Source organism: Lepisma saccharinum, chromosome 10 (genome assembly GCF_977018435.1).
Source record: "Lepisma saccharinum chromosome 10, izLepSacc3.1, whole genome shotgun sequence".
Lineage (NCBI taxonomy): Eukaryota > Metazoa > Arthropoda > Insecta > Zygentoma > Lepismatidae > Lepisma > Lepisma saccharinum.
In genome coordinates this window covers 27,740,892-27,812,980 of record NC_139238.1, presented here as the reverse complement: position 1 = coordinate 27,812,980, position 72,089 = coordinate 27,740,892, and the positions used below count along the sequence as shown (strand labels likewise).

At 37.3% G+C, this 72,089-nt stretch overlaps 1 protein-coding gene across 1 annotated transcript; it reads right to left on the bottom strand.

The window, feature by feature from the left end:
• Positions 1-17,835: 17,835 nt before the first annotated feature.
• On the bottom strand, positions 17,836-50,171 carry LOC145994274 (protein takeout-like). The gene is made up of 6 exons (XM_083130378.1): positions 50,052-50,171; positions 48,655-48,747; positions 43,029-43,176; positions 39,852-39,985; positions 38,608-38,760; positions 17,836-18,102 (listed from the first exon to the last, which is right to left on the bottom strand). The coding sequence occupies exons 1-6, from the start codon at positions 50,125-50,127 to the stop codon at positions 17,951-17,953; spliced, it is 756 nt and encodes a 251-aa protein (XP_082986504.1). The 5' UTR covers positions 50,128-50,171; the 3' UTR covers positions 17,836-17,950.
• Between the last annotated feature and the right edge of the window lie 21,918 nt (positions 50,172-72,089).

Below are 72,089 nucleotides of genomic sequence, written 5' to 3'. Positions count from 1 at the left end.
TTTTTTGATCGAATTTTTGCTAAGGTTATTGTGTTAACTGAAATTGAGCTCTGTTATCAACGATAAAAAAAAGTAATTTGATGGTCATAAAAATACAATGCTGTCAGAAATAAAAAAGCATAATCGGTTATATCTACAAGCAACTAAAATAGAATCGAACAGCATATGATAAATCTACTATAGTCCCTCTGGGTGAAACCTCCTTCTCCCATCCGCCTAGCTCTAGGAATAATACAAAGAATCTAAGATATTGGAGTCGAAGGCGCTGTATTCAGGGTGATCACTCTAAGAACACCATAAAATTCAAGTATAATTCCCACTTTTCAAGGAGAACTTTCCAAAAATTCAAGGGTACGAGAAGTACATGTTTTCTCTACTTCAGCCTCACATATTACCGCTTCTCACCACACGCACGCAAACACACACAAATATATTAACAATATAAAAGGTCTGTGTAATTCCAATGCACCCAAAATTCTATTTTGTTTCCATTTAACGGTTTATCACGTACTATTAAGGTGCAGAGTTTACATTTGCCATTTCACGTAGTCAGACGTGAAAAATATCAACAAACACAGGTCACAAATGCTACGGAATATACTAATCTACGAAAAAATCTTGCAATAATCTTCTGTCTGTGAGATAGATCGTTCTGCAAAGGACAGTAACCAAGTAAATGGATCCAGGTTTGGTTGAAATCGCTCCTGGCGTTCGAGAGTTATGCAGGAACAAACATACACACATATTGGTTTTGAGGAAAATGGAAGTATCTTCATCGGGGTCATTGCACAATGTTCATACAATGAAGGTAGGATATATGTATCGCACTTCTTCTGGAGACGTGTTACTTTCTAGATGTTAGTGAGTGACAGCAAACTGAAGTGATATTGAGAAGAGAAGAAACCGGTGTATCAGAGACTGTATTTTTGGAGAGAAAAAAAGAGTTTAAAAATTTTGGTCTGTTAGAGCCCTCTCCGTGTATTGTTTAACTTTGTAAGATATTATAAAAGTTGTTCAGAGTGGTAAGGCAGTGAAAGTTTTGCGTGTATTTTCATTTCGGAATTTTTTCATCTTTCGGTTTCCCAGAGTAGTCAGAGTCGAGGCAAGGCGGGAATTTTCAGGATTTGCCAGCACACGGCCAGTTTTCTCTTGTTAAAGAGATACAATACACAGGGTGGCTACTCACCCGGAATTCCTTAAATTCCGGTAATTATTCATGCATTATTGACTCCGGGAATTACGCGCGAATTCTACGTGAATTTTTCTCCGTTGACGTGAAAAAGTGCAACTTTTATTAATCCAAATAAATTCATACATTTACAAGTGTTCTGAGGCAAGTTTTTCACCGTGTATCTTTTATTTTTATTGAGGAAGGAAAAAGAAAGCTGACTTGAAAATAAACAGAATTCTCTCGATCCGTTTACTTGGTTAATGTCATTTGCAGAACGATCTATCTCACAGACAGAAGATTATTGCAAGATTTTTTTTCGTAGATTAGTATATTCCGTAACATTTGTGACTTGCGTTTGTTGATATTCTTCAAGTCGGAGCATGTGAAATGGCAAATGTAAACTCTGCACTTTAATAGTACGTGATAAACCGTTAAATTGAAATAAATTATAATTTTGGGTACATTGAAATCACACATTGTTAATATATTTTTGTGTGTTTGTGTGCGTGTGGGGAGAGGCTGTAATACGTGAGGCTGAAGTAAAGAAAACATTTACTTCTACGTACCCTTGAATTTTTGGGAAGTTCTTGAAAAGTGAGAATTATACTTGAATTTTATGGTGGTCTTAGAGTGAGCACCCTGAATACAGCGCCTTCAACTCCAATATCTTAGATTCCTCGTATTATTCCTAGAGCTAGGCGGATGGGAGAAGGAGATTTCATCCGGAGGGACAATAGTAGATTTATCATATGCTGTTCGATTCTATTTTAGTTGCTTGTAGATATAACCGATTATGATTTTTATTTCTGACAGCACTGTGTTTTTATGACCACCAAACTACGTCATAAAAATTCTAAAAGGGCGTGGTTCTAGGACAAATACTGACATGATTCATTTCAAATTAGAAATAAAAGACCAGAAAACCAATTTTTATCGTTGATAACAGAGCTCAATTTCAGTTAACACAATAACCTTAGCAAAAATTCGATAAAAAAATTGAGTGTTAAAGAACCAGAATAGAACTACACGTTTTGATATTCCAAAACACTTAATTCAAAAAATATATTAATTGTTTTTTATTATTATTCATCAATAATATTTAGTATTAAAGATACATTTTAAGATCACAAGGTGAAAATTGTATTACTGGGATGTTAAATCCTTGTGAAAAGAGTGGACATCCTGAAACTACAAGTTACACCATATTTTTTTTTTTCAAAATTAAAAAAATGAACTTCACCTTCTAAAAAAAGAACCATAATGAGTATGGGAAAAAGAATATCTGAAATTTCGCCCCATCTACAATTTCTTCAATTCAAGTACTGCAGAAATATTAATTGTGACCTAAAGCTTGACTTATAACGTCAGATACATGCGGACTGTTGATTATTTCTACAGAATATAGGTATATTGCTAACAAAATGTGCTGCATGCCCTCACCTCTTTTTCATATCCACGATCCAGTGCATCTGAAGACGTAAGGTTAAATTGCTGCCATGGAAACTATGAACGAACTTGATCCAATTTTCTAGCATTGTTGTAGTACTTTAGTGCTTCTTCTATGCAGACTCGCGCACTGTTGGTGTCGCCTTTGGTCACGTCTCGTGCGCTCGCCTACGTGGTTCGCTTATTTGAATAATTTTGAACGTAACGTTATTTGTGTACGGATTTTAATGCGATACAATTTTTTTAAATATTCTGGTCTATTTTCTTACTAATAAACTGGTTAAGCAAAAACCGTTTCAATATACTAGTTAGTTTATGTGTTTCATGTAAACGAATTCATTAGCGACACTAAATTGGAAAAGCAATATTTTACGTCTTTTGAAAATTTCACATTTTTAAACGTAGTTGAAAAATAATTGTCTTCCGTAATTCCCCTCAAATTCCTACCTTGGCACTGTAATAATTTCTGACGCTCATATTTTGAAATACGAAAAGTCTAGTACAACTCAATTACCGTAGTTTTCGGTAAGAAGTTTTACTAAGAAGTAATACTAATACTGTCACTTACTCAAAGAGAGGGGGAGTATAGGAGGATGCCCCTTGAAAGCATTCCCACCAATTATATTTACATTGGAATCATTTTTCATTTATCAGTTATTTTTTCCTCAGCCTTTAATGATAACATAGTCGTAAAATAAATAGGATTGGGACGCTTTACAAACTGAATCACAATGATGTAAAATACTAGTAGTACATACGTGAAGCGACACATTATAGTGTTATTGTTGTTAATACGATTTTTCATATTAACATCACGATATAACTAATTACACAGAGTAAACATATAACACTGACAAATAGATTCCTCAGCTGGCTATAAATCTCCAAGAAGATGACATTTAAGGAAAAATAATAGAATAGCTCACAAGAAGAGATGCCAAACATATAGTTTCGTCTCAAGTGTCGTCAAATAAAATAATTATTATGTTGTTACACAGCAAAGAAGTCACTGTGACGTTAGGTGTTGTTTAGATAGACACACAACAAAAATGTTAAATGAAACAAATTTAAATACAAAATGTTTACTCTCATTTTGTTGTTCACACATTTCCCATGCTTTGAACAACTTGAATCACTGACAAAGAAGTATATATATAGGCTACTATGTTGTGCTTGAATACAACATAGTATCCTACATACAGTAGTTCCGGAAAATCTCACCAGATAGCACATCGCAAAATTTTAATCGCGAATGGTATACTTCTGTTCACAGAAAGTGGCACACTCGTTTGAGCTGAAGTCCAGCTTCAGGTCTGGCAGTACAGCCAAAGTAAGTGTTCGGAAACCAGCAGTGCTGCTTACTATCAAACATTTTAACCACAAGCAGGAAATTTTGTGTCTCTCAGACTCAAAGAAAAGGTCTAACGGAAAGATTGCAGCATAAATATTAAATAACTGGACTGTCCACGTCTACATTGAAAGCAATGTAAATGCGAAAAATTAGTGAAAAGAAAAGCAACATTAAATAACGAAAGAAAAACGTAATTTGAATAAGCGAGGCGGAAATAAAGCTGTTGTAATTTCTGAAAATGATGCAAAAAAAAAAATATTTTTTTTCTTTCGGAAAAATTGTTAATCTAGCCCGGGAGAAGGCTTAAAGAATATATAAACCCCTTCCCCATTCACGTTGGCAAACATAATCGCAAAGTCGGCACTGAATATGCGATGGGAAAGTAATAGAAATCCGAAGCAAGTAGAGTTTATGTCACAGCCAGAGAGGCACATGAGAGGAGGTACCCCTCCCCAACAAACACACACACATCAGTCATCCAGGCTATTAACAATAAGTCAACGTTTGACCTTTTATTTAATTTTAACAGTAAATGGAATTTTTGTAAAATGAAAAGTGTGGGTCTTTCCTTTTTTACACGTGCACGCTGGTTTCGTAATGGAGCAAAAATATAAAATTGTGACTCGTAAAATCACTACCGGCTGAGTGAATTTCTGCGTAGATTCCAGAATAATGACTCTTCTTTTTGAAATAAATAGTTTAAAAATAATATAATATATGTGCCGTTGGTTAATAAGATTCCTCTTCACGTAACAGAATCCGCTATGTTGATGGAAGCTAAATAGAACACGATTATCATTTAGGGTTGAAAACACTCGCCTTCCGCAAAAGCACGACTTCGCAAAGTTTTCCTTGAATTTCATGCACAACCTTGACTTGTATTCTGTCAGCAATGTGCACAGCACACAAACACTATCTGATGAAGCATATTGCATTAAAATAAATGTAATTAACGAGAAGCGACATCAAAAGTTTCGAGCTGGACAGGCAAAGATGCAATGTTATGGATAAATTATTCGAATAGCTTGGCTTCTTCACCGTGGCTTGTGGCCATGTCGGTTAAAGGCTACTAGGTTCGTAAGCTGAAATCCTAGGTTCGAATCCCCGTATCTCCAATTTTTTTCTTTCCAAATGGGTGCTACATACTGTATTTTATTCTCGTCACACCAATTGCAGCCTGAAACTTTGTTATTATTTGCGTGCCAATAAGAAAATATATATTGAAACTATTACTCGTTCAGAGAACGTAACTGTTAATCGAGACTACTTGAAATTGAGATTTTTTAGTTGCTATTAAGCCTCGATATTTACTTCAGATATTATTTTTCCAGTACTCATTATGGTTCCTTTTTAGAAGGTGAAGTTCATTTTTTTTATTTTTTTAAAAAAAATTATGGTGTAACTTGTAGTATCAGGATGTCCATTATTTTCACAAAGATTTGACATCCCAGTAATACAATTTTCACCTTGTCATCTTAAAATGTATTTTTAATACTAAACATTATTGATGAATAATAAAAAAAACAATTAAGAAAAAGTGTTATTCTAGCCCGGGAGAAGGCTTGAAGAATATATAAACTCCTTCCCCATATTTAGGTAAATAATAGTAGTTACTCATTAATTCTGTTTGTTTATAATAATAACATCTTCAATCTGCGCAAGTCTTGACTTTACAAATTGGACAACCAGGCTTCTTTCTTTCCCATCTGACAATTACTCTTAAGGTGCGAGCATTCATCGAGTGGGTCACTTGTAAATATCTATGTATGTATAAAACGAGGAGAGTGACATGTACATGACGGAACATCTTAAAATACATCTGCTGATGTTCCTCACAACTTAATCATTTAATTTTACTGGTTTTCTTCTTGAGAATATTAACGGTGTGTTTTATCACACAACAATTTTCATTTTCAGCACTTGTTGTAAATATCGAGGCTTAGCAGCAACTAAAAAATATTAATATCAAGTAGTCTCGAGTAACAGTCACGTTCTCTGAACGAGTGATAGTTTCAATACATATTTTCTTATTGGCACGCAAATAATAACAAAGTTTCAGACTGCAATTGGTGTTACGAGAATAAAATACATTATGTAGCACCCATTTAAAAGAAAAAAAATTGGAGACACGGGGATTCGAACCTAGGATTTCAGCTTACGAACCTAGTAGCCTTTAACCGACATGCCACAAGCCACGGTGAAGAAACCAAGCTATTCGAATAATTTATCCATAAGATTACATCTTGTCCTGTCCAGATCGAAACTTTTGATGTCGCTTCTCGCTAATTACATTAATTTGAATGCAATACGATTCATCAGATAGTGTTTATGTGCTGTGCACATTGCCGGCATAATACAAGTCAAGTTTGTGCATAAATATGAAGGAAAATGTTGCGAAGTCGTGCTTTTGTGGAAGGTGAGTGTTTTCAACCCTAAATGATAATCGTGTTCTATTTAGCTTCCATCAACATAGCGGATTCTGCTATGTGGCGAGGAATCTTATTAACCAAACTCACATATATTATATTATTTTTAAATTATTTATTTCAAAAAGAAGAGTCACTATTCTGAAATCTATGGAGAAATTCATTCAGCCGGTAGTGATTTTACGAGTCACAATTTTATTTTTTTGCTCCATTACGAAACCAACGTGCACGTGTAAAAAAGGAAAGACCCACAATTTTCATATTAGAAAAATTCCATTTGCTGTTATAATTAAATGAAAGGTCAAACGTTGACTTATTGTTAATAACCTGGATGACTGATGTGTGTGTGTTTATGGGGGAGGGGTACCTCTTCTCATGTGCCTCCCTGGCTGTGACATAAACTCTTTCCTGCTTCGGATTTCTATTACTTTCCCATCGCATATTCAGTGCCCACTTTGCGAATATGTTTGCCAAAGTGGATGGGGAAGGAGTTTATATATTCTTCAAGTCTTCTCCAGGGCTACGATAACACATTTTCCGAAAGAAAAAAATAAGTGTTCCTTTCTTGCATCATTTTCAGGAACTACAACAGCACTATTTTCGCCTCGCTTATTCAAATTACGTTTTTCTTTCGTGATTTAGTGTTGCTTTTCTTTTCACTAATTTCTCTCATTTACATTGCTTTCAATGAAGACGTGGACAGTCCAGTAAATTAATATTTACGCTGCAATCTTTCCGTTAGCCCTTTTCTTTGAGTCTGAGAGACACAAAATTCCCTGCATGTGGTTAAAATGTTTGATAGTAAGCAACACTGCTGGTTTCCGAACACTTACTTCGGCTGTACTGCCAGACCCGAAGCTGGGCTTCAACTCAAACGAGTGTGCCACTTTCTGTAAACAGAAGTGTACAAGGCGTACAACTACACCAGTGATTATAAGTAGAGGTCAGTACTTCAAAACAAACAAAAAGGCTGTTATAAAGATTTTAGAGTGAGTGAAGAATGTCGAATCGGGTGTAGAATACTACAGACTGTAGACAGGATTCTATAAAATATGTTCACTAAACAGTATACCTTAAGCAATCACAGACACCTGTTTTTTTCAGAGTACAGTCAATTAATAATGTACTAAAAGCAGATTTTATGTTTGATACTTTATTTGATATTATCAATGAAACTACTTTTGTATCATGTCTGTTATTTCCTCTGTTACTATAACCTCAGTTCAAGTTAAGGGATGACATTTTGGTTTTTAGTGATCTTACGATATAGTGAGCTGCACCCCTGGCGGAGTGGTTGGCACATCTCGCTACGAAGCCAGGGGTCCCAGGTTCGAATCCCGACCTGGGCATGGATTGTGAGTGTCCATTCATCATATCATCACTCATCCCCATTTTCGCAAATTAGCCAGAAGTGGCACACAAAAGCGAAATAAAAAAAAACAAATCAATGAATCATTACGATATAGTGAACCAATTCCCTCAATCCGTACGGATTCATTATAAGCCGAGTGGACAGAATTTGCTCCTTGCAGTTTGTATCTTTGTGTTATATTTTCCTTATTTTGCGTGGTTATCTCTCACCTTTATAATAGGAATTAAAAATAAGAGGGGCGTTTATGGGTTCGAAATCCGGTCTTTCGTTAATTATTAAGGCATGGATGTTCATTCATGTAAATAAAATTTAAATGTACCATTAGAATTAGACACGGTATTATTCATCGTGTGAACGGTCCAAAAGTTCGGCCGATGGAAAAGGACGATGAAATTCCTTATACATCGGTCTTCATTTACTAGCCAAATTTACCATGACAATTAGGATTCAAAAATCGGAAATCAGAAATCAGAACACTGGACACTGAAACATGTTACGACATAATATTTAATACATCACTGTAGAAATACTTACAACTTCGCTCGCCTACTCAAACACCATTAAGAACAACACACTATCGCTGACCCGCGATGCACCGGGTCAAAACAAGTTAGCAGCGCAGACCGTTGATGGTCGGTGTTGAACGTAAACACTATATTCGAGCACCATTTACTAATCAGTTAAACATTAAGTTTGAAATCTCAAAGCTAGGAATCTAGACTTCGTCAAGAGAAGAGAAAAACAATATCTCTCTGACCTATAAAGGTGCTGAGACGAGAGTCTCGATCTGAAAGTTTTAACTGTGAATGAATGTTCTAAAACTGTCTCTCTAGCTGTGAATATCGAACTGCTTATATCGAATTGTCTATCTCGAACTGTCTATATCGAACTGTGTCTCCTAAGTCCTTACTTCGTATTTTTCCTTCCTTCCCGGAAGAATTGTCCTTCACTCTATTGGCCGTCGAACTTTTAGCTCCGCCCACCCGTGGTCACTTCTGCATGTAAGAGCCAAAATCTTTACACTGAGGGGTGATATTCGCGTAGCACAAAAACACAATAGCACCTTGTTTGAGAGCTGATCTCGAGAAAGAAAAGTATCTTGTTCTAATTAATTTTTATTGCTCACAACTCAATTTTTATTGCTCACAACTGGGACACTTCGTTAAAGTTATGCCTCCCTTTGCTGCCAAAATCCCACTGAAGCGAAGAGATACGAAGAGAAATGTTCTGGCAGGGTTGTAGTTCAAGATTCTGTGCTATTTACTCTTGTCACTGAGCTGTCACTGAGCCAGACGGGCCGGCGGTGATCGTGGAAGTTATGCGTCTCGTCGAGACTGCCATGTGTAGAGCAATTGTCTTGATTCTGAGCCTGGCCACCTGCAAACTCTCGCGAGAACAGAGGATCTTTGTTTCCGACGAAGGGCAAAGTCTTCATTGGGTTTTTAAATTTTAATATGCCCGAAGTTCCGCGATAGGCTCCATCTGGGCTTGAATTTATGTTGACGTGAGCCGAATTTGGATGAATTTGGACGGGACAGATATGGGAGTTTATTGCGAGACACGCTGGTTTCTTCACCTTGGAGTAGGGGCGGTGATATATGCGGGGCTTCATGGGAAAGAACGCTGGTTCCTTGAGACAGCCGTCTTTTCTCAGAGAGCAGAAAAATGAGATCTTGGGGGGGGGGGGGGGGGCGTGGAAAGACCGATGTTAGATGTTAATGATAGTTGGTACATCGGTTATATCTTGTCGAATCGTGATAATGTGTGTTGTGATTTCTTAATTTCCTTCGCTTTTCAGCCACATATTGATAATTAATTGCCACGAGGAGGATAAATGATAGTTAAATTAAAGTCACGAACGGATATGCAACTAAATAGAAGAGTTGGATAAAAAGTAATGGCAACACTGGTATAATTGGTACATGACTGTATTGGCAGAGGAGCACGTGTTACATTCCTTCAATGTAATCGCCCCCCATCTCTACGATCTTCTGCCACACGTATGGAAGGAGTCGTTCCACGTCAGCTCGTCCATCTCTGTCGATGTCCCGCAGTGACCGCCCTATAGCACGTATGATGGCTTCGCGCTTGTCGTAGTGCTTCCCGCCCAGTGGTTCCTTCATTTTGGCAAAAATATCGTAATCACACGGTCTCATACCGGTGAATACGGTGGATGTTCCAGTACCTCCCACTACCAGTTATGCAGGAGCACCGTCACAGTGTTCACAGTGTGACACCTTGCATTGTCAAGCAGGATGATGGGACACCGTGCCAGACCGTGTCGTCGCTTCCTTCTTAATGCGAGACGAAGGTGGTGTTGCAAGAAGGCGCAGTAGTAGGCTGCGTTGACCGTCTGCCTAAGAGACGTTGTTCTTCTTGCCTAAACATATTGTTAGGGTGCTTGCACTCTCGTCCTCTGCTTCAGAGCACTGCTGTTTTTGACTGAATAACATACAATCGCCCCCACTCACTATACTTCCTCGTCTGACATTTCTTTATCAGCCACGAAACGCTTGTGGCGCTGTGACTCACCCCTTTCACGGGACAGCAGTGTTGCCATTACTTTTTATCCAACCATTGTACATGCCCAGTCGAAGACCTAAATCAGGAAACTTCGGTCGCGAAATCAGTAATCGAAGTGGAGGTTTCGTCCTTGTGTGAGCAGATAGTGTAGAATGTAAATCGTTATCTCACAGAAATGCAGTTATCAGATCTGCATAGTAACATAATTTTTTTTTTTTAAAAAAAAAGTTACACTGTCAAAATGCTGATTCGAACACGCACATGCTGGAACCTCATTGGCAACTACAAAAAGAAATTCTTCTGACCGGGCTCGAACACGGATCCTTCAGAACATGAAGCCGTAACACTGACAACTTTTTATTTTTTATTTTTTTTATTTCATGATTACATTAAACGTTATTACATATTAACTCGGCTAATACAGCACATTTAAGAAATTAGCATAGAAAGTGTTCTTTTTGCTTACTGACATCATTTGAGAAGTTTGCCGTAAGTAATGCACAAATTGTTCGTGAAAATCAGAGTTCTGATAAGTGGAGGCAAACCAAGCATAGTGCCCCAGTATCCACTGTACACTGTTCTGTTTCTGTCGTGGATAATAGTTAAAGTTTGGAAACAGTAGATGATGAATTGAAATATTCCTCTCATTTGTACGACAGATTACACTAACGAGTTTTACAACATATTTCCATGACGAAACGGTTATTTGGCAGTCACTAAACTTATGAACTAAACTTTCAGGCACGTGACAAAGTAAGAATAATGACGAGTCTGCCATGTGCATGTCATGAAGTTTCACTCGAGTCAGCAGTATTTGGTGCACTATAACGAACCACGCCGATCGTATTCTTGATGGGAGATGCCTTACGTGTATATTTCTCCACACGTCAGGCCAACGAACTTCCGGGTGCATTGCAACGATTTTAACCACCTGTTGAGACGCTACACGCATGCCTCTGTTCATTTGCGACACCACTGGAACAGGCAAGGTAGGAGTTCGTAACAATCCATAGCAGATCGCCACTAAGGTATCTCGAAGGTATCTAATGTTGGGGGGGGGGATATAAGTCACGTTTATGGGAGAATCCAACGGTATATGAGCCAACCAGTGTTGAAGGACGGCGTAGCCCGTAGCCCGTAAGCCCGGCGTTCCTAGATTTAAAATTTCAAAAATGCGTAAATGCTGTGAATATAAAGTAAAACTTGACTAATTTCATGTATGTTTGACCTTCATGGCATTATAATAGCAATTTTTCGCGATCCGCTTGCAACGCTCCACTCTCAACAGTCGTTCTAGCATCTCTTTTCAATGCCTTTCCCGGCCGAACGCCGAGCAGGTTCGGCGTACAGGACTCTATATTCCTTGCTGTCTATCTGGAGGGAAAGCTTCGATGTCTACAGCACGCGCGTAAATGCTCTCTCATACGCCAGCGTACGGAGCAGAAAAGGTCTGCCGTGAATGGTTCATGTGACCCTTCCAGCCTTCTGAGGCAGACGACAGCGGAAGAATTCCTACCTGGTTCTTCGCGCTCATGCAACTCGTGCTGTGTGATGCTACAATACGCAATATTGACTGACGTAACTTTACCAATCTCAAATATACCGCTTCTTAATGGCCACTGCATTTTATAATTTATCGCACGAACAGCGATGTGCATTAGAAACTAAAGGATCAACACAGTTTTTGTCAAATAAGTTGGTGAAGTACTCGTGGTAGAAATTCAGCCTGTAGCTGCTCTACCACTTAACCCGCAAAACTGTTATTTTTTATTGTTATTATTTTTTCGTTATTATCTAACTGCTTAATATTATGTCAATGGAAATGTTTAGCATTCATTTGAAAACTCTTAATTGTCTCTGGACAAAATTATTTTAAAATGTTTATCAGCATTCTCAAGATGTAATAAGCAGAGGTCTGAATTACTAACCGGCACTGTTACGTCAGTAGAGTGTACGATATTTGGATCATCCACCAACCTCCGTGTCAGAGTGTTTTGTACAGAGCGCCAAGACGACAGAGGTCCCTGGTTCGAATCCCGGCGTGAGCACGGGTGTTCTTTGTCAGTGTCCCTTCATCAATATGATCACTCATGTTCATATTCGCAATTAACCAAAAGTGGTAGAAAAGCGAAGTAAAATAAACCAAATCAATCAGTTGTTGGTGTTGGATCATCCACAACAATGACGACTACTGTTGTGCATAGGCGCTTGTGATTCAAGTAGGTTTTTAATGACTTGCGTCATGCAGATAGGTATAAAAAAAAGGTATAAAACACCAGAGTTCAAAACATTTGTTGCATAGTGAGGCATCTAATTTTATAGCTAAAACATGCATGGATGATGTTTTATTGAAAACCCAGCTGACTTAATGTAAATAAACAATACCTGTGGCGACTAATACCATAAGTAAATTATTAAGCAAGAAAGGGCCGACCCTTCCTTCGGACTTGGCGTTCCCACCCGAAATGTCCATGCTACGCCACTGATAACTGGTAAGGCTATCATGGCTCTGAATCATCGTCTCGATGTCCGCTTGAATGCGGAGCGCCTGGCTTTTGTAGTGCACGTGAGCAAGATTGAAACCTCCTCCTGTATTATGTAAACACAAGGTCTTGTGTTTAACACGTAACAGGTGCCCATTCCACACAAACCAGTTTACCGCACTTTTCAGTTTTGCAACATCTAGCATACGCATCGGAAGTATTTTGGCTACAAACCACACTTTCGAAAGAGCATATACATTAACAAACGTGACACGTGATTGCAAACTAATAGTTCGAAACTTATTAATTTGTAACACTGCTTTTACACTTCCAATCACTCGATCATAATTTACTTGTATCATTCGTTCCAGACAAGGCGTAAAGACTACCCCAAGAATTTTTAAGGTGTTGACAACAGGGAAGTGTTGTACTGGTGTGTGGGATGGGTCGGTATTTAAATACATCGGACAAGACTTTTTTTACATTAATGTGGAGGCCTGAATGCACACGAAATGCCGTCGTTAAAATATGAACCATATCGACATCCACAGGCGACTGAACTAAAATGCTGACATCGTCCGCATACGCTAACACTTTGAGAGACTTCGACAGAATAGAAATGCCTTTTAACTGTGCTTCCAAGAAGTAAGCAGGGGACTTGGGGAAATACAAAACGCTAGCATTGATAGGGGATCTCCCTGTTGGACACCTGTAGATATGCGAAGCGATTTTGTAAAAAAACCATTAATCTGTATTTGACATTCAGCATTGTGATAAAGCCCCTGCAAAGCAGCGAGAAAAGTCCCGCGTATGCCAAGTTTTAGAAAAACCTCAAACATATAGTTTTGGGTCAAAGAGTCAAACGCACGTTCCAAATCCAGAGTTAAATCGCTTGATCTTGTGAACGTTTTGTATTGTGATTACTAGTAACCACCTGACGCTGCGTTTGCAGCACTGCGTAAATGGTTTTGTTTCCACCATATACATATTGCATATCACCCACCAAGTTGATGGAGTATTGCATTAAACGTGCAAGCATACATCGGGAGAAAATTTTATAGTCTGCGCACAAGAGAGTAATGGGGCGATAATGAGTAATTTCTGTCGGCTTTGCACATTTCGGTACTAATACTATATTTCCGGTCTTGGAAGATTTACCCATTTTCTGTAGCTGAAAAACAGCATTGACGCACTAAGTTAAGGTCGGCCCTATTAGCGTCCAAAAGGTTTGAAAGAAACTTGTAGGAAGCCCGCCCATCAACACCATGGGCGGAGAATGGCTTTGCTGCTTTCACCGCTTTATACATTTCTTCGATTGTGAAGTCCGCGTCAAGCTTAGTTCTATTTTCATCTGAGAGAACCTCCGAAACGGCATCCACTACTGTACCATAATTTGAATTGTCCGGGTGATTCTGCGAAAACATCAAACTAAAGTGCTCATATATTTTATCTCGTATATCCTTAGGTGCTGTGATTTTATTACCTGCACCATCTGAGAGTTCAGTGATGATTTTCCGTTGTGCAATATGTCGTTCTTGGATCACGTGACTAATCGAGACAGCTTCTCCATGGTCAACCTGAGGAAGTCTACTTCGAATTTTAGCACCCATAAGTTTGTGAGCGTATGTTGTCATGCGTAAGAGAATAGTCTGTACACGTTTAATTTCAGTGTTGACCGATCGCCCTGCCGATGCTTCTTCTATTAATTCGCGCAAAACACGATAATACAACTGATATTTATTATTCCAGTCACGCGACCTCTCTTTACAGAATGATAAAGAGAATCGTTTAATTAACGGTTTTAAGAAGTCCCACAAACGAAGAATGTCAGTATGTCGAAGGCGGTGCGGTGCGCCTCCCAAAGTCTCCATTGCTCATGAAATGCACGTTTGAAATCGTCATCAGAAAGGATTGACGTATTCAATTTCCAATACCCATATCCCCGAGGTTCTAAGGGAAGATCAATGTTAATTGCCATTACCACCGCCAGATGGTCCGAAAAGCATGTAGGTGTAAGATAAATCGAAGTTACTTTCTGACGCAGTAAGGGTGTAACATAGAACCGGTCCAAGCGGGACGCACAATTGTCTCTAATGTTGACTTGTAGGTAAAAATTAGAAGGTGTACTTGAAACGAAACATTGTATGTATATCCCCTCTTACCGAAATGTTTATCTGTCCACACGTCTACAAATTTAAAACCCGACACCAATTTTTGTAGAGAATTTGATGTGTAAAAACCAGGACTTTGATCTTGTGGGCGCAGGACGCAATTAAAGTCCCCGCCACATATGATATGTTCCTTTGCACCCTGCAATTCAGCCGCCACGTATGTCGCAAAAAAATATTTCTCTGTTGTCTCTGTTCAGTACCAAACATTTGCCACTTTCGCACATATAATTCGTCCGTTTGGGTGACACACAACGTTAGTGATCGGCATAGTGTTTTTCACGAGAAGGGCAGTCCCCGTTGCCTGACAATTTGCATTATTATACACTACTATGGCTGGGGGGCAAGTCAAAGTTTGTCACTTGGACCTCCTGGAGGAAGGCTATATCGAGGGACGACTGAATGAAAAAGTCACCCAGAGCCTCTTGTTTATTACGGTTTTTCAGTTTATTAATGTTAATCGTGGCTATCCGGAGTGTTGTGAACATAGCTAAGTGGGTATTCCTAAACCTGATTAGGGACGCTTTAGCCCCCTTACTGGCAAGAAGCTCGTTGTATACATTATACCAAACAATAACACAAAAAAAACAGTAACACTATCACACGCATCATTAATTTTCATGAAGTATTTTACTTTCACTAGCACTAGCACTAGAACCTAGATTATTACCACTTTGAGACCAGGTAATTCGCACTGGGGAGGTAGAGGGTCATCAATCTTCTTGGTCGGTGGGTTGATTTCCGCATCCCTTTGAGAACTTTTCTTGCGCTTCTGCTTCTTCTGCTGCTTCTGCTGTCCTTCCATGGGTAGCTTCCTTCTGGTGGCATCTTTCAACGGGGCCTGTGAAACAGAAACAGACTTCGCAGAGCTTGGATCTTCATCTGGAGTCAGCTGGTTATCAGAATTGTCAGGCACATTCATCTGGTCTTCACACTTAATTTGGTTGTCACCCTCTGGTAGATCTTCATGTAGTTCCATTTGAACAGTTTCTTCCCGTTCCACTTCATCAGCCCATAACAGTGAAGTTTCCATGGTTTCGTCAGTCGCGTTGTTCCCCGAAACGGGTACCACTGCAGGATCGTCTGTCGGTGCTTGCTCCGTTGACGCTGTTGGTACATCACCCTCTGTCTTCTGACTCAATTTCATTTTGGTGGGTAGTGGCAACACTGTGGATGGAGAGTCCAATTGTGTTTCTTGGACTGCGAGTTGCGTTGGTGGTCGATTAACACGTTGGGCATAGGTGCTGGGTTCTTGGTTCTTCGTAGATGTGTCCGCTTGGACTGAGGTTGAACTTGCTACATTAGGACTAGTGCGTCGTTGTCTTTGGGGACACATGGCTGCTGCGTGTGTCAATTCGTCACATATCTTGCAAGAAGGCTGCTGTCCATAATAGGTGATCCAGTATCTCTCACCTTGGATCGTGACGTAAGACGGTATTGACTGCTTCAATAGCATCATCAACACTTTTATGCCCGTACGGGTACGATAGATATGTTCGCGCGAGTAAGTCTTGTCGTCGATAGACTGTATTTCGCCATATTTGACGAGTACCGCAGATATTGCCTCATCCGATGACATGTAGTCGCACCCTCGTTGATATTCTATCAGCCCATTCCAGTCGTACATCATGATCACCATCCTCATCACGGAACACCAACATTCGTCCACACTTTCGTATTATTTGCTCACCTAACAGGTGTGATACCAGTTTAGTGTATACACACTTACGAAAATGTTCAATTTCAATGCTTAGAACCTGGCCTTCGGTGAGAGCCAGCGTATCACTAATCCAACGGTGTAACTTCACTGACGTGGATCTCTTTTGTGCACTCGAAAAAGACAATTTTAACGTGTTTACACGACATGTTTCCATTATACAACAGTCAGAATTACTTCGATTTGACTCGTAACTAGTACTCCCTCCTACTCACCAGGACACGGCCGCGTACGTACCAAGCTGCAAGCGAGACGCGAGACGATGTTGCTCATACGGCTGCTTCCGCGAGACTAACCACTCGGCCACAGGGTTCGGTCCGTGCCTCTTAACAGCTGGACAAAACAAGAATAGGTTAGGTTACGTTAGGTTTGGCAAGGTTAGGTAAAATTAGGTTTGGACAGTAAATGCAAGACAATGATAGGTTACGTCATATATGGCTGCATTAGGTTAGAGTACACAAGGGTAGATTATGTGTTTGGATTAGTTTTAGTGTACGTTACATTTGTGCCATTTTGACTAATCGCGACAATAAGGATGAATGATGATTAGATGAAAGTGACGAAGGAACAGTCACAAACACATAGAACACTAAGCTCAACACAGGATTTTACTGGCTTTGAGTCCGGTCGCCAGAGCCTCATCAGCTTACAGTAAGACAGTCACTAGGATTACTACGTGTAAGAGAGTGTTCCTGTGACCCTTTTTTTCAACATCTGCGACAACAATAACCAGAAACGTATATTCTAGGCTAGCCAACCTGTCTGCGAAGCCTGAAGTCTAGAGAATAAAATTAAGGTGAAAAATCGACCAGAAATTGAAGATAATATTATTCATATCAGTGAGATGATGATGATGATTCTGGAGTTGGCAACTTGATTTATTACGAGTTGATAACCTGATTTCATATGAGTAGGCAACCTGCTTTCTTATGAGTTGGCAACCTGATTTCCTATGAGTTAGTAACCTGATTTCTTATGAGTTGGCAACGTGATTTCTTAGGAGTTGGTAAACTTATTTCTATTCATAGCCTAGGACCATGTGACGTAGATAGCCCCGACCTTAGTCTCAGTATACACCACTGACAATAACATATTACAATAAACAGTCAAGAAATGTATTATAAACAGTATATACTTTTATTCATATTTACATAACCTGTACATCACTTGGTGTGGATTAAGAAGTATAGTTACTTGCATGTAACTATCATCATAATTTTATACAATATTCGATAGCACTCTAACAAATTTGCATCTTGTATTTTTATTATTATTTAGGTAAAGACGCTCATATTATTCGGGGAACAAATTGTCGTAAGGAATTTTTGCAAAAATGTTTTCCAATATGTTAGTGAATATATTACCAAGAATTTTATCAATTGCAGGTTTCATTCCCTGGAAGATGAATTCCCAGTTTTCGTTCAAGAATTTATTCATGTGATCGCCTGTAATGACAAAACAAGATCGTTATTGGATTGCATAAGTACATTTTCCTATAATAAGTCAGTATTGTAGGATTCTGATTTTCCTCAGTTGCATTCAGCTTAAATTTTGCATTGAATTCGGTCTTCGAATCAAGACTAAATTCAATCCTTAAATCGGACCTGAATTTAGTCTTGAAGTCCGAGCTGAATTCAGTACTTAAAGCTCGACTGATCCTTAGGCTAAGACAAAGGAATCTGTTTTCGAATTTTGAAAAATTACAGTCACCGGCGTGTCCTCCCGTTTCGCCTTATCGCGTTTTCACCTTCCCCAATAGAATTTCAAATGATTTATGTGACACGAACTTTCTAAGACGAAACGGGACATCCCATTTCGCCTTATCCTGTTTCGCCTTTGTTGCTGTTCTTAATTTTGGAATTAGCAACTAGTACAAATATATTATTTGTTTTAAGAAAGAAAATATATAAATCTACTTACGAATTGGTATATTACACTATATCCCATAATACATAATTAGAACAGTAACAGAAATGTCTTTCTTCTTATCAAAGATTTTAATCATTAATACAACTTAATTGTGAATGTTATAAAAAGATGACAGTCACAATAACCTCACCTCCTGGGGTAAAGAAAATATAGACCTCATACTTTGGTGGCTTAAAAAGATACAAGATCTTAAATATACACATCGAACAGTTACATAACTTTAAAATATTTAACATTCAAAACAACATTTAATACCATAACAAATCTTTCAAAGAATGACAATCAATTCGAAACTACGTTGTTACCCTTGCGCACCTATTTCTTAACATTCAAGAACAACTCGTGTTTCTTCTCCAGTGAACAGTGGAAGGGTTTGATATTTTGTAAATTGTGTCTAAACTTTATGTGTTGTCCATCTAAAGACACTAAGTTCACGAAATTGTTCTTCACTTCCTCCACCAGAAATGACCCCACATATAAGTCATACAATTTATGAATAGTTTTGTTCAAGGCAGAACTTCTTGCATGATTCCTAACCATAACCAAATCACCTTGTACAATTGTAGGGGTTTCTGCGTTTGAATGAGTCTTCTTTCTAGATTTTGAACGTTTAGTTGTTTCAATTAACTGAATATATGTATTTAGCTGTCCAAGACAATTCGTTCATCTCTTCTGGCCAGTCATTAACAGTAGTTATTTTATCTCGAACTTCCTCGTGTAGAAAAATTTCAACCGGAGTGAAATCAACAACCTCGTTATATGAGAAATTTAGTAATTTTATAACATTTGTTAAAACTTTGGACCAAGGTCTGTGGTTGGTTTTACAAAAGAGTCTAAGCAAACGAATGATCTCTTTATTATATCTCTCAATTAGATTCGCATGAAGCGAATATGATGAAGTGAGAATATGCTTTACACCAATCGACTTCAAAAAAAATTCCCATTCATTGGATTTAAAATGTGATCCATTATCCGTTAACATAACTGTACACTAGGGTGGAGTGAAAAAACTTTTATTTTTATTTTTATAAGCTAGACTAGGGAAAATGTGCCATTTGTCCATAGTAAGAATCCTGCAAAATCATATTATTTTCTGTCAACTCTTTGATCGCCCTTCACCTTATTGAAATAATTGGCATTTTAACCCTTTTTATGACTTTGTAGCCTGATTCAGTTTGATTTCAGCATGGCTTATTAAGTAGCGAATCTAAGCGAGCTACTTATTGAAAAGGTTTTGGCCATCTTAAGCTTACCTATACATTGTATGGGGATATCCTGAGGATAACATTATGTCCCCAGGATATCCCAAGGACATCCTGGGGATAGCGTGTGTTGTATAGTAGGGTGGAGTGAAAATTTTTATTTTTTATTTTTATAAGCTAGACTATGGAAAATGTGCCATTTGCCCTATAGCTTACCTATACAACACACGTTATCCCCAGGATGTCCTTGGGATATCCTGGGGACATCATGTTATCCTCAGGATATCCCCATCCCCAGAACTTCCATTTTCAGAGAGATGGCAGTTACAAGAGATATTTGGCGCTCCACGAAACCTACCGACCAATACTCTGCCGACCTACACCGATCTCATGAAGAAATATATTCAACTACGACCAGACCTGAGGACGGACAATGGAAAATACCCATCATTTTTGAACATATCTCACAAACTGTGCTATGAAGTCGAGATCTGGGAAAGGACCTCACTTCCAACAGTAACTCACGCACAAGCGATTGAAAAACTCAGATGGTTCCACGACAATACAACACAATCCTAAAAGTCTACAAAGGAAAAAGGATCAACCCAACTACCAACGGAGACTATCGGACTTTCGCGAAAGAGGTAACAGTCTGTTTGATCTCAGCAAATGCAAGTGCTTCGATATGGTTTCCAACTGCAAATGCGCGAAAGAATTCAAAGTTCCGGCAAAGGAACGCAATTTCCTTGAAGACCAGAGAGGACCAAGAAAGATGATAATCGGCGCTATAGATCAAGAGGAGACGTCAAAATTGAAGAGGAAAGCTGAAAGAGAGGAAGCCAATCTCGAACGAATGAAGAAACAGAGGACCGTTGAGAGCAAAGGTCATGCCGATTCTGCCGACAGTGTCGAAGATGACACGTGCACGACGGTCAGTGTCATTGGCGATGATTACAGTCCAGATACAGAATCAGTCAAGACTAAGCCAAAGCAGAATCACCAATGTAAGAAAATGACAATCTCTCTACCTTCACTCTCTAAAGCTTGCAATCCGATCCGAGTCTCGGATGGATCGGCTGCTGTATTAGCAACATCAGTTCTGCATGATCTTGGTCTCGTGTCGCCAATCGACCGATCTAAAGTAATCGATCGAAGCAAGATCCGCCGAGAACGCAGCAAAACTCGTAAGGAACTCCAGCAGAATGATGACCAGTTTCACCACACTCACACTGGCATAAGGCAGTATTCTTTGATGGCCACAAGGATCAAACTTTGACACAAGTTCTCGGCGGCGACAACAAGTATCACAGAAAAACCCTCACGGAAGAACACCTAAGCATCATCACAGAGTCTGGTTTTTCATACTTCAGCCACACGACTCCGCCATCAGGCTCCAGCAAAGACATAGCTGAGTCAATAGTCGCTAGTTTCAAAGAGAGGAATGCTCAGACAGAGAACATTAAAGTTGTAGGGTGTCACGGCACAAATGTGAACACGAGACACACAGCGGGCGTTATCCTCTGACTGGAAGAAACCTTGGAACGTCCTTTGCAGTGGCTGGTATGTCTGCTCCATGTCAATGAGCTGCCCCTGCGCCATCTATTCCAGGCACTCGATGGCACGACTACAGGCCCGCATGGATTCTGTGGAGATATCGGAAAGCGGCTAGTGACGTGTAGCGAACAGCCTGTCTCCTCATTTGCACCAGTGCAGCTGACCGAGCAACTGTCCAATGTTGACCCGAAGGAGTTGAGCACAGATCAGCGCTATCTATTGGAAATGTGCAATAGCATCGGCAAAGGTTAATGTAGCGTCAATTTGGCAATGCAAAACCCAGGTTGCCTGAATCACTCACGATGGATAACGACAGCCAATCGAATCCTCCGATTATATGTAAGCGACATGGAACCGTCAGAGAATCTGAAAAAGCTGGTGACGTTCATCATTCGCGTATATGCTCCAACGTGGTTTGCCGTAAAAGCCCACTGGTCGCGCAAAGATGGAGCTAGGCACCTACACCAGATGCTCGTCAAGTGACGATACCTCAACCCTAAGCACAAGAAGATCGTTGAACCCGTCATTCATCGCAATGCATACTTCGCTCACCCGGAGAATCTGCTCCTGGCCATGATGACTTACCATCGACCACACATACGTGAGCTGGACCTGCGACGAGTGATGAAGGCCAGAGCTGCAGCAGACCCCAGTGGACAAATATGGAGGTTTAAGGTTCCCGCAAAACTCAACTTCGACGCTGTGGAATACTTTGACGTGATCGACTGGGCAGTCTGCCCTATCTCGGACCCTCCCGTAATCAAGGCAATGACGGACACTGAGCTCAGGGATCTCATCACGACGGAGGTGACTCCAACTCTCACCTTCTCAAAATTCCCCAACCACACGCAGGCTGTGGAAAGACACGTGAAGATTGTGACCGAGGTGGCGAAAGCTGTTTGTGGACAGAAATCGCGAGATGGCTTCATCCGTGCACGCATCGCTTCTCAACAGCTAATGCCGACGTTCGAGTCGAAAAGTGACTTCTCTCACTTCATCTTGTAACTGTTTGTGGCATTTGATTGCATTAACTGAGTTTTAAGGTGACTAAACTGACTAATAGTCACTATTGACTGACTATATCGTTATATCGTTGTAATGTCGCTTAGTATTGCAAAATAAAAGGTTGCGAAGGGCGATCAAAATATTGTTCAAAAGTCTTGAAATTTTTACACAGTGTTCTATTGATCTATTGGCACCTTTTGACATATCTAGCTAATTGAAATTCAAAAAAAATATTTTTTAGCCCAAGTTAATTCTGTTCATAATTTCTCGAGTTTTTGCCTTCCTGAGAGGATAAGCCATAACATATTTGCTGGTCAATTCTACAATAGTCAGAATATGTTGGTATCCTTGAGATAATGGCAATGGACAAATCAAGTCTAAGGATAAGAACTTACGTAATTTGAAATAAATCAATGGATCAAAATCTGGTTTACAAGATTTACAAAAATAGCTTTCATTAGAAGAACTAAATCTTACCCAGTGCATTACAGTCAAACCTCTGCATTCCAAATGTTCCAATTTATTGCAGCCATTGCACTTCACAAGACGGAAATCTGCTTTAATGTTACTTCAACAAATAATATTCTTCATTGGGTCAGCATTTTCTTCAATAGTTTTATTTTCCCTGAAATTATCGATGACATCGGATCTTAAGAAAACTCCAGTTCTTAAGTTGTAAGAATGTTGCTTCCGATCCATTATTTAAAGTAATCAGAAGATAACTTCCATACTGTATATTCACGAATCCTGGCTGAAGGTCTCCATAATTGTTGCTGTTCTTAATTTTGAATTAGCAACTAGTACAAATATATTATTTGTTTTAGGAAAGAAAATATATAAATCTACTTACGAATTGGTATATTACACTATATCCCATAATACATAATTAGAACAGTAACAGTGATAATGAAATGTCTTTCTTCTTATCAAAGATTTTTATCATTAATACAACTTAATTGTGAATGTTATAAAAGATGACAGTCACACCTTACACACAAAAGAATTTCCCACCTGGGAATATTATCGACTTGAGGGGCAATTCATAATGGGAGCGCAGAGCTTGTGATGTAGCCTACCTTGGCTCCCATTGTCCTGTCGGTTAGGTTAGTTTAGTTTAGGTTAGGTTAGGTTAATAATACATTAATATTTATTTATTTATTTGAGAAATCCTGAATACAGAGAAAATCCATTTTATATCATGATATCAACAGCGCGAAAAATTGAAATTAACAAATGAGAAGCACGCACACATATGTAACAAGAATAATACAATAAAAATAATAAAAATTAAACAATAATAATAAAACAATAACAAGGGTATAACAAATATTAATTTCTCTTCAGCTGCTTGATGCACGCATTTCTGAAAGCCTGCTTAGATAGATGGAAGCCTGGAGGATCAACTAGTGTATTGTACCTTGTTTGTAGCCTATAGAGAAATGACCTTTGTTCTAGGGATAGTCTTGAGGCTTTTGTGTAAAAGAAGTTGTTGCATTTGCTGTTGGTACGTGGGATCCGGATGTGAAGATGTGGTAAGAGTTCGTTAGTGAAAAGTTGTCCATTCATGATTTTGAAAAGAAATGTTAGATCTGAAACTTGACGGCGAAGGGACGGATCGTGAATTTAAAGAGTGGATAGAAAAGTTTGCAAGGGCTGGGCATCTATGTTTGACTATTCTGATAAAGAAATTTACCACTTTGTTTGTTCTCTTTATATTGCTATCACAGGCCATTGACCAAATACAGGAACCATATTCAAGAATAGGTACGACGCACGATGTAAAGTAGGTTTTGAGGGCAGAAACATGTGTGATATCTGTCGATAATATTCACTCTTGGGAAATTTTTGTGTGTAACGCGAAACAGGATAAGGCGAGATGGGATGGCCCGTTTCGCCTTAGAAAATAAATCAAATAAATCACACGAAATTGTATTGGGAGAGATGAAAATGCAATAAGGCGAAACGGGATATTCCCAGCGACTGTAAATATCCTTAGAACTACTTCCAGAGCATTTTCGTAAATATCCGTGTGGTTTTCTTTCACTACTGTCCAGACATTCTCAATAATTTAATGGAATTACATGGCCATGAAATTATTGAGAATATCTAAACACAAAACTCAAATCGTGTCAATTAACCCATATACGATGACTCCAATAAGACACTAACGTGCATAAACTGCAAATGATACACTTTTTGTTGTGTCAAAATACAGACAGGAATTCATAAAAGGACCCTTTCATCAGCTGGTGTTCCGTGTGACGCACTAAAAATGCATCAATTTGTAATGCATCAATCAAGATCTATTAAAAAACAACAAAATTACACTTCAATGCAAGAATTGACATAGGTAAGTGTGTAATTTTATTTTCTTTCAATGATTTTGACTGATCTTCCCAATTGATGCATTTTTAGTACCTCACACAGAACACCGGCTGATAAAAGTGTCCTTTTATGAATCCTGAGTAGGAGATACAAGAGATTAGAGCTTTTTTCATCGATTTTCTGTCATTTTTTATTATGATTAATGGTTTTTTATGTTAATTAATCAAGCGCCACATGTCGGGGGTGGGGGGAGATGAGTCCTCGATGACTCATGCACACGTGGGAGTTTGTAATTAATGGTTCTCCATTAGTGCACAAAGATACTATTACATATCCCGTTTTAACCCTAACCTAACCCTATTAATGTACTTTATACATGCGTTACAGCCGGATATGAGTCATGCGTGCCTCATACACATATGGGACTTTGGAATTAATGGTTTCCCATTAATGTACAAAATATACTATTATGGAGTCCATTTTCACCCTAACCTAACACTATTGTTGTACTTTATATATGTGTTTCAGGCGGATATGAGTCATTGGCGCCTCATACACACGTGGGAGTTTGGAATTAAAGGTTTTCCATTATTGCACAAAATATACTATTATGGAGTCCGTTTTCGGCCTTTTGCATCTCCCATTTATGCTTTTTTTATATGTGTTTCAGCAGGATATGAGTCACGGATGATTTATACGGACGTGGAGCTTGGTTTAAGGGTTTTCCATTAGTGCATAATAGATACTATTATGGTACGCGGTTCCGGCCTATTCTAACCCAAGGAACCCAGTTCCGGCCTATTCTAACGAACGTTATGCTTTTTTATACGTCTTACGCCAGGATATGAGTCAAAGCTGATTCATGCAGTCGGGGTACTTGAAGTTAATGAGTTTTATTCACTAACGAAGAGACGGTTCAAGCCTATTCTAAGCCAATTGATGGCGTCAGGCAAGGTTTGCAGTCGCCGATGACGTCATGACCGGCCATTTTGACAACGATGCTTGATCATATTAGGTATAATTAAGGATCTGGATTTATCCAGATTCAACCGGCCCTGAAGGGATATGGGGTAGAAGATATTATAACACAATATATGGCGTTAGCCTATGTTCGCTTTAAAGTCGAAGAAATTGAACGATGTAGCCTATATGAAAACGAAGTATACGGGTAGAATGCATGTTATTAATAAAAAATGTTTTTAAAAAAGGGAGGAATTACGTTTACCGCAACTCCCCTCTACAATGTTGCGCACGAAATTCGCACCAGAAAAAAAGAATATTTCCTCCATCTTTACCCCAAACCGCGAGCGGTCATTGCCGGACGAGGGTGAGAAAGGGTCTCCATTGTCAGTTCCCGCGGCCTCCCTACGGGAACTGAATGGGATAATAATTTGTAATGGAAGTCATGTGCCGCCAATATTTTAACACGTTTGTATTGATTTTTTGAGGATTAAATTTTATTTTGCGGAAGTAATTTAGGCGGGTTTTTCTTCCTCCTTTCGTAACATTGTAAAGACTATTTGACCTAAAGCGTAAGGAATTTGGCTGAACTAGAAACAATCACACGCAGTATCTACAGGTTAAAGTGGATGCGATCCACTATTTGCCCTTTATTTCTAGGTTGCAACCATGGAACTTTTGATTATTGCTTTATAAACAGCAGGATTCCCTTAAAATTGACCAGATTTTGACTCTTAGGGCTTATTTTTTTATATTTTTTTGCGTATTTTTATCCAGAAAACGCTATTTGAACGATTCAAGCAAGAGTTTGTATGGCAATTTAGACACACAAACTGTGTTTCTTCAACTTTAGCTGAAGTTTAGGTTTATTTTTACTCTAATATCACAATTTCATCTATTCAGTTAACATTTTTAAATTAAATTTTGGACTCACAAAAACATTTTTTCAACTTTTTAACTTATTATTTTAAAAGTTTATTACCATTTTTTACTCTAATAACACAATTTAAGCTATTCACGCAGGAGTGTTTATAACATTTTGCACTTACAAAGAGAATTTTTCAACTTTTAACTTATTATTTACAAGCTTAGGCTTATTGTTTACTCTAATATCACAATTTCATCTATTCAGCCAACATTTTTTATTAAATTTTAGACTCACAAAGACATTTTTCAACTTTTAACTTATTATTTTAAAGGTTTATTTCCATTTTTTACTCAAATAACACAATTTAAGCTATTCAGACAGGAGTGTTTAATACATTTTGCACTTACAAAGAGATTTTTTCAACTTTTAACTTATTATTTACAAGTTTAAGCTTATTTTTTACTCTAATAACACAATTTCATCTATTCAGGCTACACTTTTATTGCAGTTTAGACTCGCAAATATAATTTTTTTCAACTTCTTTTATTAATTTTTCTATTTATTGCATTTTGTATCTTATACTTATTCATTTCTAACTTTAAGTTTTGTTTTTATTTTTAAAAAATCTCTAATCACTAAGGAAGAAGTAGCCACAAACTTTATTATTACTATTATTATTATTTTTTTTTTTTTTTAATGTACTTGTTGAATGTTGTTGTTGTTAGGGTTTATTCACTTACACTAAGCTAGTTTTGGTTTTCTTCGTAGGAAAGTTTGTTTATTTTAGAGTTTCCTCGGTATTTTCTTTTTCCTTTTTATTGAGGCTTAGTGATTCCTAGAGCCCCTTTATGCATGAGAGAAAGCTTGAAAATTTCGATCTCAGATAACCATCAACCATATGTCAGAGTATTTTTGAGTATATTTTAGACTTATTATGTGCCTCTAGAATATCAATGCTTGCTTAATTTTTAAGTATGTTGCGGAGTTATTGTATTTTTTGCTTTTGCTTACTAGATAAACTGTATGAAATGTTTAATATTTGTACTTTTTTGCACTTATAAGAGGCCAAACTTTTACTGTAACTAAAATTATTTTGTGTCTATGAGGACTGAAACTCCTTTACCAAGAGGAGTATAACTGGACGTTTATTAATATTGTTTATGTTCCCCCTTAAATATAACAATATAATGACAAACCACAGGACAAGTCGGTATTAGCAGATGACTACGTGGCTCTTAAGTCCTCCTGCCAAACTTTTTTATCCTAGAAGAAATATTTACCCTTATAGTATTTTATTCAGGGTAATTTTCAAGTATTACTGACTTTTTTTAGTGATAGACTTAATATTAGGGGTTATTTGTATCTGTTATATCATGCGAGTCTTATTATTGCTACAATCAGGATTAAATTCCACTGACTGAAGCTTAAAGCTTAGGCTCTACAGCATGTTGAATGGTTAATCACTACTCAATATGAACTTTACTGAGGCTTGTGGGAGTCATAGGAACACAAGCCAGAGCCTTATTAGCGTGCAAGAAGCACTTTCAGGGAGTACTACGAGGAAACGAAGTTGATTTTTTGAGTGCTTTACCAGTTACACAGCCAATATTTACTATTTCAAGTAACTACATGTACCAGAACATCTTACAGACCAACACTAACTAGACTTCAATTTATACCATATTAGTTGCTAAATGTTGCAAGAACACTGATTGTACATACTTTTGAGAATCCAACTATATCAGAATTTTTCTATGCAAGTATATTTTTATTGATTACTAACTTTACCAGACCAATCAGGAAGACGGCAAAATTCACTAAACATAATACTATAGTGTAGGTGATTGCATGAAAAGTAGAAATTATAACAACTACAAGATTTCGCTTTATGCTTTTGTGTCTAATCGCATAGGATGAATGGATGGCCAAAAATCTTAAGGACTGGATATATTTTACCACTACAGACGCCTATGTAGAAACACATGCTTAAAAAGTTACACTTATATCCATTTCAGGACAAATATTGCTAAAACTCTCAAATTTACTGTGTACGATTTGATATTTCTGCTATCAGAGGAATTAACAACCCTATTTTACAAACAAAAGGTATTGTTTACACTTTATTTACTTCTTGCTTGAGTTGCTGTTTTAAGTCCACTTTATGCACAGTAAGGCTAATCGGGACTGGACCTACAGTTTAAAGTAGAATCCGAACAACTTGTGCCTCCACCGGGTATCGAACCCGGGATCCCTGCGCCATGGGGGAGGCTCACTTTATTTACTTCAATCAGATACTAATATTTTACAGTAATTGAATCATTCAGACTTAGTCAATACTTTACTGCATCAGAAAGTTTGTTAATAGTCTAATAAGTATGCTATTTTGTGCTATTCTAAGGCAAACGTTGTTTAATTTTAGGTTATAATGCAAAGTTTTGCACGATTTCCTTTACATTCACTCCCCTCAAACCAAACAATTGTACTTATTTAGAGCATTTCATTTATATTTCTTGTAATTAACTTATGTTTCTTATAATTAACAAACTAAACTAATTACTTTGTCATGTTAAAAACCTTATTTTTCCTATTTCCTATTCTATCAGGTTCTATATTGCTATTTTCTATCAATTTATGTAAGAGCACACTCTGGTAAATACACACATATTCTCTTTTATACACACCAGGGACGTCGTTAGGGGGAGGCCTGCGGGGGCAGTGGCCCCCGCAAACGTCCACGTGGACCCGGCAAATGTTTTTGTATTTTACTTGAAATTTTAATTTGATGGCAAATATTGCAAAATTGTTGTTCAGTAAATTTTGCTTACAGTTTGAAACACTGCTCCCAAATTTCCCGTGCCATGAGGACTTGTACTCATTCTTCTACTGCTTTCCTGTCGAAAACAGATGTTGCTGCAGGAGCTGGTAATTTTTTGTGTGACAAAACTTAATTCCTAATTATATTTCTTAATCACTTGTTAGGTTACTCACTTATGTTAATCATCTCTCTCTTTCTCTCTCATGTAGTCTTGTATAGTTTTGTTTCAAATGAGGCTTATGATGCCCTCCATATACTATATTCAAAAATTTTTCGTAATTAGGTAGGTAGGATTATACATAGATTATTGACAAAAATAAAGAAGGTTAAAATATAATTATGATGCTGCACGATTGCACAAGTTGCAGATGTTGTATTTAACTTGACATGCTAAAAGAAAGATCAAACCTGAATTTTTTCCTGCGGAATGCCGAGGAATTTTCTAAAAAAGTAGATGCAAACACTGATTTTCACTAATATTGCCGATTTGGATGTTGCATGACTTATTGAGCATTCACTAAAAATCTTTATGCTAGTTCTGAGCAAATAATATGAAGTAAAAGCAATTTTTCTTGCCAAAATTGAATCGGTTTTACGGCATTCTCCGAGGTTACCTTTAAAAAAAACTGAATGGTGCTGACATGAAGAATGTAAATTCTTGATGTTGCTTTGCAATTTTCTTCTAGGCTAAGATGTTTATTTTACTTGTTCAAAATATTGTTTTTCGAAATGAAAATTCTGACCACAATTGATATTATGACAGTATTTCCTTTCAGGAAAAATGAATGTTATTGCACTCCAACAAGAGGTTATAGCAGAGAACCTGCAATGAAATACTTCTTAACAGAACAGAAGCAATTGTATTTTGACAAATTTAGACAAATAAAGAATATATTTTATGAAAAAAATATTATTTTTATAATAATTTTTCTTTGAAGTGATGCATGTCCAATTTTTAGAGTTCAATGGTGACATGGATAGTGTCTGATCATTTGCTGGTGTAAAACATGTATCAAAGTATGCTTATTTATATTTATTTGGTTCTTTGAATTGATGTTTTAAGTTCACTTTATGCACAAATAGGCTAATCGGGACTGGACCTACAATTCAAAATGGGATCGGTATCACTGCAATGTGCCTCTACCAGAGTTTCGAACCAGAAATCCCTTCATTAGAAGGAGCTTAATTCAATTTCTCAGTGCATTCTGAAACTGACAAACCCATCCTAACCACCATAACAACGTTGAAAGTCAAACATGGGTGAAATATAAATGATTAAACAATAATAGAAATGAGAACATATAATTATATCTTTGAAGTAATAATTCAATGGAAATTGCTCACAAGTAACATTAAGAGAATTATTTTTTCTAACTATTAACCACAACCTCTGATACACACTGCACATTTAATATCATAGAGAATGTCAAAACTTTTCATTGATTTATAAATTTTTAGTTGTTATTCAATTATATTATTCGTATTGTTCCTGCCTAAAAAATGCTAAAGTTTAGCTTGTCTCCACTTTGCACTTGTGAATTGATATTTATTTCCCAGTTCTGGTTACTGGTTCATTTACTGAATTTATTTTTTGGTCAAAGTGTATCTACATTTCTCCAATTATGTAAGTATATAGGATATTCTTAGTTCGAGCACCATATACCATATATGTGGAACATGTATTCTGTCCAGGAAAAATATTTTCATTCATACAGATATGACATTAGAGTAGAATTTTCAGATGACCGAGACTCATAGAATCATGAATGAATATCATACAACACTAAAATGCTTCCAGCCTCTCATCTATTAGTAGAGGGGACGGGAGCATTTTGCTGATCACATCACTCAAGTTCCACTTTCTTTGTGACAGGGTGCAACAAACCACGGAGAGCTTATTATTGCATGTAAAACTTTACACATATTTGAAGGTAGTTTAGGATTTGGTGGCGAATACGATAATTTTCCTTTTTTTAGTTGTAACTGTTGTCTGGTGTGAATGTGTATTTCGTACTTTTATGCACTTTTCCCCCCTCGAGAATAAATGTAGCAATTGAGATACGTGGTCATTTGAGGGGAGGTCTTAAATATTTCACTCGTTAATACAGTACTGATTCCATTCAATATAACAGTAATGTAAAATTATATCACTGTAATGTAGCTGAAATATTACAAAACCTTACGGAAATGTACCTGTAATGTTACACTGACATGTTTCTGCAATGTTACATTGACACGTTTCTGTAACGTTGCACTGACATGTTTCTGTAACATTACGAATGTTATGTTAGATTCGGGGACATTTTTACATTCCTGAAACATGCCTGAAACATCACAGTAATGTTTCGCAATGTTGCTGCAATGTTACAATGTTTCACGAGTTACGTATCCGTAACATATCTGAAACCATGTTGTGCTGTATGGGTATTTATGAGTATTACAAGGGTGGTTCAATAATTATTGTCCCTGACATATAAGCAGTATTATTTTTCCACAAAGTCCCTCTTCACAGTAATGCACTTCTTCCACCTATGCTGTAAAGCCACTATGCCAGCTTCAAAGAATGTCTGTGGCTGAGCCGTGAGCCATTCTTCCGCAGCGTCCATAACAGCAGCATTTGAGGGAAAATGCGTCCCCTTGAGGTGCTCCTTCAACTTCGGGAACAAATGAAAGTCACTAGGGGCGAGGTCGGGTGAGTAGGGAGGGTGTTCCAACACATGGAAACCAGCAGCATGGATTGCGGCACCAGTAACATGGCTTCTGTGTGCTGGAGCATTATCGTGGTGAAACAGCACTTTTCGCCGCAACATCCCACGCCGTTTCTCCTTGATTGCTTCGCGTAACTTAGGGTTTAGGGCTGCATAATAGTCCCCAGTAACAGTGTGTCCCACCAGGTAGTCAATAAGGAGCACACCCTTCGCATCCCAAAAAATTGTGGCCATAACCTTGCGTGCTGATGCTTGCACCCTGAATTTGCGGGGGGGAGGTGAATTGCTGTGCCGCCACTCCATACTCTGTCGTTGGGACTCGGGATCATAGTGATGGAGCCATGTCTCATCCACTGTTACAAATCTATCACAGACCTGCTTCAGGTCTACCCCCATCAGCTCCAAACCAGCCCTTGAACATTGAACTCTGTCTTTCTGTTGTTCACGGGATAACATTTTGGGGACCCATCGCGCTGACACCTTTCTGAATCCCAAGTGTTCATGCACAATGGTTTCCACTGAGCCTACAGAGATGTGCATGATGTCTGCTAACTGTTGCATCATGATTCTTCTGTCAGCCATAATCATGCCATGCACAGCATCAATGTTTTCTGGGGTGGATGCTGTTGTTGGAGGACCAGCACCAGGGGCCTGTTGACAGCTTTCCCTGCCGCAACGGAAATCGCGGCACCAGTTTTTTACCACCTGGTAGGTAGGAGCCCCATCACCCAACACACTGAACATGTTCTCATGAATCTCCTTTGGGCTTAGCCCCTTTTTCTGGAGGTACTTGATGACAGCTCGTTGTTCGATTTTCTCCATTTTTCAAACTAAGTGCCACCTCTCACACATAAAAAGAGAAAAACAAATTTACTGTAGCACCTACGGTTCTGAAATTTTGCATATAGTCATCTAAGACATTAGGCTACAATATCCCCATCATTCATTGCAATTCATATCCTCTAAGTATGCCGGGGACAATAATTATTGAATCGCCCTCGTAGTAATCCCAAAGTGCAGTTTTTTTTTGTCCAAGTTCAGATGAGAACTGAGCTGAGAGTCTGCTATGTGCCTTTTTCATGGGATTGCATGTGAAGTGTATGCATATTGAGCATTATTGAGTGTGTATGCTTCCAAGTTTTGCTGTTATTTTCCTATAATTCTGCGAACTGTACAGAGTTCTCCCTTTTCAAGCAGTTTTCTTTCATTGATTGGATACTTTGTTGGAACTTAACAGTTTTTTATGTTATGAAGCAGATTGTTGTAGAATATTTTGCATGGTCTTTGAGATATTGAGTGTCTGCTGTAATGGTAGTAATTATCTTTCCATCTTGTGTTATCTTCTTATGTAGGTTCCCTATTTTCGGTCAAGTTGCAGTAATTAGAATAATCGCTATTGTCTTATTGATCTATGAAGCTGCCCTGAATAATCATTTGCATGATGCCCTATACTCCAGGCTGTACTTTGTTCTGAGTGCTTTCTTTTGAAGCCTCAGTATTCTGGTAGTACAGTATTATTAACGTAGAGGTAAATTAATTCATAAAAATATGTATTTTTTTCTTATTGACTATAGTCGGTTAGTTGTTTTAGCAGGTATAAGCAGATACTGCTGATGCTGTTAATTTCCTATTCGCATGTGCTATGTATGATGTAGCTTATTTGGGTAATTATAATTCTGTACTGTAAATAGCCTTGACTGTCCCTTTTATTCCTATGTTGTTGAGTTTCTTCATACGCATGCCCCGTTTTACTCTATTCTATGCCTTGTTGCTGCTTGATGTCTGAGGTATGTTGATGCTTTATATCGGAGTTAGCTTGTTTGACTACCTATTATTTTTGCTATGGCTGTGGCTATTGATGTCCCTTTCTGAATTCCATGTTGGTTTCTGTTTATCCTTGTTGCTGCTTGTTATCTGAGTTAGGTTGTTTGACTTCAGTGCTATCCTTCTTTTTAACTTTATTGTTGAGCACTTGGAGAGTCGTGCTGATCACGTCATATGAAAAACATGCAGGATCAAGAATATATGGAACCCTACTCATATATTTACGAAACTTTACCTACCCTAACAGTAAGAAAATACCGAGGAAACTCTAAAATAAACAAACTTTCCTACCAAGCAAACCAAGAATAGCTTAGTGTAAGTCAATAAACCCTAACAACAACATTCAACAACTACATAAAAAACAATAAGAATAAAAATAATAGTAATAATAAAGTTTGTGGCTAAAGTTTTACTTAAAAGTACTTCTTCCTTAGTGATTAGAGAATTTTTTAAATAAAAAACAAAACTCAAAGTTAAAAATTAATAAATATAAGATACAAAATGCAATAAATAGAAAAATTAATAATAGAAATTGAAAAAATTATATTTGCGAGTCTAAACTGCAATAAAAAATGTAGCCTGAATAGATTAAATTATGTTATTAAGGTAAAAAATAAGCCTAAACTTGTAAATAATAAGTTAAAAGTTGAAAAAAATCTCTTTGTATGTGCAAGAGGTAATAAAAACTCCTGTCTGAATAGCTTAAATTGTGTTATTTGAGTAAAAATGGAAGTGAACTTTTAAAATAATAAGTTAAAAGTTGAAGAAATGTCTTTGTGAGTATAAAATTTAATTAAAAAATGTTGTCTGAATAGATGAAATTATCATATTAGAGTAAAAAATAAGCCTAAACTTGTAAATAGTAAGTTAAAAGTTGAAAAAATCTCTTTGTAAGTGCAAAATGTAATAAACACTCCTGCCTGAATAGCTTAAATAGTGTTATTTGCTACCAACTTATGTATGCCCCACGTTAGGATGCCACTATGCTACGTCTCTTTCGTGGGTAAGTTAAGGTAAAGTTAAATGCGGATCTATATTCTGAAAACTGTACACAATACAGAGAAAACATATAGCGACATTGAAATGTTGATTCCAAATTTACGTCGGTTATATTCTTCTTATAAATATATGTATAATTGAAAGAAAATCTTCTTCTTTTCTTCTCACAATTTTGGGAAAAGGTTTCTTCTTCTTTTCTTCCTTCTATTTTGGGAAAAGGCTTCTTCTTCCTTCCTATCTTTGATTTGGGAAAAGGCTTCTTCTTCTTTTTCTATCGTTGATTAGTGAAAAGGCTTCTTCTTTTCTTCCTTCTATTTTGGTAAAAGGCTTCTTCGTCTTTTCTATCTTTGATTAGGGAAAAGGCTTCCTCTTCTTTTCTTCCTTCTATTTTTGGAAAAGGCTTATTCTTCTTTTTCTTCTTCTTCTCGTTTTTCCCGCTTCTTTTGCATTATACAAACTACACAAGCTATACTTAAAGAAAGAGTAGGGTCGAGTAAACTGACAATAGCGCCACCTCCTATGTAACAACGAAAAGGGGAATAGCCCAGGATCGCTAATAGCAAAGCGCTGCCTATGGCCCAGTGCGTCTAATAAGAAGAGCAACCGTAAGTGCTTCGGGGAGTCAAATTGAACACAGCGCCACCGAGGGACGGTCAAATACAAAAGCTGACGATGTTCTCCTCGTCAGAGGATCAAAAGGAGAGATAAATTTCTGAATTCATTTGCTCACTTATTAACTTCCCTGATTGTCTCATATATGAGCATATTCTTATATCTTAATTGGCTATTTACAATATTTTATTTACTCCTTCTATAATCTTTATACTCTTCCTTTATGTATTTGGCATTTACTATAATATATATAATCGCTCTTCCCCGCTCCTAGTTTCTACAATGAACTCTGCTCTTCTTTACATGGCGTGCTGCCATCTATCATCGCTTTCGGGAAACATTTCTTCCTTGTGTTTTTCATTGTGTCGTCGGAACTGGCACGTGACATATTTGAGCAAAAAATGGAAATGAACTTTTAAAATAATAAGTTAAAAAGTTGAAAAAAATGTTTTTGTGAGTCCAAAATTTAATTTAAAAATGTTAACTGAATAGATGAAATTGTGATATTAGAGTACAAATAAACCTAAATTTCAGATAAAGTTGAAGAAACAGAGTTTGTGTGTCTAAATTGCCATACAAAGACTTGCTCGAATCGTTCAAATAGCGTTTTCTGAGTAAAAATACGCAAAAATGTGAAATATTGGCCCTAAGAGTCAAAATATGGTCAATTTTACGTGAATCCTACTGTTTATAAAGCAATAATCAAAGGTTCCATGGTTCGCAACCTAGAAATAAAAGGCAAATATTGGATCGCATCCACTTTAACCTGTAGATACTGGGTGTGATTGTTCCTAGTTCAGCCAAATTCCTTACGCTTTAGGTCAAATAATCTTTACAATGTTACGAAAGGAGGAAGAAAAACCCGCCTAAATTACTTCCGCAAAATAAAATTTAATCCTCAAAAAATCAATACAAACGTATTAAAATATTGGCGGCACATGACTTCCATTACAAATTATTATCCAATACAGTTCCCGTAGGGGGGCCGCGGGAGCTGACAATGGAGACCTTTCTCACCCTCGCCCGCCAATGATCGCTCGCGGTTTGGGGTGACGATGGAGGAAATATTCTTCTTTTCTGGTGCGAATTTCGTGCGCAACCTTTTAGAGGGGAGTTGCGGTAAACGTAATTCCTCCCTTTTTTAAAAACATTTTTTATTAATAACATGCATTCTACCCGTTTACATATATTCTACATCGTTCAATTTCTTCGACTTTAAAGCGAACACAGGCTAACGCAATATATTGTGTTATAATATCTTCTACCACATATCTCTTCAGGGCCGATTGAATCTGGATAAATCCAGATCCTTAATTATACCTAATATGATCCAGCACCGATGTCAAAATGGCCTGTCATTACGTCATCGGCGACTGCAAACCTTGCCTGACGCCATCAATTGGCTTAGAATAGGCTTGAACCGTCTCTTCGTTAGTGAATAAAACACATTAACTTCAAGTACATGCATGAATCAGCTTTGACTCATATACTGTCGTAAGACGTATAAAAAAGAATAAACTTCGTTAGAATAGGCCGGAACCGGGTACCATAATAGTATCTATTATGCACTAATGGAAAACCCTTAAACCAAGCTCCACGGCCGTATAAATCATCCGTGACTCATATCCGGCTGAAACACATATAAAAAAGCATAAATGGGAGATGAAAAAGGCCGAAAACGGACTCCATAATAGTATCTTTTGTGCACTAATGGAAAACCATTAATTCCAAACTCCCACATGTGCATGAGGCACCCATAACTCATATCCGGCTGTAACGCATATATAAATTACAACAATAGGGTTAGGTTGGGGTAAAAACGGGATACATAATACTATATTTTATGTACTAATGGAAAACCATTAATTCCAAACTCCCACGTGTGCATGAGGCACCCATGACTCATATCCGGCTGTAAAGCATATATAACTTACAACAATAGGGTTAGGTTAGGGTAGAAACGGGATACATAATAGTATATTTTGTTCACTAATGGAAAACCATTAATTCCAAACTCCCACGTGTGCATGAGTCATCGATGACTCATCTCCTCCTTCACCCCCGACACGTGGCGCTTGATTAATTAACATAAAAAACATTAATCATAATTAAAAATGATAGAAAGTAGATGAAAAAAGCTCTAATCTCCTGTATCTCCTACTATCCTGTGTGTATTTTCACTCAACAAAAAGTGCATCATTTGCTGTTTATGCACGTTAGTGTGTTATTGGAGTCAACGTGTATGTGCCAATTGACACGTTTCGAGCTTTGTGTGTAGACACCAGCGAGAGTAAACCATACTTAGATTCACGTGAATGCTCTAGAGAAGTAATTTGTAAAAGAAGCAGATGTAATTTTTCAGGTTTTGGAATATCATAGCGGTTTTTGTTTTTTAGAAAGGAGATGAAAATTCGAAACAGCAGCTGTCCTGACGTTGGCCGGCCTTAGATCAGTACGTAATTCAGTCCTAAAACCAGAACCGAATTCAGTCTTTAATTCAAACTTCACTTCAGTCCTCGATTCAATACTCAATCTCGTGGTTCCCAAAATGTGCAGCGCAGCGCCCTTGGGCGCCGTGGATGCCTTACAGGGGCGCCTCGAAATATTCTAATATTTTCACTGATATGACACTTATTCCAATGTATATGCTTATTTAGTACTTTTTATGTGTAACATGTTGCGGAATTTGAAATACAAAGTGAACCAAATGTAGGTGGACAGTGAATGATAATATTTATGGTAAATTGTTTGTCTCTTTGGGGCTTGGATACCAAATGTTTCAATCCATTTTCTTCTAACGGTTTCAGCATTTGCAGACACAAATACCTTAGTTATAATGAACTCTAACACAAACCTTATTCCACTATTGTCCACCTACTTTTGGTTCAATCTGTATGTGCTTACTTTTTAACTTAAGGTAAGCAACCTAACCACAGTAGCTGAGCCTTGCAAGTGTTAGATAGGCCCGCATTCTGACTTGGACGCAGCGGAAAAATCTTGAAACATTTTCGTCTTGAAACGAAAACATTTGGGAACCCCTGCCTTAATCCATTACTGAATTCAATCCTGTCTTCAGTCCGTAATTCAATCCTTACTTCAGGAACAACTAAAAATTTGTTTCCGCAAGTTTTATAGCTTCCCATACTCACCTAAAAATTTGTTTCCGTTGAACAGGTTATCCATCTGCATAGACATTCTCTTGACCTGTAGGGTGAAATCAGTGCGGATGATCTTCAGGTACTCCAATCCGTCACTCCTCTTCGAATTTGCACAGTTGATGGTCAGTTGGGCGTCGAAATTAGCTGGAAGGAAAAATAACATTCTTTTTAGGAAAAGGAACGGTGCAGAGATCTTAAAAGAATCAGTCAATGTTTGAAATTAGAATTATCAATTCACTGTTGACAATTATGTACATATGCAGTGAATCTCGCCGTGTCTTAAAGACACACAGTGATGGGGAGACACTGCTCTTCATATTCTCGATTTCCGTCACCTGCTCCTGTTGCTTTTACTTCCAGGTGTCCATTGATGAGAGACTGATTAAGCCCGAGAGCAGGGATAATGAAGAAAAAATCATACTTGAGATCACTAACCCAGGGAATTGAACCTACGGCCAGTGCAGAAATCAGGGTAGATTGTGCATTTTAATAATAAAATGTTACACTACGTATGTGCTTGTTTTGTTGCGTTAAAATTTTCCAAATGTTAGTGACAATGAATCTACCATATTAGCTATGAAATGTTAATTGGACAATACCCATTGTAGTGCCTAGTCTTCAGGTAAACAAACGTATTTCACCGATGCTGGAAATAGAACCTACGACAGACCATTCATTTTACTTCAGATGTGTTGTTCGTCTCACGTGGTCATTGATGGAGCAGTCTCAAATCATTACTTGTGAAGAGACCTGTTTTCGTTTGTTTGCTCCAGAGATAGGAGGGACAGAGTATAGTCCGTGCACAATATCTATATCATACCGTGAAAGCATTAGGGGAGGTAGAGCCCAACACAATCACAATCTCTGACATTCGTTGAGGTGACGTGATCAGCATCACGCTTCGGTCACCTCTACGCCTCCCAGGTATCCACGTATTAGAGATTAGGTGAAACCCAGGCCTCTCTCCACGCAGAAGAATCAAACCCTGGTCCCCCGTGTGGCAGTCAGACACCCTACCCCGGCTCTGAGTGTCTTAGCATTAAATTGAAGTTTCTGCAATTCTAGGGTTTTGTATTTCAATTGGGTGCAATTTCGATTCATGACTTAGTAAGAGACTGCACCCGCCTCTGAAAAACTCTGGGTTTTGACTCTGTGTCATTCTATCCTTCACCACTGCCTCAACAATTCAAACGAACCAACTTACTTACGCACCACATCTCAAGAACAGAACTTACCTAAAGTGAAGTTGCAGTAACCCTTTCCTTGGATAGGCAGGATAATGATTTTTCCGTCGATCTCGTAAGGTCCATCCACCGTCACGTTGGGTACTTTAAATCCGATGGTTATTCTCTTCTTATCCAATTCAGCTCTGAAAGAACATGTTTGAAACTATATAATTTGCAGCTTTGATACCGATACTGATAATTATAGATATTCTCCGTCCCAAATTTTAGGAATTTTAAGCACCCACATCTCAAAAATTGGACCATATTAGTGGTAGCGTCACGCGCAGAACAGTGAGGAAGATTGAGTCCAAACAAAACCGTCATTTGACGTTTCCCTATTCTATAGCATTCAATTTTGCATCGCAAGTGGAAAGTTTTAAAATTGTGACACCAGTTATGAAACAAAAGTGTGATGTGTATCGATCATTATTTTAAAAAAGATGATACTTCTGAGAGCGCGTCGATATATTTACTCTTCCTTACAGAGTCTAATGAAAAGAATAACTGGAGTAAGAAATCAAATAAAGCGAATGTTCCTAGCCGACTCTCGATGTGGGAACCGCAGTCAATAGGCTGCTGCTGAACCCTCAGCGGAGCGGCTGTTGAGCTTTGGAACCGGGATGGCTCAGCTTTCTTCGGAAATACATTACTTCCTTACTACAGTTATTCATTACTTTATCCTCAGTAAGCTAGGTGTAATATAGCGAGTATTATCAGAAATCTCATTTTCACATTGATGTACGATACACATAATTATATCAGACGCAATTTAAAATTTACCTTAATATAAAATACAATACGATTACATAAGGAGACACCATGTGACGGAGGTCTCCCGATGGTGCATTGGTAGCGTCGTCGCCTTGTAATGAAGGGGTCCCGGTGGAGGCACATAATGGTTCGGATCCCACTTTAAACTGTAGGTCCAGTCCCGATTAGCCTTACTGTGTTTAAAGTGGACTAAAACCTCAAAATCAATAAACCATGTGACGAGTTTGTTTGGACTCAATCTTGCTCAGTTGTGTGCTCGTGACGTCACCATTAACATGAGAAATCGACATATGTAAAGTCAGAGAACTTTCGTAACATCTCCAGCTGACTGCGCGAGTCTAGCATCCAGTGTTGAATCGTGGGAACTGCGAGCTGTCACTGCGAGCCAGTGCGTACAGTGTTGGCACATTCCACGTACATCTTTACTCCGTTGAATAAAAATCTGCATAAAATTGGTTTCGTAATGTGAATTGACAGTGATAAGGAATTTTGAAAACAGATGCAAAGAGCTTCAAAACATGATCAATATTGTATTTGTAGGACTATCGAATCTTTAGAAAAACGTTGTTCCAAAAAATTCATGATAACGGTCTTTTTACAAATTTTGAAGATCTGAAAACTAACAATTGTATTTTAAACCTTTCTGCCTGCATCATACTAAAATTTCATCCCGATCGGATAACACGTTTTCTATTTGTAGAATTTCAAAGAGAGCGATCGTTTGCAGAACTAAAAAAAATACACTTTTTTTCTTCTCACGATTAAAAAAAGAAGCCATGCTCGGAGAACAATTGGTTAGTATAGATTAAGGCAGAATTTAATATGCTAAATTTTGATGTAACTCGTTTTTATGTAGGTCAACTGGATATTTTTTTTTCCAAACTCGAGTATCTATAATTTTTAATCCGACAGTAGTTATCAAGCTTCAAATTTGTAACAGCTAGGGATGATACGAAAATAAGATCACTCTATCAACAGTCGAAATGGTGAATTTTCAGGCAGAAAGACAATTTACTTGTAGTGATTATTGTATCAAAACCTACGACTCTGTTGGTTGAAGTGAAATAACCATTTCGGATGGTAACACACGGCACATCACATCTCTCTTTCGTGAATCACAAGAGGGCTTTGGTTTTTATGGTGACTTGCCATTCTTATCTGAAAGATCTATTACTCACCTTGCTCTTGGAAACACGGAATTCTTCAACCTATTACTCACCTTGCTCTTACAAACACGAAATGCTTCAACCTGTCACTCACCTTGCTCTTACACACACGAAATCCTTCAACTTAACACTCACCTTGCTCTTACAAACACGGAAACCTTCAACCTATCACCCACCTTGCTTACAAACACTGAATCCTTCAACCTATCACTTACCTTGCTCTTACAAACACGGTATCCTTCAACATATCACTCATCTTGCTCCTACAAATACGGAATCCTTCAATATATCACTTACCTTGCTCTTACGAACACGGAATCCTTAAACCTATCACCCACCTTGCTCCTACAAATACGGAATCCTTCAACCTATCACCACCTTGCTCTTACAAACACGGAATCCTTCAACATATCACTCACCTTGTTCTTACAAACACGGAAACCTTCAACCTATCATTCACCTTACTCTTACAAAACACGAAATTCTTCAACCTATCACCCACCTTGATCTTACAAACACAAAATCCTTCAACCTATCACTCACCTTGCTCTTACCTAGAAACACGGAATCATTCAACCTATCACTCCCCCTTGCTCTTACAAACACGGAATCCTTCAACCTATCACCCACCTTGCTCTTACAAACACGGAATCCTTCAACCTATCACTTACCTTGCTCTTACAAACACGGAATCCTTCAACCTATCACTCAACTTGCTCTTACAAATACGGAATCCTTCAATCTATCACTCACCTTGCTCTTACAAACACGGAATCCTTAAACCTATCACCCACCTTGCTCTTACAAATGCGGAATCCTTCAACCTATCACCCACCTTGCTCTTTTAAACACGGAATCCTTCAACATATCACTCACCTTGTTCTTACAAATACGGAATCCTTCAACCTATCACCCACCTTGCTCTTACATACACGGAATCCTTCAACCTATCACTCATCTTGATCTTACAAACACGGGATCCTTCAACATATCACTGACCTTGTTCTCACAAACACGGAATCCTTCAACCTGTCACTCACCTTACTCTTACAAACACGGAATCCTTCAACCTATCACTCACCTTGCTCTTACAGACACGAAATTATTCAACCTATCACTCACCTTGCTCTTGCCCAAAAACACGGAATCATTCAACCTATCACTCACCTTGCTCTTACATACACGGAATCCTTCAACATATCACTCACCTTGTTCTTACAAACACGGAAACCTTCAACATATCACTAACCTTACTCCTAGAAACACAGAATCCTTCAACCCGTGGAACTTGACGTTCCGTAAGCGCATGTTCGTGGCGATTCCTCCGATGCCTTTTTCGATAATCAGCTCGTCAATATCCAGAGGGTCGATCGCTGGGATGTCGTACTCTTCGTCACCTGTGGAGGATAAAGTGGTGGAGTGTTTCTAATAATTTTACTCACACAGATGCATGAGAAGCCTGGTGACTTCAAGTATTCAAGGACAGCAATTGAAGAGAATAATGATATGGAAAGAGAAATAAGATGATATGTGTGTAAATAACGCATTACCAAAAAAAATAAAAAACTTAAAAAATTTATTTTACACCCTGTGTCTAAAACGTTTTGTTGATTGATTGATTTATGAGGATGAGTGATGAAATGATGAAATTGATGAATGGACATTCACAAACAACCAAGCCCGAACGGGATTCGAACCCGGGACCCTTGGCGTCGCAGCTAAAATATTTGGTGAATGCCGATATATCATCGGCAACATTAGCCAGGTGCGCGCGCATGCACATTGCTATACAGTGACATATCGGGAAGCGCCATCTAGCGTGGAGTTAGGGGTGCCTACAGGAGGAGGGGATTATGGCGCAAATTGCGCCATCGAGATTTTTGGGGGAATTTTTCCCTTCAAATACTATAAAATTCAAAATTCATACACTTTTCCAAAATATATGTGGCAGCATTTGTTGCACTCAGTCGATATTGTCTGGGGTTCTGCTTGTCGACTTCAATCCAAGAACGTAGCAAGGACACAGAAATGGCGGCAATCCAAGAACAGTGGTTTTGCGATACATTCCTATAGAAGCATTCGCTGACAGTTTCCAGAAGCATTACGAACGTTGCCAAACGTGTGTTGTGGCGTATGGCGATTATTGTGAAGGCCAATGAAGGTAATTCTTTTGTGCGTATCTTTTGTTTTCTGATACCATTCACCGAACTTTCAAGACACATGCTGTAGTTCCCCGATACTTACCCGATACTCTCCGTGAGCACACTTTTAAAACATACAAACTGTAACAATCATGTATTTTGCCAGCCCCTGTGGTGGAGTGGTTAGCACATCGCACTACGACGCTAGGGGTTCTGGGTTCGAATCTCGGCCTGGGCGTGGATTCTTGTTAGTGTCCATTCATCAATTTTATCATGTCATCACTCATCTCCATCTTCGCAAATTATCCAAAAGTAGTACAAAAAGCGAAGTAAAATAAAGCAAATCAAAAGAAAAATCATGTATTTTGATGTAGACACAGAACTCGAAACGCTTCAAACAAATAATGATGCACTTTCGGTGTATCACTTGAAAAAGATAAACACGTAATTTTGGTTCTTTGAAGTATTGGTGAACATGAACGTCCGCAGAACTTTTCCGGGGGGCAAGCAAGGTAACTTTTCCTGGGGGGGGGGGCGATACACTACTTCCCCCATACTAATGTTGCACTCTTAAAAAACACTCATTCAGTTTGACGTCATCATGTTCCTGAAACTCCCTTCCAATAATTAACTTAATTACTGTGACTGAAATATGCGAAATATGTAATTTTAGGGTGACATTCATTTTCCATGGTGGGGCTCCCCCTCCCCCTTTCCGAACGTCCATGATCGTATCGGATCGTCTCAATTTAGTGCCCAAAACAAAACAGTAGCTGCTGAAAGTGTAATTTGATGCATTTATCTGTGTATTTTGATGAACCAAAAATTCATTGTTGATGTATTACTGGAGTCAACATATTTCAGCCAGTTGGAACATTTCGGGTTATGTGTGTAGCCTAAACCACAAGATCATCCTATGGCAGTTGTTATCGCTCTTTGCTACTCTCATCTCATCTACTTTCTACAAATTTCTTCGGTCACAGTACCAACAACACTACCATATCACAGGTCAACATCCAGAGCCTAATTAGAAGCCAGTGTCTGTGTTGTATAATTAACCTCTTTTCAAGCATAAATAAAATGAAAGTGAAAGATCTGTGTGGAGAATTTTGAAGGAGAAAGACAAAAAGTGTAGCTAGTGCGAGCGGGAAACCTTTTTCAACGGCGGGCAAAAACCGACCGAACGCCCAGCAACGTGTTAAAACTCTGGATTCTTTTGATGAAGCAGTCGTGCACCGAACAAGCCATGATTTATACACGAAAGGCAGTATTGTCACCGTACATAAACTGATGAAGGAACTGCAAGAAAATATTCATTTTATGGGTTCGCGTTGGTCATTGCGTATGATCATAAGAAAATTAGGGTTCAGATTTAAAAACCACAGCGTAAACAGCAGGAAGCTACTCCTTGAACGAAACAGCATCGCTGCGTTGCGGGCGGCGATCATTTTTGCGTGAAGTTAAAGAGCTGCGCAGAGAACAAACCAACCGCCGGTTTTTCATTTACATGGATGAAAATTTCGTGAACACACACCACACTGTCCCTAAAGTGTGGTATTGATTCCAAAGTATCGGGGGGGGGATTGAAAATGCCAACAGGAAAGGGTCCCAGGTTTAATATTGTGAATGCCGGTGGTGAAAGTGGATTTGTGGAGGGGCGAAGTTAGTGTTCCTTTCAAAAACAACTTCCGGAGACTATCATGGGGAGATGAACACTAACATATTTTTTGTTGTGGTTCGAAGAACAACATCTTCCCAATCTGCCCCCAAACTCTGTTATTGTGTGTGACAATGCTCCGTACCACAAAAAGTTAGTGGAAAAAAAAACCAACATCAAACATCAGGAAGGATGAAATGAAGTTGGGGCTGTGGTCTCACAATATTCCGCATGCAGAAGGTTTGATGAAAGCCGAATCATATGGAATAATTAGAATAAAGGAACATAAAATAAACATCTAGCAGTGCTAACATTAAATTGAAAATTGGTAGTTCGCACCGCGATCTTTACTGCTCGTAATCTTACTCGTACCATGGTTCCTTTGATAGTAGTTTGCAACGCTGATTTAGGAGGGAATGACGTCACTGCCAGGTTATTCCTTCGCGGCTCTAACTGATTACTCGGCGGTGCCCGGGTATTTATTTGGAGCAGGGTCGATTGCACCGCTAGCATAACATGTCAATCAAACGACTGGGCGAATTGCACCCAACTTCCTCGTGACCAAACAAGCGAGTTGCACAGGTTCCGGATACATGACGTCATAGCCAATGTCCGCCTCTCTTGTAGTCAAACATGTGCTGTGGTAACGTGTGTTGTCTGAAGGTACGTACCTAACTTTGTTAGTATCGAATGTCTTATCGTTTGTTTGAAGTTTCTTAGTAATAATGGAATTCATGATGAGCGAAAAAGGACGTAGGCTTATGATTTACGGTAGTCATAAATTTTACAAGCAGCATGAAACGCAAGAAGGACTTAAATGGAGATTCGTAAAAAGAAATTGCTTAGCAAAGATTTATGCGGAAGGAAATGTCACAGTTATTGTAAAATGTGATGTGAACCATAATCATGACCCCGATAAGAACTTGAAAAGACAAGCCATTTCGAATAGTGTTAAAAGGAAAGCTCTCAACGAATTGAACGAACGGCCACAAAAATTAATTAGAAGGGAAATAAGTGAGTGATGCACCTACAGGTTTTACAGACGAATTCAGTGTAAAAGATATGGAATATTAAGGAAAAATTTGAATCTAGCACGGCGTGCAGTGTTACCACCTCTTCCCCAAAACTCAAAAGAAGTGCATTCTGCTCTAAATTCATTGGATATTAAACACACCACGGAGAAGGAATGCTGCAAATTAATAACGAAGAAAAAGGTATTGTTTGTTTTTCAAGTGCCTCTAATCTACATTTTTTGTGTAAAAATTATACGATATTTATCGATGGAACTTTCAAACATTGTCCAAAGTTTTCCCATCAAATGTTTTCCTTGCATGCCATAGAAAATGGTCACTACATACCACCTGCTCACTTTCTTTTGCCAAACAAAAGTAGATATGTTTCTGTTGCTGTCAAAGCGTTGTGAAGAATTACAATTGAAGTTGGAGCCGAAGATTATTGTCGCTGATTTTGAAATTGGCATTCATTCAGCAATTAAGAAGATCTGGCCTACAAGCAACATCATAGGATGTCGTTTCCATGCATCTCAGTCGTGATGGAGAAAAATCCAAGAACTAGGTTTGTCAAAAGATTATAAATATAAGGATTCTGATATTGGTAAGTGGCTACGTTGGTCATTCGGTCTGCTATATTTCAATCATGAGGATGTTGCTGATTGTTTTGTAGAGGATTTCATGTCGGAAATTTCTCTGGATGAAAAGTTGGAAAAATACACTGATTACTTGGTAGATACATACATTTCGGAAGATGCCAAATTTCCACCAATACTATGGGCTTCAGATAAAGTAGACGGGAGACAGAACAACTAATGTTTGTGAATCGTTTCACGCGAAATTCAATTCCAATTTCAGTGCACCTAATCCAAATATTTATGCTTTTATTGAAGTGATTAAGCAGACCCAGGTTGATGTATATGCTTTAAAAAATAGTGCAGATGTCACAAAGAAACAGAAAATTTCTGAAACAGAGAATGGAAAATATGGATAAAATGAAGCAGAAATATAAGAATAAAGAACTAACACGGTTTTATTTCTTAAAGGCTATTTCCTACTACAGTTCAAAGAAGGATAAGAAGAAATAAAATTGAAACATAGAGGTAAAATTAGACAAAGGAAACTCATCCGCAAATTTTTAAACACGCCATGAGCTTTTAGCCATGACAGTCCTAAGCCCGTGAAAAGTGTGAAGGGAAAATTAGCGGAGAAAGGGTAAGCTTACACCTTGGTCCGAAGGGTTTAGCGGTGCAACTGACCCCTTGGTTCGAAGAGTTTGTTGGTGCAACTCGCACATTTAGGTATTCTCGGGGTGCAACTAACAGTCACCCATTTATTTATCCCAATCTTGTATTAGACAGGAAAGTAATGAATTGTAACTATAGTGTATAATGTAACTAATTTTAAATGTGATCGTGAATGTCACCAATTAGCTTAGCGACTCCGAAAACTATGGATTCGACACTAATCTAGGTCATTTTGTGGCATTTTATTTTTCACCCCCTCTCACCTCCAATACCGATAGGTGATGAACTTGAAGTTGAACCGCATTGGGGTGTCACGAAAACTATGGATCCCATTCGCAACTCAGTATGAATGTTAGACAACCCGAGAAACACTATGTTGTGCGGATTGCATAGAGTCACGGATGTCTGTTTGTGCGGAATTTAATATTGGTGGTTGTCGATTATTTTTACATGTCACCCCTTCCCACCCCACACCTAGGGGTGCCAGAGGTGTATTACCCCAAAATATTATTTCCAGATTGCAAGTGATACGTGCACCAAGTTTGGTTGAAATTACTCCATGCGTTCGAGAGTTATGTCGGAACAAACAAATATACACCCACACACACACACCCACATACCTCTTTTTTTATATATATAGATTATGAATTATTCCACATTAAAAAACATGTGATTGTGTTGTGACCTGCTATTGTAGTTGGTAACAGGTCCCAAAATTCGGTTCCGGGGGCATTGTGATAGATAGAGAGAATATATGACTGGCAGAGAGGCAGAGAAAATGAGTGACATAGTAAATTCCTTTAAATTAGACCTTTATTACCTGAAACAATATGTGGCAGCATGGCGGTTGCTGACTTAAGAACGCAGTCGTTGATATTGGGGTCATTTCTACTGCACGCTGTTACATAGGAAGCTGAAAAGAAATGCAGAAAGCAAGTTATTAATAATCTGTAAGCGTTCGCTTCGTTTCATTTATAAAATAATACTCTGCAAATCTACATATATACAGGGTGTATCACAAGTAATAGCGCAAACTAACACAGTTGAAAGTACACAATAATAGAAGCAAAAAAATCTCAGTAAACATGGATCTACAAACGAGCCGTTTTAAAGATATTGTGAATGTGTGTTTATAATGCGCCATTGACTTCATTGTAAACGTCGTCCTAGTTGGTAAAATGCTAATAATACAGTACGAAAAGTCATTGGATATCTCATTGCTTTTATTGAACATTCTACTTACTTTAACAAACGTTAGTATGTTACAATTACTGTACACTCGTACCTGTTAAAGGAGGTGTTCAAAGTGTCGTCCTTGCGTCTGGATGCAATACTGATTAAGTTTCGAATTCTTTTGAACACAGCCGGTTCATTTCGGATTGGTCACAAGCATGAACAATTCTCTGCACTGATTGTATCCATTGTGTTTGATTACAACGCCACCTCTCGGAAATGATCTGTTTAGTAAGCAAAGAGCAAACCAAGAAACGCGCAAGGAGTAAAGCACTCGGTGTTTACAAAATGCAATCAGTGACGGCTTCTAACCACACATTCGCACACATTATTAGCATTTTACCAACAAGGACGACGTTTACAAACAATGAAGTCAGTGGCGGCTTGTAAAAACACACTCGCAATTATCTCGAAAACGGCTCGTTTGCAGACCCATGTTTACTGAGACTTTTTTGCTTCTATTATCGTGTATATACACATATACATACACACATACATACATATAATAATAATAAATATTGCAGTATCTTACTAAGTTGCACTTAAGCAATTTACAAATTCGACTTACGTAAAATTCAAGTTACGTAAAGGTATACGGAACGCATTACTTATGTAACTCGGGGGGCTACTGTACATCGTTGATGATAGCAGAAAGATATAACATTAGTAACAAACCGTGTTTGAAAGTAACTGTTACTTCTTTGAGAAATTTTATCTGTGACTAGTAATTTTTAAAGTAAATAGCTGTTACTGTAACAGAGAGTTACGGTTGAAACTGTTACTTTTGAAACCAAGTAATCCAATTACTTTGTGTGCCAAAGTAACTCAGTTATTTTCATAAAGTATATTTTCGAGCATTGGTAACATTACACCAAATACCGCCAATTCCGTATTCTCACCAGAAGGTGTGTTCTAAAATGCTCGTATTGTAATACCAAGCTAGGTGTTACTTCACCCCACACTTTTACACTTCGACCAACTCACGTAATTCCAGGCATAGAGAACCTTCCAGGATCCCAGCTAGGATTAACACGAGGCAAACCGTTCTGTTAATTGCCATGGTTGCAACTGCGACAGCTCTCTGCTAGGGCTAGTCTATAAGTAACGTTTATAATTTGAGGAACTAACTTCCTTCCCATCGCATTCGATCCCTCTCACACCCCTCGTTTCTTAACGTTTCTTTCGAAAACATGGTGTATCATCAATAAGAAAGAGATGACCTTGAAATGTCTTGACCTGTGCACACACTTAACACTCCCACTCGTATTGACAGTACGTGTGAAGGTCGGCCATGTTGGATCCAATACGTTTTAGCTTAAGGCCGTACTAAAGGCAATTTTGTGGTAATTTTTCAATAACAGATGGCTGCACCGTTTGCTATGACAACCGAGGGCCATGTTGCCAGATCTCCGAGTAATCAAGGTAGATACATACATATTGGTCGATTAGGGTACTCCTTGATAGGACATTACGTCACGTTGCTTAACAGATTTTATTGAAAAATCTAAGTAGATGTGAAGAAACGTAATTGTTTATCATGATATTTTAGTTGAATGTTCTAATTGAAAGAAAACAACAATTTATCAGCACTGGAAGAGAGTAATAGTCGTAATAGTAATGTAAAATCCCTTGTATTCTATTATGTATATCTTTTAATAATTCGAAAGCAGAAGAGAACATATAAAGATAACTGTAGTTAATTCAAACACGAAATGCATAAAGTAAGGAGAGTAATTGAAATAATTGAAAAAAAATGCATTTGCGTTTGAAGCGAATGCTGCGTTAACTGTAGAATTCACTTTACATGACAGTACTTGAACACATTTATATCTTTTATCGGTGACGTTACCAGATTTTCTTAATAAATTTGCAGAGTTTCAGTGTACATTTTGTTAATATTTATAAATATTAACGCTCTCTAACGATCCTCAATCCATTAGCCTTGAAGTGAATAAACATGGAATATTGCACACTTATTTTTTACTGAGATTTAATATCGCGATTTTGAAAGAAAAATGTGAGAAGAATCCTGGATACACAATAGAAGACATATTTATTATTTCTATAATAGTAAAATATTAAATACAGTTTTGTAGCAATATAATTTATTTGCATGTCTTGTCACCACACAATGTCCTGTTTCATACTTCTTTACGGATTTGATCTCTTCTGGTTCTCAGTTCTGCAGCTGATGCAGAATCTTTGGAAGAATCAGTAACATTTTCAAGTAACAGTAACTGTAAACTACTTACGTTATGAAATTAGTAATTGTAACTCAGATATTTTTCCACCTAACTAGTAAGATGTACAATTACTTTACTGCGTGGAAAGAAATCATCTTGAACAGACATAATTGGTAACCATTTCCTACACAAAAACAGTAATCAAAATGGCCTACTTCTAACACAATTCGCAATAAGAAATAGATTGGTAATTAAAAGCACCTTCTTTCCACATAAGAAAATACATTTGGGTACATGGAAATCACCAGACGATGATACAGTAAATCAAATAGATCATGTTTTAATAGATAAGAGACACTCCTCAACAATTATAGATGTAATAAGCCAAAGAGGACCAAACTGTGATTCAGACCATTTTCTGGTAAAAATTAAACTAAGAGCAAGATTAAGCAATAACCCAATCAAACAGAACATACGAAGAATAAAATGGAATTATACAAAACTTGACAACCAAGAAAACAAGGTGAATTACCAAACAGCAATTAAAAATAAGTTATAACAAAATACTCAAGAAGAAACAATAGAAGGGAAGTGGAAAAGAATTAAAAAAGTGTTAACAGAAGCTGCAGAAGAAGTAATAGGCAAAGAGAAAGCATCAAGGAAGAAAGAGTGGTTTGATGGAGAATGTCAGCAAATAATTAACCAAAAAAATGTTGCTGGAATGAAGATGCTGCAAAGAGAAACAAGAAGCAGCTGTAAAAATACAAAGAACTAAGGCAACAGGCAAATAATTTATGTAAGAAAAAGAAAAAAGAATGGATAAGAAAGAATATCCAAGAAATAGAACAACTTGGTCAACAGTCAGAGATTAGAAAGTACTATGCAGCAATAAAGAGAATAAATAAAGGATATCAACCCAAAGAGATAGGATGTAAAAGGAGAGACGGGGAGATAATAGGAGACAAAGAAAGTGTACTAGAAAGATGGACAGAACACTTTCAAGAACAATTATACAATGAAACATATAGAGAAGAACAAATAGAAAATAACGATGAACAAAACACAGAAGGAACACCAACAAGAGAAGAAGTTGAGAAGATAATAAAAAAAACTAAAAAACAATAAATCACCAGGAGAAGATGAAATAACAGCAGAAATATTAAAATATTCTGGACCAAATATGATTGAAGAAATATACAAAATGATAAAACAAATCTGGCAAGAAGAACACATACCAGAAGCATGGAATAATGGAATATTGTGCCCAATACACAAGAAAGGTGACAAAACAGAATGTAGTAATTATAGAGGCATCATGTTACTTAATACAACTTACAAAATATTGACCAGCATCATACATACAAGATTAACAGCAATAACAGAAAACATAATAGGAGAATACCAAGCAAGCTTTAGACAAGGGAGAAGCACAATAGATCAATTATTCACAATAAGACAAATAATGGAAAAACATTATGAACATAATATAAATCTCTACATGTTATTCATAGACTTTCGTAGTGCTTTTGATAGTATTAGAAGACACAAATTAATACAAATTATGGCAGAATTACAAATACCTAATAAACTGATAAGATTAACAAACATGACACTGCAACGCACATATTTTAAAGTCAAAATATGGAGCGATATGGGTGAACTAACACAATATAACACAGGTGTAAAACAAGGAGATGGATTATCTGCATGCTTATTTAACATAGCACTACATCCAATAATAAGCAAAATAGACAAAAGAGGAACAATATTTACGAAACTCAGCCAAATTAACGCATATGCCGACGACGTAGTTATAATATCCAGAACAGAAGAAGAATTAAAGAGAACATACAGGATATTAGAAGAAGAAGCAAATAAAATTGGGCTACAGACAAACATCAATAAAACCAAATTCCTACTGCTGACTCCAAAGCAAGATGGAAAACGTTACCACCAATTTACAATAGATGACAAGAAATTTGAAGCGGTAACAAACTTCAAGTATCTTGGAATGACGATAAATGACCAAAATAATATGCACGATTCAATTAGAGAAAGAATAAATGCAGGGAACAAAGCAAAAAAAAAGTAAAAAGTAAGTTAATTAGCAGATATACCAAACTATTGATTTACAAAACACTTATTAGACCGGTAATAACGTACAGTGCTGAAGTATGGACAATGAGTGTAGAAGACGAACAGCAATTAAGGAAAACTGAAAGAAGAATAATCAGAAAAATATATGGACCAATCAAGGATGGAGATTTCTGGAGAAGTCGAAACAATGAAGAGATAAATTCCATCTTAAACAAAAAAGGATATAGTAAGATTTATTAAAGCCAGAAGAATTAGTTGGATGGGTCATATAGAACGTATGAATAAGGATAGAATGCCGCGAAGAATCATGTATGAGAGAAGGTACTCCACAAGAAGAAGAGGCAGACCCAAACTAAGATGGCGGGATAGTGTCGTACAAGATCTACAAAGAATGGGAGTCCATGGATGGAGGGAGAAGATATTGGACCGAAATGCTTGGAGGCTGACAGTGCAGGAGGCCAAAGCTCACCCAGAGCTTTAGAGCCAATTGGTAAGGTATGGTAAGGTAATTCAAACACGAAATGCATAAAGTAAGGAGAGTAATTGAAATAATTGAAAAAAAATGCATTTGCGTTTGAAGCGAATGCTGCGTTGACTGTAGAATTCACTTTACATGACAGTACTTGAACACTTTTATATCTTTTATCGGTGACGTTACCAGATTTTCTTAATAAATTTGCAGAGTTTCAGTGTACATTTTGTTAATATTTATAAATATTAACGCTCTCTAACGATCCTCAATCCATTATCCTTGAAGTGAATAAACATGGAATATTGCACACTTATTTTTTACTGAGTCTTAATATCGCGATTTTGAAAGAAAAATGTCAGAAGAATCCTGGATACACAATAGAAGACATATTTATTATTTCTATAATAGTTAAATATTAAATACAGTTTTGTAGCGAATATAATTTATTTGCATGTCTTGTCACCATACAATGTCATGTTTCATAGTTCTTTACGGATTTGATCTATTCTGGTTCTCAGTTCTGCAGCTGATGTAGAATCTTTGAAAGTATCAGTAACATTTTCAAGTAACAGTAACTGTAAACTACTTACGTTATGAAATTAGTAATTGTAACTCAGATATTTTTCCACCTAACTAGTAAGTTGTACAATTACTTTACTGCATGGAAAGAAATAACATCTTGAACCAAATGTTCTTCTCAAAGAATGGGTAAATTAACGATTATTAAAGCCGGCCCCCGTGGCGGAGTTCTTTTTTTCCGCTACGAGGCGAGGTAGAGAGCAGACGTGTCAAGCGAGCGTTCCCCGAACATTCGTCAAGTAGAGTAGATTCAACACGCGGAATATACTTTCTACAGACAGGTAAATATATTAACAGCAGAGCGCGAAGCTCTGTAGCAGTGAAGTTCAGTGAACGTATGTAATTTCTCAAACATGCCGGTCAAAATGTTAAACACTTTGCAATTTTCTTTTGCAAGAGTGCAGCAAAGACCGACCACGCTTGCCATTCACGAATGGCTGAGAGATGTAGTGAAATTGAGCGTTGCGGATGTTTTTAGTAATGAAGTAGACTTCATAAAACACCAAGTGTTTGTTAAAGTAAGTACCGAACAATTTTGAAGGTAGTAATAGAACCTAGTACGGGAACTTTCGTATTCTTAGACGACACGGGAGAATATGAAATTCCAGTTCACAGAGCATAAAAACCTTTTAAAATCGTTCGTGTTCATCTAGTTTCCATGGAATTACCAGAAAGTGCTATAACAACTGAAATGTCTAAATACGGAAAAGTACAAACAGTACGAGAAGAAGTGTATTCCATTTCCCTCCCCTATCCAGTGAGAACAGGCAGGAAGATAGTCCGTATCATTCTACAAAAAACGGTGCCTTCTTATATTATGTTAAATGAAGAGCGTTTTTGGACTACGTATAAAGGGCAACCCAAACTCTGTTTTCGATGTTGCGCACACGACCACTTACAGCATCAGTGCCAGCATAGAGTGGCAAGGTCGACACGTACTACAGGATATGCTGCAGCCGTGGAAAATACACTCCCCAGGTCTTCACACCCTCATACGGAATCAACTGTTAAAGACCAGAATACCAGAACCATTTTACCACTACCAGCATATCGACAGGCCACTCCAGATGACCACAAGGAACAACAGGAGTATATGGTAGTCACTGAAGACAACGAACCAAAGGCTAGTACTACAATTCCAAACCCCCACAGTTAAATCAGCAATAAGAGAATGCAAGTGATGGTAACATGGAAAGTGTGCACGGAAGTGCAAGTGAAAGATTAAGTGGGAATGAATCTACAGTTCCAATTACTCTATTCGAAATCCCGAATCAAGTCTCCCAAATCCCTACAAGTTCAATGTTCGTAGAAGAAGAATTTCCAGAACCTACCCACAAGAAACCCCGCTCACGATCCGCCAGGAAAGCGAGGAAAAATGCTACAGACCATATGACCTTACGTCCGAAAAATAAAAAAAAGGATGACGTGGTAAGTACAGCAGTAGAGTACAGATTAAGTCCAAGAGTAAAAAACCTATTCAACCGACCCCTCTTTTAGGTAAAGAAGAAAAAGTTTAGAACTAATAGGGGCAGGGACAGATAAACCAAGTGATACAGTAATGTGTACAGTTCTTGATTCAGGTAGTGACGAAGACATATGAGTGACTGCCCAGCGTCTAAAGTGGAACAATTGCAAAGCGTAGTAAAGTACTAACAATTATTAATGCAATTAAATGAGATCCTTACATCCATTATGTACATATTCACATTAGCAACGACTAATCTTAACAAATTACAAAGTCAGAATAAACTCATGGCGTTAAATACTTTTTTGACACAGTCGGATATTGATATAGCTTTCCTACAAGAGGTAGGCATTGACAATTTTTCATCTCTGGCAAGATACAATGTTCACAATATTTTTACTGCCACATATCATGGCACAGCAATAGCGGTGCATCAAAAAATTGATTTACATAATGTTACCCTCCACCTATCAGGAAGACTAAGAAGTGCGGAATTAGGTCCTTTGTTTTTATGCAATGTATACGCGCCTTCAGGAAGTCAGAATAAGCATGAACGAGAACATTTTTCTACAATCCTAAGTCCAGAATTAACATCGCATACATTAAATGCGTTAGTGGCAGGTGACCAATTCCGTCTCAGATAGGCAAAATCAACAACCTGGTTATAATTTTTTCAAGGACTCTCTGAATTAACAAAAGGATTACAGTTACAAGATGCATGGAGTTGTAAACATAGAGACCAACTAGGATTTACACATTTTACAGCTCAAAGTTCTTCACGCATTGACCGGTTATAAAAAAATGTACATAGTGTAAATGTGTTTCCCGTCTGCTTCAGTGATCTTAGTGCCTTGATTCTCAAATAAAACTGGAACAAAAGAAATCATGTATGGGAAGAGGATACTGGATGCTAAATTGTTCAGTATTGGCGGATAAAAATTATGAACAGCTAATAAAAGATACTTGGCTAGAGCTAGTTAGGCGTAGATCACCCATTAAGAACCAAACAGAATGGTGGGAATTCATTGTAAAACCAAAATTTCATTAAATTAGTAAAATGTATAGTATAGAAAAAAGTTGAGATTTTAAAAACATGTATAATTTTTATTATGCTGTGTTACACGATTTACAAAGCATAGCATTACAAGGTAATGTAAATATGCCTTATATTAACGAGATGAAATCAAAATTACTCTCTCTACACCGAAAAAAAAAGAATCATCTTAAAAATTAAAAGCAAAAAGTTACCTTTGGATAATGATGAAGAGGGATAAAAGAGCATAAAAGTCACCTAATAACAGAGATAAAAGATGACACAGGAGAGATTACAACTAATCCCAGTGTAATTCAGAGTACATTTTTACAATATTATTTAAAACTAATGGGTCAAGCTCATAATCCCTTAGAATCCGATTGGGACTTTACGAACCAAGTAACAGAAAGACTAACTGAAGAAGAACGGAACGAAATTAGTAAACCCTTTACGAATATCGAAGTAAGAAATGCAGTCTTCAAATCTGCCAGAAATAAATCAACGGCAGAGGATGGCCTGCCCTCAGACTTTTATTAAAACCTTTTGGAATCTCATTGGGGATGTTTTCACGCAATGGGTTAATGACGTATTACAGAGTGGAAATTAGGGTCCTCAAGTCGAACAGGAATAGTGGTTTTTGTTCCAAAAAAATCGAAACGTAAAGTGGTTACTGACTACCGCCTGATTTCAATTCTAAGTAGCTATATTAAGATTATTAACAGATGCATAAACATCCGCCTAATTCCTTACAAGCATAAACTAATAGGGGACACACAATATGCATGTAATCCTCAAAGAACAATTCATAATTTATTACAAACCATACGTGATGTAATTATTACAACACAAAACCAGCAAGCTAACAAAGCAATTTTATCAGTGGATTTCTCACAGGCTTATGATAGAGTTAGTCATAAATATATGTACAGTGTTTTAAAGGATTTTGGTTTAGGAGATGCCTTTATAAAATGGATACAAATTTTGTACGGAAACACGCAGTTAAAACTAAAACTGAATGGGTGTCTTACGAAAAAAAATTCAAATGAAACGAGGTGTTTTACAACGAAGTCCACTTAGTAGTGCATTATATGTATTAACACTGGTTCCCTTACTTAAAAAAATTACAAGAAATAAAGGGAGGCATTTCTGTCATGTCAAAGACGATTCAAGTCAGTAGTTATATGGATGACATTACCTTATTGTTAAAAAGCGAAAGGGATTTGGAGAATGCACAAAAGAACTTGAAATATTTCGAAAATGTATCGGGTGCAAAGCTAAATTTAAACAAAACGTTTTTGTTACCCTTGGGAGTCAACAATTTGTTTAGTAATAACACTAGTGTACGTGTAGCACAGAAAGTGAAAATACTAGGTATACATTTTTATGCAAATATCAGAGACACCATTGAATATAATAGCCGGTTAGTGACCAAAAAATTGATATATACCTTACGTGCAAATCAACTCAGGTTTCTTTGTTTGAAATCGCGAGTGAGATACGTAAACATCTACGCCTTATCGAAGCTTTGGTACCTATCCAAGACATTGACATTGTCAGCGAAGCAAATAGCTAGGGTGAAGCAACAGGTTGGCAAATTTCTCTGGCATGACTCGGTGTTCCGCGTGGCTATGAGCAAGCTATATCTCCCGGAAAAAAGGGGAGGTATGGACGTGAAGATTGTGGCGATACAATCAAGAGCTTTATTTATTCAAAGCGGTTTTTCAGCGATATATTCTCCAATTGACTCCAGCACGCAACAAATAATAATTACACTGTTAAAAGATGTACCATTAATGGCACCAATGGATATAAAAAATATTCCCAGAGAATTAATGTTTTATACCGAGATCGCTATTCATACATTTTATAGAACTGTGCAACATACTTATGACAGTCCTTCTGTCAAACAGATTTACAGAGAAAGCAACTTAACGAAAATATAATAACCGTTCGAATTGAAAGAGAAAATCCAAAATGTAGTTGGAAACAAATTTGGAATATTGTAACGGCGATACATCTAACGAACAAGGCACCATCTATATGGTACAAAGTGATTCAACAAGTAATTGTAATGGCAGATAGATGTCATAAATACGGTTTTAATAATTCTACAAATTGTTATAATTGTCATGTTCCAGATTCGATTACCCATAAGATAAGAGAATGTAAGAAAGCAGTCACAGCTTGGTCAAAATTAAGAACAACGCTCTGCAGAATTTGTCGCACTTCACCAAACCAAGTATCAGCAAAAGACATTATCTTACCAGAGTTTCATTTGATCTCAAGTACAACGCAAATATCAGTTCAGTGGTTAATAGCACAATACCTAATGTTTTTATTTTCTGTGAGAAAAAATTATAATTACTTGGATTTTGGACTAACTCTAATATAAGAATATGAACAAATGTCTTTAGATTGTAGAAAATTACATTTTGCCAACTTTTAAATGTAATACTAGAATAACATATCTGTAAGAATTGTAAAGAATTACTGTAATTGTTTGATTTAAAATGGCAATAAAAAAAGAGTTCTTATCACATCGCGCTACGACGCCAGGGGCTCGGGTTCGAATCCCGGCCTGGGCATGGATGTTTGTGAGTGTTCATTCATAAATTTCATCACTCATTCTCATCTTAAATTAGCCAAAAGTGGAACAAAAAGCGAAGTAAAATAAAACCAATCAATCAATTGATGATTATTAAAATCTTGAGACCATGAGAACAATTTTGTATTTTTTTCGTCAAGACCCAGGATGTATCCCAAGTTTATTTATATTAGAACACTTACCATATAAGGCTACATACATAATCTCCAACAATTCTCATGGACACAGTAATTTTATAGTTCCACAAAAATTCTAAAAAAAATATTTGGTTTGCTGAACAAAATAAAATGAAATGTTAATCGTCATTGCTTTGTAACAGAAGTTTACTGTGAATTTTATTGCCTCAATGTTTGTACATGAAACGTAAGAAATAAGTTATAATTTCATGAAACTTAATGCTAAGCATTTGGTAGTCATCGGTGGTGAAAAGGACATCGCCCCTGCAACTCATGTTCCGAACAACGTCTTACGAGATGAAACAAATCTAGAGTAAAGTAACTGTAATAATAACTATGTTAGGTACTTTCTAAAGGACAGTAATAACAGTAATTATAAAGGAATTATTTTCTCAAGTGATTAATTCGGAGTTACTTTGAAAGAGTAACTATTCAAACACTGATGATATATCATCGAGTTCAGCAACATATTGGTGCAAATTGCGAGGGAAGTTGATCCTCCCCCATGGCGAAGTTGTAACGTAATCGCCTTGTAATACAGAAGTCCGAGGTTCGATAGACGGTGGGTGTACAGTGATCGTCAATAAAAATGGGACAACTAGATCCTGAAATTCTCCCTTCCCTGCAATGCGTCTTGTGTTGTCTAAATCTACGGCGATGAGTGGATTTTAATAGCAAAGTTTCAATGACAAGTTCTGTCACTGCCGTTGAGTTAGGCAACACGCATAACGCATTGCATGGATATTCAGGATATAGGAGTCCCATTTGTGTTGCCGGTCACTGCACATAGTGGTTTGGATCCCACTTTAAACTGTAGATCCAGTCCCAATTAGCCTTTCTGTCCATAAAGTAGACTCAAAAAACGTATTTAGAGGGAACATACAATACAGTAATAAATACCATTAGAATAGAAGTCCAATAGCTTACAAATCATTGTTTACAGGGACTACTACAATTAGATTTTCGGGATATATAAAATCATATTTACCTTGTTGTTTCAATGCATATTTATTATTTTTTCTTTATCATACGCTGCAAAACATTATTACGTTTTCTGAGAGCAGTGTTGGTGATTGGGTTCCAAAACTGGGAGGGGGCAAGGACAGTTTAATTTACCTTGGTAGATAAGGTTTTGTATAGTATTGAGGCAAAAGTGGGGGCCATCTACCCCTCCCCCTAATTCCCACCACTGTCTAAGAGAGATGTTTTTTTGCAAATCATCATCGCATTCAGGAAGCAATGAATGCCCTAAGATTTTGGGAAAATACCTCTCAAAATTTCAACTTGCAAGAATATCAATGAATGCGTGCTAATGCTTGACAGACAAGACAAGTAAGTCACACCCCTCGCATTGTTTTTTTTCTCTCCTGTTTCCTCTAATATACAATTTACAATTGATGAAAACTTGCTATCAGATATTATTAAGGATTGAAACATCATTTCTTGAACATATTTTGGACTCTTGATTTCTAGTAAATCATCACCATTCAATCAAGTGTCTACGCTAGCAAGCCAAAATGTATGGACTTTTCCATGTAATGTTCAAACAGTCCACTTTGTTGATTTAATTCCGTAGAAGCTTATGCACCAACTGCCATTGTTGGTCAAACCTATGGTCGTTTTGTACAAATTTCAAGAGTGTTCTTTACTATTGGTAGAAGACACTTCGATTAGATTCACAAATGCTCATCTGCAAAAGGAACAAATAAAAATAGTGTTAACATCGTATATGAGACTATGAACTTACAAAACATGTTTAAAAAATATTGATATTACAACCTTAGACAAGTTGAGTTAATAATGGAACTTACAGATGTTCTGTAAATGGATTTGAAAATAATGGATCTAATCGGAACTATAATGTTTGATGATATCGTCCTATTATTAAAGGGCTGTTTGGTTCACGATATGAGCTCACTTCAGTGATCTAACTTTATAATGAATGTTAAATATGGTGAGCCTAAAACAGAAATTTGCAAAATAATTGTTAGAAATATTTTCATAGTAGAGTGATGATTGCAACGCTATATGGGGTGAGGTTCCTTCAGGTTCGAATCCTGGTTTCATGTATTTATTTATATCATTATCTTTGTTCCAATCATTCATTTTATCAAGTAATTATTCATCCTCATTGTCCCAAGGAGCAGAAGTTGGAGGTAAAATAACAGAAATACATTATGAAATGGAAATTCAGTTCCTACTATATTTTTATATGAATTATTATAGTAGACCAGCAAAGAAGCAAAAAACTTTAAAAAAACTTTTACCTGCATGGAATGTTAATAATAGGCATCCATGCTAAATCAATCATGCGTGGTTCCTGGTGCTATCCGTGCATGGTTTGTGGTACCGTATCAATCCATAAGATTGTATTTTATTTTAAAAGCCTCTCTGAATGCTTCATGTTGACCAGGGCATTCACTTGTTTATCTCAGTTGTCTCAACCTCTGAGGCATGTAAACAATGCACAGTCTTGTGCTATGCAAACCTCCTGAGGTATTCAGGAAATAGGTAGTGTTTTCAGCCTATGGAGTCAGCGGGTTGCATAGTGGCAATTATAATCACGATTCGGCATGGAGGAAGAGCTCCATATCCTGGGTAATATAGAGGTGAGACAAGCTGAGATGGGACTGACTTTGGATTGAGATTGAGGAGAGAGAAAAGCTTAGGAGAGAGTGGAGCAAAAGTGAGACGACGCGCTGGTCAACCTATAGAGAAGCCAACAGAGGACTTAGTTTATTTTTATTCATCGAAATTTTCTTCATTCGTCAGATAGACAGGTAACTATCCTAAACCCAGCTTTGATTCATTTTCAAATGTTCATAAAGCCCAACGAGTGACCATTGTCTTTTCTATTTGTTAAGTTCCTAAATCGTACTTGTACCTTTCGCACAGCCAAGCGTTAACTCGTCATGTTAATGACAAGTGCACTTATCATCGAAGATGACCGATGAATAGGTTACATCACCCAGCAATTAATTGCGAAGTGACTTGTTCTGATTCCATAATTCTATACAAGGATACGTGATGGAGATGCTTAGGGCTTTCATTCATTTTTTCGGAAATCAGAAGGAAAATTGTTAACTAGTTTTAAATTTAACCCCACGACAAAATTTTTGGTAATTTGTTTAATGTTCTTAGTATGTCCTTGCCACATTTGATTTTGAAAATACATAAGGCTTAAAGGTTTTTTTTAACCGAATGGGAATTTTATATATATATGCCATCATAGATGTCGAGCTTTCACCTTGCTGATGAACTCGATGAAACATTGGACCAGTTGTTAGACTTAGCGCGAGGGACTACGATTTTTAATTTAGATGTCAGAGGCTATCTAAAGTTCAACCCCCAAATTAAAACGTAGCCCAATATTAACTAGACGCCTTCAGCGACAATTATTAGAAAAACAGGAATAGGAAAAACAATTAGAGCAACAATGGCAGGATTTTAGAGATTTAGGCCCAAAACAGTTTGCAACTATGACTCAGTCTCACTTTGTTCCCCCAACAATTTTAGAGAGTATCCCATTTCAAGGGATAGCCGGGGAAGATGTATCAAAATTTTTGAATAAAGTAGATAGCCTTGCCATTTTAAATGGTTGGAACCAAAAAGAAGTAAATGTTCCCAGTCCTTTTAGCGGGACCAGCGTTGCGATGGTTTCAGGCTTGGAAAGGCGTCCAAGAAAACCAAGACAGTTATTTTGAGAACGTATGACAAAAAATTAAAGACGAATTTACAGGGTCCTTGGATCAACTCCAGATCGAGGAACAAATACGATACAGGTTACACAAGGAAACTGAGCCAGTTTCAAATTATGTTCGGGACAAGCAGTTACTTTTACTTAAAGCAGATCCTAAAATCGGAGTTCAACAACAGATCAAACAAATCATTTTGGGATTGCAAGTGGATTACATGAAAGACATCCATCATAAAGAATACGAGTCAGCGCATGGGTTGCTCAAGGACTTAAAATCCTTTGAGAAGCTTCAGTTCTTGATGAGGCAGCTGAAGTTGAAAGAGCTAAGGTGCGAAGATCAAAGGGACAGTTTATTCCTTCCTTTGGACAGCGAACCAACACTCTCGCAACAGCAGCAGATTTTATTACATAATAACAAGCTGGCTACTGCTGAGTCTGCACAATTGCGACCAACTTCAGAGATCGATGCAAGATTCAATGCCTTTCAGAAGGTGGTCGAACAATTGAAATTAGCTAACAATCCTCAAAGTAACTAGGTTCAACCCAAGCTCAGGAAACTGGTTTGGAAGCTAGATTAGCTAGTCTTACTTTTAGACTAGACCGACTCATCTGGACAGAGGCAATTTAGAGAACCATATGATATAGGCAATTATCAGTCAGGAATTAATTATAGAGGTCCCTACCAGGGTAATAATAGACGACCACAGTATGATAGGGAGTATAGAACTGCACGCCCTAATAATAATTCAGATCGCAGTAGGCGATATTGCAATGCCCAACAATGGCGAGGACGTGGAGACTTCCGCGGACAAAACTCTCGGTGTTCCTCATCCTCAGCAGGGCGAGGCCAGGAAAGTAGGAAAGAGCAACGGGAAAGATCACGCTGCTCTATTTGTAATTATCCCAATCACTCGGCAGCCACTTGTTTTCGGAACAAGGAGGCTTTAAACGAGCGGTGACTACCCATAGAATAGACGTATGTACTAATTTTGTAGGAAAACAAATTTCAGTCTCTACTTTCCCCTATGAGGAACTTATATATATTAATACAGTGATAGGGGGACAACGTCAGAGGTTTCTTGTGGGCTCCGGGAGCCAAGTATCAGTTACTAGTGATCGAGGTATTTCTTCAAATGCCAAATGTTTTAAAATTCATACGGCCATAAGGGGAGTAGCAAGGGAACAAATTGAAATTAAAGAGATTGTCCTGTTAACATTTGAAATAAACGGCCGAAGCCATTCCAGCGAATTTGCCTAGACTTCTCAGGTCCATATCTTCCTTCGTCAAATCTTCGTCACCGTTATATAATTTCCCAACAGATTTTGGGACGCGGTACTTAATAGCCAAACCAGTTTCGGATTGTATAGCCAGTACAGCAGCTGAATTTGTGTATGAAGAAATAGTGTTACGCTATGAAACGCCACATGATATTTATACCGATCGTCGTTCAGCATTCAAATCTAAGCTTTTTCAGGAACTTGGCAATACATTGGGAATAACCATCAAGTTTTCGCCAGTAGGTTTACATAATTCCATAGGTCTTCAGGAACGCAATCACGGCGTATTACGGAGTATAATGAAATGTTATGTTAATTCAAAACACACTGATTGTGTCCAATATTTACAACCAAGTGTGTTCAGCTATAACACTACAAAGAATCATAATTTGCTCTATAGCCCATTCTTTTTAGTACATGGATTTCAACCTAATTTAACCTGGGAGCTTGCATTACACACACCAAGCTATGAAAATGTGGAGAATGATGTACGGTTTCGAGTATTGGCAAAAGCAAGAACCAATGCTACAGATAATTTGGCAAAGAGACATGTTGAATTGAAGAAATATTATGATCGAAAGAGGAAACAGCTCAAATTTCAACCAGGTGATGAAGTATTAATTTTTGAGAGCACCCAGAAAATTGGTACCGCGCGGTGCTTTTCGGGTATTTTTAAGGGCCCGGCCACAGTCATTCGAGAAGAGAATCCTAACACATACCTGATGGAATTCTAAAACAAGAGAGGCAAGACAATAGTGGACTCTATTGCCGTCCAGAGACTAAAAAAATATTATGCGCCAGGTGACGGTGAAGGCGAGGAGAACTGACAGGTGAAGATGAAGATGAAGATCATCAGGAGGACAACGCGGACTCACGCATGGATAATGGTCATTAAAATGAAAATTGATATAATTAACAGGTTTAATATTTTAAATTTCACTCGCGTGACATAATAATAATTTATAATAAACATGGCACTAATAATATTAAAGGTTAAATAAAAGCAGACTTACTATTTAATAATGTGCCTTAGGCACAAAAAAGTTTTGCGGTATTAAAAATACTAGCTCAGCAAGTACATCAATAAAAATGTTATAGTTACACTTCAGAAGAAGGTATACACTTATACTAGCAAAGTTTTATTTTAAGCTCCAGTTATTGAGAATATTCAGACGTCGACGTCAAGATTTTTTTTCGCCCCAATAACGAGTATTTTTCTTCGGATATTGGATAGCTACCAAATCCTGGAAATCCATTCTGCCATCGCAGAATGATTATGGTTAAACCACAACGGTTTTAGTTTCAAACTTTGCCACAATAATATGCTCAGCATAATTTAGAATGAGTTTAGAAAATTATAGATTCTTCAAGTTTTAGTGATGTTAGCATTTAAATGCATTTAAATATCGCATAAATAATAATAATAATATTATTTCAGGTAGTTGGGAATACATCAGTCTCAATTTTCCTTTACCTTGTACCTCAGTACGGTTTGATTGATTTTTAGTATTTAAAAATAAATATAACACCTGAAATTAAATAAGATCATTTTGCAGTAAATGTTAAACTAAGATAAGTTTATAAACAGTGCCTAAAAATTTAGAGAATAAATAAATTACATCAGGTAAATAAATTAAGCAGATAAATTGAGCCTACATTAAGAAATAAATAAGTTTAGTTAAAATACCTAATAATTTAAACTAGGCGGGTTTTAGTTTTGAAGAACTGTTTATTTTATTGCCTAAGCAACATGAAAATCATTGCGATTTTAGTTAAGTTAAACGGATTTCATCCATACGTAAAAGCTTCAAATTTTATTCATCTGCTGAAATTTTTTTTTTATTATCCTCATATTATTATTACAAGTTTATTATTAGCAACGTTTATTATTAGTATTTTTACAATTTTTGTAATTTGTTACTGTAAGTGTCAACGCAAGAAATGTGTTACTTATCACCATGAGTGTACCAACGATTTAGCTTTAAGTGAACTTGAAAATGATCCACCGTGTGTGAAACAGCATTATGATGACGTTACATCACTTGTTGAAGTGGTACCATTAAGAGTAATTCACCGCCAATATCTCCACCCCTTCCTCAGTCCGTTATTATTCAGCAAAGTGTAAAAGAAGAAGCTCCAGAATCGTCCCGAAATATATTAGTTACCAAAGACGATGTTTTAGATTTCCTAAAAATATTGTATCTGTCAAAAATAAAGTTCAGAAGTTTGCCGTAAGCAATGGTCCAAGTTTTGTTTAAAACAGCCGCAAAGTTGAAAGTAAATTGATTAGTTTGCCCTGTGTCCAGCCAATTACAAAAGTTAAAGATTTATTTGAATGCCAGCCAACTGTAAATGTCGAAAAAGTTCCAAGTTTTGCTCAGAAAGCAGAAAGTAAGCCAAATTCTCAGGTTTCCGAACCTGATCATATTTTTTATGATTACACGTTTGACTAAAATTTTTATTATATTTATTACGTATTGTTTTTTGTAAGTTAGAATCCATTATTGAGGTCTGATTGTATTTTATGTAAGGTTTATTAGTCCTTTTAATATGCTTGCTCCTTCCAAAGTCGTCGTTATTATGCGATCACGGAAGTGTTCGAGTTTTGCAGCCTTGTGCTGACAGCGCGACAATTTTCCTTTTCCCCGACCCGCCTACGACCTCATTTCAAAGTCTCTGATATTCTTTCGACTCTCGCAGATCTTACTAAACTTTGTTTGTAGTAATTTAAAGTTTCGTCAACATTAACGCGTCACGCAGCGCCTCAGCGAATCCTATAGCTCCATTTTTTCACTCCTCCCGTAGTATGTTTAGCGTCCAAGTTGCTCAATGCGACGATTCTTTTGGCCGCTATTCCGACGGAACCCGAACTCGCCCGAACACGGCAACGAGCCAGCCGGCCTTGCTACTTGCATTGAAGACCTTCAAGCAACGTCGGAAATACATCGCCCGCTGAGTTTACAAATTCCTTTCATCGCCTCGGAGTTCCTCCAGAGCACGCTTGAAGCACAGCAAAGAATTAACACGGAGAAGACAAAGAAAACTTTAGACTATGCATATTTTTCCGATCCAGTGCCGTTCGCTCATAAAATTTTCAAGGGGCGAGTTTAGTTAAGGATAAAGCCATCAGAAATTGTTTTTCACGATACAATTTCATATCAACAATGTTAGGGATATTTCAGTTTTACATAAATCAAATTTTGCCATAAACGTTGCATTTATACACTTTAGACTAATCACGACCAATAATTTTAACAAAGGAAAAACAAGACAAGAGTTTTTCTTTGAATTGTTCTTGCAAACTTTTCCCGTTTGAAATAAATATATTTATTTTAAGTAATATTTTTGGGGGGAAATCGCATTTGATTAGAATCAGGATAAAGCTAAACGAAATTTAGATAGAAATCAGGGAAATTTTATAAAAAGGGCAATTTTAGCATTTTATGCACATAGATTAATCAATATTTCCAGCAACATGTCAGGTCTAAGCCTCGGCGATTAGCTAAGGCATGTGCGGCAGAAATCGCTACGGCACCGTTAGCCTTTCCAAATTTTAACAGTGTGGACTACCACAAATGTTATAATCTGAAACATTGTAGCATATTTATTATTACTATTATTATTGTTATCAGAAATTTAGTTCACTTATCCAATTTGCTCCTTATTTGACGATGCAGCAATAAAATTCATTACTTCTTACTGATTAACTTGGGGTTAACTTTAGTACAGTAGGTAATAACTAGTTATTTGTATTTATATTCTAATATATTGCACAACTTTTCTCGACCTATTTTGTTTGGACAAAACTAAGGGAATGACACACCATTCTTATATGAGTCAAGTATATATTTTTTCCGCGACGGGTCTATAAGACCAAGTGACTTGAAGTATACGGCGGACTCGAGAAATTTTGAGTGGTCAAATTTATTTTGTTTAAAGAAAATTTGGAATTGAGAAAGTTTTATTATTCTTATTGGGTTTAAAAATTTGAACTCCTTAATTCCCTGATGCTACATTTGTTACCGCCTGGAGTTTCAACGAAAGTCCGAAGTAGCATTTACTGATTTTTTTGTTTTACATTGCATAATAATAAACCACGGTAAAATTGCACCAGCCTATCATTTATAGGAGGCCGTTAGAGGCTTGCCAAAGCACCCTCTTAGGTGCTTATTAGTAAGGGTATTTCATTTCATGAATTAGTTTTAACCCCTTTGCCCATGTCAATATTAGTTTTTATTATTTGGAATTTATTGTTAAGTGCAACACTTGTTTATTATTTTTATAAGCACCGTCAACTTGTTAAACAGTTAGATTCAGAGCAACATAGAAATAACCTATATTTTTTAATATATTCAAGGCAATATGTCAATCATGGACATTAAAATTTTTATTTAATTACGGTTGTGTATTTTATTTAAATTTTCCTTATTTATTTTCAAAGAATTATGGCAGATATGTAATCAATTTATTTTAATTATATTTTATTTTGATGAGGCAATTTAATTCAATTTAATTTTAAGAAAAGGCAATGGAATGGGTTTTGTGTGCATAATGTGAATCAATTATACCCATTCCCAATAGTTTCCTTTCATTATTATAATTATCCTCTTAATTAACCTAACCTGCCTATACAAAACAACTTGGAAGAGCGCCTACACCAATCATGGGCATTTTTTTTTACAAAGGACTTCCGCAGCAGCAGTCAACTACCGTGCGGACAGACTCGTCACCAACAACTTGAAGGAGGCATGCAGACATTTCATTTGTTTTACTACACGAGAACTACACCTTTCCCAGTATGGCAGAATTCGACCAAGAATTTCCCAGTTCAGTGGATCACAGACCATAGAGTTATCCACCACATTTTTGTGAAGGAACCAGATAGAATTTCCCTCCACATTTTCTTACCTCGAAAGTTATATTATATAATTACATGAATTTTGTAAACACCAGTCATGTAATGATACATAATACCTTTTTTAAAAAACATCATATTGATATGCGTACTTATTATTATGGATTGTAAGGTTTTGGGTAATATAATTTTTTTGGTTTATTTTGTTGTTATTTAATTAACTTTATCTTGTTATTTTTATACATTTTTTTAAAGAAAATATATCAAACTCGAGAACCTTAGCTATGTAAAGCTTTGTGATTTTACTTTTAAATTTTCAACATGGAAAATTTTTCCCGCAGCGGTAGAACTTATCGATCTATAAGATTGTATTTTATTTTAAAAGCCTCTCTGAATGCTTCATGTTGAACAGGGCATTCACTTGTTTATCTCAGTTGTCTCAACCTCCGAGGCTTGTAAACAATGCACAGTGTTGTGCTATGCAAACCTCCTGAGGTATTCAGGAAATAGGTAGTGTTTCCTGCCTAAGGAGTCAGCGGTTTGCATAGTGGCAATTATAATCACGATTCGGCATGGAGGAAGAGCTCCATGGCCTGAGTAATATAAAGGTGAGACAAGTTGAGAGGGGACTGACTTTTGATTGAGATTGAGGAGAGAGAAGAGCTTAGGAGAGAGTGGAGCAAAAGTGAGACGACGCCCTGGTCAACCTATAGAGAAGCCAACAGAGGTCTTAGTATATTTATATTCATCGAAATTATCTTCATTCATCAGATATACAGGTAACTATCCTAAACCCAGCCATGATTCAGGTTCAAAGGTTCATAAAGCCCAACGAGTGACCATTGTCTTTTCTAGTTGTTAAGTTCCTAAATCTTACTTGTACCTTTCGCACTGCCAAGCGTTAACTCGTCTTGTTAATGACGAGTGCACTTATCATCGAGGATCAACGATGAATAGGTTACATCACCCAGCAGTTAATTCCGAAATGACTGGTTCTGATCACATCATTCTATAGAATGATACGGTACTAGGTATTTTTCGATCAAGAAGGTTGGAAACACTGCATAAGCAGAGATAATCGACAACGATAGTCAACCTGTCCCCATGCGTGTTACCGAAGCGAAAAAACAACGAACAATAATTACTCGATATGTCGAAAATAGATAATATTTTCCCTGAAAAGCAAAATCCCATCTTAAACAATGTTTCGCAATGCAGAAAACGTAAGTACGAATGTTAAAAATGACGGAATAAACAAGTTAGAGACGTTTCTGGGAGATCGGAATTTTAATTATTGCCCTTGTACTTGCAAGTATGGGAACTAAAGTTCAAATCACAAACCCTGAGACCTTCTGTAAACAAAACCACCTGTATGCAGAAAGCATTGCAAACTCATAGAAGTAAAATAATCCACACGAAAATCCAGCGTTGTTACAGGATTCATTACGTAAGGTAAAACAATGGCCAATTTGTAGTATGGGATACGCTGCCGCAAATGACGTCTCACTTTAAACCCAATGCTCTTTCTTTTTTTACTTATTGCTTCACCTTTATGGTTAACTCTTTGCACCAGTAATCATTTCCCATAAATTTGGCTTCTTTCTTGCATGTGAATTGAATATATCTTACTTGCATTTTTTTTAGACAAAAAGATATAACATGGTAATGTATATTTCTAAGGATGATATAGATAGGAGTGTATTTGAAATTTGTTTGTAGATTTTATGTAAAATGTATCTTATGTAAATAAAATATATAATGGGCATAAACAGCCATATGCATTGCTGTAGGTCCAATAAATATATTGATGATGATGATCAAAAAAAGCAAAGAAAGTTCAGAAAATTTATTGCGGTTGGAAACTTTGACAAACATCCTAATAACGATTTTTGTTCCGCCAAGTATAGTGCACTTCGTAAAATAACTTGGTGACATGGCAAGGCAAGATAAGTGTGAACATTTTGTAGTAATATGCATTGTAACTTTCAATGAGCTTAGAGATTTGTGTACATAATGATATTTTATAACATTGGTTATTTTCTAAAAATAATTATGTGAACAGCAAGGAAGTAGTGCAACTTAGTAATATTGCCTGACTTATCCTTAGAAAAATAACATGCCGAGTTCTATGCGTGCGGGAAGGTCTCCGTGTTCTCCGAGCTTGTTTTCAAAACACCAGCAAGGACAGCCTTTGAAAATGGGTGAGAAACAGATTCTACTCAATATTTATGCAACGTTCTGTCAGTGGTATTCTGAGAAACCAGTAAATGAAGTGGTTGTATCCCAGTGCAGTGATGTGTCAGTGTCTGCAGTTTTAAGGGTTATGAAAGAGAGAATGACCGGGAGAGTAACAATGTATGCGGCTGCATATTCGTCTGATGTTTTGAGAGCGGGTTCTCACATTCAGAGGCTCTTATATAAAATGAATAGGTGCGGCGAACTATGAGTGTAACAGCAGATGATTGCGGTCATGAATCAGCTGACGCGGAGTGATACATCGAATCGGTGAGACCGTTTGTTTACATAAGGTCTCAGGGTTGGTGATTTACAGTTTAGTATCTTCATTGATATATATCGGTACT

What these genes read in the sequence shown, in the direction of transcription:
- LOC145994274 (XM_083130378.1), bottom strand. Translation starts at nt 50,127, where the DNA reads ATGGCAATTAACAGAACGGTTTGCCTCGTGTTAATCCTAGCTGGGATC. An exon ending in TCTGTGTTTCTAGGAGTAAG is followed by an intron (nt 39,986 to 43,028) that starts GTTAGTGATATG and finishes ATGTTCTTTCAG; the next exon opens with AGCTGAATTGGATAAGAAGA. An exon ending in TTACTGCAACTTCACTTTAG is followed by an intron (nt 38,761 to 39,851) that starts GTAAGTTCTGTT and finishes TTTTCCTTCCAG; the next exon opens with CTAATTTCGACGCCCAACTG.